The sequence below is a fragment of the Rhinoderma darwinii genome, chromosome 2 (genome assembly GCF_050947455.1).
Source record: "Rhinoderma darwinii isolate aRhiDar2 chromosome 2, aRhiDar2.hap1, whole genome shotgun sequence".
Lineage (NCBI taxonomy): Eukaryota > Metazoa > Chordata > Amphibia > Anura > Rhinodermatidae > Rhinoderma > Rhinoderma darwinii.
This window is the reverse complement of record NC_134688.1, coordinates 35,691,795-35,763,883: the sequence shown is the minus strand read 5'-3', so window position 1 is coordinate 35,763,883 and position 72,089 is coordinate 35,691,795. Positions and strand designations below refer to the sequence as shown.

Below are 72,089 nucleotides of genomic sequence, written 5' to 3'. Positions count from 1 at the left end.
AGATACAATATATACTATTGGGGTCCACCCCTTAGTAATTGCTGACGTGCATATAGGTCACGCATATCCGTTTGTATGACCTGAACTGTGGTCTTAGGCTGGCCAGCGGGTTCCATGGCCTGAGCGTACTGTCAGAATCTAGGGAACATATGTAGCTGACTTTAACTTGACTAATAAAGCATTAAATACACAGTGGAAAGATCCCTTATCTTGACCTTTTCAATGACTTCTCAATGGTTATTTTTGTGTGATATCACGCTGCAACAAGTTATCAGAGTCAAGTTAAAGATGGCTACATCCGTATGTGGACCCACTGGGCCGTGGGCTCCGGCTCAGATAGGGCTAGGTGTGGCAGGTTGCGCCAGACGAAGCGGATGGCACCAGGAATGGTAGATGACACACAGACGTGGCATATCCAGCCGGCGGTACCACACGACTCTGATAAAAGGCAGGCACAGTTAGGAAACAGCAAGGGATACAGGAAATAGGATGCAGGGAACGGGAACTCTGGGATCAAGAAGGAAAATACTAAGGGATCCTTTGCAATACAAACATGGGAAAAGTACAAACAACGCTCAAGCAAGGAGTGGAAGGGCAGAGACCTTTTTATAATCCAGGGTGCACTGGGGTAGGATAGAAAACTTTTAGGAAGTGCGCACGCTGGCCCTTTAAGGCACTCCTCGCACACTCCAGGAAGGGAAGGCCGCGCCAGCCGTGGTCTCTGGGGAGGTGGCCAGGAAGTTGCGTTCATCACAGGGTGAGCGACAGAGGTCCGCAGTCATAACACTTAGATTTTTTTTGGTGTTGTATATATGTACTGAGCAGTGGCGTAACTACCGCCGTAGCAGCCTCATGCTACGGGGCCCGCGGCATGAGGGGGCCCGTGTCGCCCGCCGGCACGGGCCCCCACCATGGCCGGAGGCTCCGCTGGCAGCCGCTATGGCTGCTACAGCGGGACGCCACTGAACACTACGGCAGAGCAGTGAGGTATCTCCCCGCTCTGCCATTAACTGGTTCCCGACCGCTGGCTATATTTTTACGGCCAGCGGTAAGGGTCCTTAAAACCCGAGCCATAGACTTTTTACGACTCCGGTTTTAACTTACTGCCCGCGCGATCGGGCTGCTGAATGTCGGGTCTCCGGCTGTCAGTGACTGCCGGGGACACTGAGGAGAGGATAGAAGCAGCTTTCGCTGCCAGCGATCACACATGTATCCCCTATCCTGTGGATAGGGGATACATGTATTTTGTAGGACACACTGTAGGTCGCATTTTTTTGGGAGGGGGGACGCTGTATGGCGTTCCCTACAGGGGGGGACACTGTATGGCGTTCCCTACAGGGGGGGCTGTATGGCGTTCCCTACAGGGGGGGCTGTATGGCGTTCCCTACAGGGGGGGGCTCTATGGCGTTCTCTACAGGGGGGGGATGTATGGCGTTCCCTACAGGGGGGGCTGTATGGCGTTCTCTACAGGGGGGGCTGTATGGCGTTCTCTACAGGGGGGGCTGTATGGCGTTCTCTACAGGGGGGGCTGTATGGCGTTCTCTGCAGGGGGACTGTATGGCGTTCTCTACAGGAGGGCTGTATGGCGTTCTCTACAGGGAGGGCTGTATGGCGTTAGCACTGTCCAATAAATATACAGTAAACAGAAGAAAATACGGTCCAGCGATCCTCATGACAATGTGATGACTTTATTAGAAAAACATTTTATAAACCACACGGCATGTTGAAGTGATGATACAAGACTGCTTACGCTCTTCGAAAGCCAACTACATTCTTCGCAAATGTACGCCATCTCCTCCAAACAGTCAATTACATCAGAAGTCCAGTTCCTTGTGCTGCATGACTCGTGGACGCCCTATCCGTGGCGATATCCGTGTCCTTTCCACTGCTTCTCATTTGAGTCCTGTAGGCACAAAAAACATTCTGCAAGTATCCATTGTCATCCGTGCCTGCAGATTCTGCTTTAATGATGCAACTCACTCAACTCCTTGTCTATTTCATCGTTTACTGATGCCTCTTTTAGATGCGACAGATGTATTTTTTTTATACTTACCAGCCTGCTTCACAGGCACCATCCCTTTTTATTGGCACCTGATCAATAAGGGGGTCCTGCTCCACCACCATAACACTGCAATACTAAACAAAATCTTCCATAGACATCACAAAAACTAGACAAGCCTTTCCTCCCTTATGTTTCCCAACGTTTCCTGGGACAAGTGTGTGTAGGTAGAAATCAACAAACATGTTTCCTGGCCCCAAACTTTACCCCCTCTTTCCAGTAAAGGATTGGCTTTCGGTATCACGCCTCCTCGCTTTTACCTTTTTACTTTATCCTGCGTAAACATTTTTTTCAGCATCTTAAATGTCTTGCCCATTAGCCCATCTATCCCCAACATCAGACCACTTATTATCATCTGACAGATCAGAATCAGACTCAACCAGCTACTGTTGCCTCCTTCTGCTTCTCTTTACATCCAGATGCGCTGCTCCTGTAATTCCAAACATTGTGCCAGTACCCCGTGTTCTAAACATTTTAGCAACACCAAGGTGTCCCTCTCCCATGTTGAGATTATAGGGCCCTACTGGGATATTGCTGCCTTCATCGACCCTGGATCCCTGCGCAAGGATCCTGGCACTTGGCCCATCATCGTGCCATGTTCCCTCAAATTTTTGCTAGAATGATACCATTGAGGATACCTGCCTTGCTTCCTTGATGCCATTTGCTCCAAACAATCCAGTACACCCCAAGTCCAGGTCCTTGTGCTGCATGACTTGTGGGGGCTCTATACGTGGCAATATCCTGGCACCTTCCATTGATTTCCGCTTGAGTGCTGTAAATATAAAAACATTCTGCCAGTATCCATTATCACCTATGCCTGCAGATTATGACTGTGTAATGAAACTCACTTAAGTCCTTGTCTATTGCATCCAGGCCTTGACACATCGCAAATGTTCTTGGCAGACCAAAGCTGTCTAAAATCCCCCTACACTCCCTCACCCAATTACCTTACACCTACGTTCAGTTCCAAACCGAGCCATGTGGCCAGCATTTTGGACAAAGATACCCCTAACTTACATTATGTCTATTCCTACCAACTATCCAAGGTTCCCCACTGCTACGCCTTTCTTGGCATTTTGCCCGCTCATTACTTTTTCAATGTACAGAGCTACTGGTGGATACTGTATATAGTAACTAATGATGGACATACCGCATATAGATGAAATATTACTTCAGAGAGTCCCCCTGGCAGCAGGCAGCCGATCTCAAGAAATTCTGGAACAAAAAGTATAAACTGTGAAGATATTATGACGTGCGCTTAGTATGGTTCATCATATCAACAAATATATGTTCAGCCTATTGAAAACATCAGGGAGATTGTTCCCACAGTCTTGTCATGTGTCTCTATAGGAACATTCTGGATGACATCACATTATAGAATTTCTATAGGTTGTTATTTGCTATAATACTTACATATATACAGTGGATCTTCTAGCATGTCGGCTGTCACTGGTGCCACATATTCAGATGTTATAAATGTCTGTAAAATACATAATGGGTTTAATGCACATACATAAAATAACCCCATATCTATAATGAATAATAATATATTTACTTTCACACATTTCATTTTCTATCACAGGGCGAGTCCAATGCCCCTCTGCCACACAAATAACACCAGCAGTATAATGGCACATAATAGTTGGAGGACCCTGGTATAGATTATGTATCAGGGACCAGGAGCTTATTGTTATTCTTCTATATAATCTTATCCTTAATGGAAAACTTCTAATTTGTCTTTTGTGGAGTCTTTTGGACTGGAGTAGAGAGAGTAGAAAATGGTAAATTGGATTTCTGGATTCAACAGACAAAATAATTATTAAAGGGGTTTTCTGACAGTTTCATAAACCTTAGTCTAAGCCGCATATGGCTAAAAAGAACAAATTGTCCCTACTCATTTTTTAAATTCCCTGTGGCTCCTGCGCTGGTGGTTCTGTTGTCTTTAGTTGCTAGGCCACAGCGGTCATGTCCGTGTGGATGGCATGTCACGTGGCAGCTATTGTGTCACATCCAGGGCCGGCCTTAGGTTTATTGGTGACATGTGCAGTATCTGTGACGTCCTCCCCCTTATGATGCACCATGTAGTGTCCAAATAATTTAATCATACAGTGCCCAAATAACATCACCCAGTCAATAAACTAGGGATTGTATCTTTCTGTTTTTTTATATTATAGGTTTGGGCCCTAAATGCCGGATCGGCAGTGTAAGTTGAGGGTGCCCAGGCCATCTATGGTGGTAGTGCCCTCTTCAGTATTGACCAGTAATACACACTATGTGATCATTTAGAGATGCAGTTAATAAAATACACTGACCTTGGACTCTCCTACTGAATACATCCGACTGAATGTAGAACGTTATGTGATGTGAGGTGGAGGGCTCTGCTTAATCTTTGATCTGCCCTCCTGGGACGTGTGGTTATCATTAACTCTTATGAGGAATTAATTCTAGGAGAAAGAAAGACAATGTATTAGGACAAATCTCAATCAATGGCAACATTTCTATCTAGAACAGAGTCCAGTCCCCAACCAGTGTAAAATTACCAAAGGGGTAAATAGGATGACCGGCTGGGGTCCAGGGATTTGGGGTGGCCCACAGCTCTGGGCCTCCATACGCCCCTGAAATTGGACAAACAATAACGGCGCAGGGAGGAAGCGAAATGTCTGACCCGGTTGGTCGTCTATTAGGTGAGTATAATTTTTTATTTTATAGGAGCAAAGGGGGCACTATTAATATGGGGGATAAAAGGACTGAGTCAGGGCTTAGAAAAGGGGGCTTCATTACTGTGGGGCCATACAAAAGGGGCATTCTGACCTAGGACATACAAAAAGTGTCATTCTAGCTGTGGAGGGTATTGGTGGATACTGCATATAGTAACTAATAAGAGACGCACCTTGCATAGATGAAATATTGCTTCAGAGAGTCCCCCTGGCAGCAGGCAGCCGATCTTAAGGTGTTCTGGAAAAAACAATAATTGTGTAGTTTTATTTCTCCAGACAGACGTGTGCTCAGTATAGACCACCCAACAATGAAGGAAATGTACATTAGGGCTCATGTACACAGCAACTTCATGTGGACGGACCTGTATGGTGGCGCACAGACTGCAGTACTGGTAATGTAGACACTCTGTGTGCGCTGTGTGCTCCCCCATAAGCCAAATGTGGATTAGGAAATTACATAAATAACAAGTCCCTTATATATTACTAATACCATAATATCTTCTTTATGGAGCATTTCTATAATAATAATAATATAAAGCTGCAGCAAAATTCCCAGCGTTTACTTTTGCTACATGTGGATGAGTTTTTGAGACTGTAACTATTCACCTGTAACACTTGTGAATTTTGCCGCGCAGCAAATCTGCAGCGTCTGAATTCAGCTTTATGGCGTAGAATATAGTACTCAAATACTGCAATCATACAGTGCCCAAATAACACTGCCAGACAAGTATTGTCTGCCACACTGTAATGTAATCCATTATCAAGGAATTGTATCTGCATCCTGAGCAGTGCCCTTTACTTTTTTTTACATGAAGAGTGGGATTGAGTGTTCAAGCAATGGGTGCCCCAGACATCAAGACCAGTGGCGCCCCATTCATTAGTGACAGGTGATGCACCCAGTGTAACCGCACAGGTCGCACACCCCCAAAACAGGCCCTGGATGAACAACATTGGGGAATTTGTTCCCACAGTCTTGTCATGTGTCTCTATAGGAACATTCTGGATGACATCAGATTATAGAATTTCTATAGGTTGTCATTTACTATAATACTTACATATATACAGTGTATGTCCTAGCATGTCGGCTGTCACTGGTGCCACATATTCAGATGTCATAAATGTCTGTAAAATACATAATGGAATAAACATAAAATAACCCCATATCTAGAATGAATAATAATATATTTACTTTCACACCTTTCATTTTCTATCACAGGACGAGTCAGACATTGAAAACATTTTGTAATGTTAGTGTAAACCCAGGGAACATAACTATAGGGGTGAAGAGGTTGCAGTCACACCCAGGCCCAGGTGTCCATGACTGACATTAGGGGGGGTCACAATGTGGGCAATTTACAAATGCCAATCCCCAATGCCCCCATCTCCTAGAGGAATCGCGATTTTCGCTGCTAGAAACGCGATGTCAGTGAGAGAAGCACCCAGGCGGAAAGGCAGCTGCTGAGTTGCCCGGCCGCTTCTAAAACACAAGCAGTGGAAGGGAGCCAGCGCAGCGCCCCGTTCCATCTGCTGGAGGGATGCGCCCTATGTAATGGCACAGGTCGCACACCCCTAAGGCCGGCCCTGGCTACTGCTGAGCCTTATTAGGATAATATACGGTAGCTTTTTAAGACTATTTAATTAAATTAAATTAGACATCATATTGAAAACGACTGAGAAGTCACATTCCACATTACTGACAGCTGCAATTCTCAGACAATGGTAAGGGTATGTTCACACACTTAACTAAAAAACGTCTCTAAAATACAGAGCTCTTTTCAAGGGAAAACAGCCTCTGATTTTCATCCATTTTTTAAACCACAAACATTTTTTGAGGCATTTTTACCAACGTTCTTGGAGCTGTTTTTCTATTGAGACAATGAAAAACGGCTCCAAAAACGGCCGAAGGAGTGAAATGCACTTCATTTTACAGGGTGTTTTTTATGCGCCGCTTTATAAAACGCCCACGTAAAATGCACCATCGGAAAAAAAAAACCAGTTTTTCCCATTGAAATCAATGGGCAGATGTTTGGAGGCGTCCAGCCTCCGTATTTTCGGCAGTTTTTCGGGGTGTTTACGGCCAGGAAAACGGCTGAAAATAGGCTGTGTGAACATACTCTGTTGTACTGAGTTGTAACTTTAATGAGAAAATGTGAAACATTGAAATCTGAATGTAAAATGTTCAGTTGTTACTTGCATTAATAGAAACATTTTACTGGAACTTGAACTGTTTGTCTAAAAAAAAAAAAACAACCCCCGACAATCACCAGAAAAAAATCCTTCTACAATCATATAGTTGTGGTGAGGTGTTGGTGTGGTTAGAAATTGCTGCAGTAATGTCCAGTGTGAATCTGGCCTTATATGAGAATTCTAGAGCGTATATATTTCATGTGTCCAGTAACATGTAGAATTAATGATAAAATGCTGCATCTTACCTGTCAATCACACAGTCAATCACAGTCCCGGTCCAGACGTCATTGGCAGAAATTGTAAAAAATATGTAATCCAGCTGCACATAGAACCTAATGGCTAGTACTGTCTATGACATCATCAGTGACATCATAAGCGGCTGCAGTATCTGTTACATCATCTAATTATCTCCTACTGCCTGGATAGACTGTCTGTGCATACACTGGGTATAGGCGTTACATGGGACTGCTGTTTATAGACATGGAAGAAAGATACATGTGTGGTTATAGGGGCTACGTACGACTAAGAACATGTAATGTATGAAACGTGTAATCTGTTACTAGATGGATTTGATACTGTAATACAGATGTAGCCATCTTTAACTTGACTCTGATAACTTGTTGCAGCGTGATACTTTCTTGATCCCGCAGCACTCCGTGTTTCAAGTGTGCGTGAGTAGGCTTCCACGCCAATGTGTAAAAATGGGAACTCAGCACTCCAAGGTATTATGCAATAAGTGATATTTGATTTCACATATAGCGAAAAGTAGTAATCCAAAAATAATGGCGCCATTACCCAACAGCGACCGAGGTCACAAGCGCCGCATATCCGTGTCTAAAGAAGGTTGAATGTATAGACCGAAACGTTAAAAACCTATTTTTGGATTACTACTTTTCGCTATATGTGAAATAAAATATCATTTGTTGCAGCGTGATATCACACAACAAAAGCCATTGAAAAAGTCAAGATAAGGGATTGTTTATTTAATGCGTTAAAAGTCAAGGTAAAGACGGCAACATCTGAACTAATAAAGGATACATTTTATTGAATTTCGTTTTAGGCTACATTCACACAACAGTAAAAAAAGTCCGCTTTCAGAACAATGATGTTCTATGGGTATATTCACACGCCCTTTTTTTAACCACCCGTGAATATTGGCCATCAAAAAATAGAACATGTCCTATTTTTGGCCGCTTTCACGGCCAGACGGCCCCCATAGAAGTCAATGGATCAATTTTTAACGGCCGTCAATACATGTAACAGCCGTTAAAAACGGTTCTGTGATTTGGGGATTCAAGAGCCAAGGGAACTATTGGCTCCCTTGCTGGTAATCGGCGGCGCAATGACACATACTCACCGATGCAGCGCCGTCCTCTACAGGTGTGGTCTCTAGTCTCATGGGATCTGCGAAGGTGACGAGATGACGTCCTCGCGTCACCTTCGCAGAACCAGTGAGACTAGAGATCACTCGTGACGTAGACGGTCATGCATCGGTGAGTATGTAGGGCATTCAGGCGGACAAAAATTACGGATATTGTTGCGCTCACTACTATGGTAGCATGGCGCTAGTACAGGGGACATTGTTGTCTACTGTAGCAAATTTTTCGGCACGGTCCTGAATTTACAGAGAGAGTCCCGGAAGATTACCACAGGGAGGGGGGGTGTGGTGCTTTCTCCGGAGAGGTGTCTGTGTCATCATCTACAGGGGGGCTGTGTGCCATCGTCTACAGGGGGCTGTGTGCCATCGTCTACAAGGGGGCTGTGTGCCATCATCTACATGGGGCGGTGTGCCATCATCTACAGGGGGGCGGTGTGCCATCATCTACAGGGAGGCTGTGAGCCATCATCTACAGGGGGTCTGTGTGCCATCATCTACAGGGGGTCTGTGTGCCATCATCTACAGGGGGTCTGTTTCATCATCTACAGGGGGTCTTTGTGGCATCATATACAGGGGGTCCATGTGCCATCATCTACAGGGGGGCTGTGTGGCATCATCTACAGGGGGGCTGTGAAACAATCACGACAATGACCTTTGTTTGGGTGTTTTCAGGGGGTTGGGACAAAAGAAGCCAGACAAATGAAATTCATCAGTTTTTTTAATGGCCATGAAAAACGGATGCAAAATGGATGTCAAACGGCCATTAAAAACGGACAGACGGACTGGAAGTGTATAAAAAATTGCAGACACAATGATGCAAAACGGCCATGACAAACTGACAGTTGATCAGTTTTTAATGGCCATTTTTTTTCACTGTCGTGTGAATGAGGCCTAAGTTCTGGATCGTCTCCATTTTAATGGATAAAGTTACCGGACAATTATCCACCCACCGAGAGTTTATTGGACACATGGACGGCCTGGTGAGCAGATGAACTTCTTGTTTCTTTGTTTGGAGTCATGTACAGATATAAAAATCCTTATCCTGACTCTGATAACTTGCTGCAGCGTGATAATTTATCACTTAAGTCACTGAAAACCATTTAAAAAGTGAAATTAAAGTTTCTTGACACTGTGTATTCAATGTATTTAACCCCTTCGAGCTCAGCAACGTAATATTCCGTCGCGCTGACCGCCCCGTTCGCGCTCAGCGACGGAATATTATGTCGCAGGGAAAATGCATCGCCATTTTCCACCGGCGCGTGCACGAGCTGTGACAGCTGCTGTTTCCGACAGCAGGCTATCACAGCTCAATACGCCGGGACCTATTGCGATGGTCCCGCCTCCACAATCGCCACTATTGGTCAGTCAGTGAGTAACTGTCCAATAGTGGCGATCGGTCTCTTCACTTCCTCTCCCTGACATCACATCCTGCCGCACCCGCCCTGAGATGGAGATAGCGAGGCGTTCAGAGCGGTTGTGAGTAGAGGGAGAGAAGAAAAAGAGTGAAATAAAGTGAAAAAAAGACAACTTTTTTCTGCTTCCCACCTCCCCAATCCACTACCCAGTCCTTTACCCTTCCTCCTTGTGTTCCCCCCACATTTTTGGTCAGTGATCTCCTATCACTGACCACTTCTTAGTCTTCAGGACCAATTTCTTGGTCCCTGGGGATTATTTTTTTCTTTATAAAACATATAAAATAAAAAAATATATAAAAAAAAACAAAACGAAAAAACCTGTTAATTTAGACAATTTATCTAGTTTGTTTAGTATTAGTGTTAGTTAGTGTCAGGGAACCGTCAAAAAGCATAGTTAGGTATAGCGTCAGGAATCCATCACCATAGTTAGATCTAGCGTTAGGGGTCCATCACAGTAGTTAGGTTTAGCGTCAGGGAAGCTCGGAATAATCTAGATAGGTTTAGTGTCAGGCACCCGTCACCGTAGTTAGGTTTAGTGTTAGGGAAGCTCAGAATAATCTAGTTAGGTTTAGTGTCAGAGAATAGTCGCCGTAGTTAGATTTAGTCTCAGGGAAGTTCAAATAAAATCTAGTTAGGTTTAGTGTTAGGAACCCTCGCACTTGTTAGGTTTAGTCTCAGGGAAGCCCACTCGTTCTATAAAAACACCAATTTTTTGAGCTGGTTTAGGTAGCAGCCTATTGCTCCTAGTTAGGAAAGCAATCAAACATGTCCCAACGGACATTTAGTGCCGAAGAGGCATATTCATTTCTTGCCTCCGACACAGAGTCGTCGGATGGTGAGACTCTGTTTTATTTATCCACCTCCTCATCCAGTGATGAAGAAGAGGAACCTCCTAGGAGATGCCCCTTGACCACCAGTGCAGTTGAAGCCCCCGAGCGAAATGACCCCGCCGCAGTTCAAGCCCCCATTTGGACCCCCACACCAGACATTTATGAGCCCAAAATCCCAGAGTTAAAATTTAATACGGCAGGGCTCAGTGAAATGGGCTTTTTCAAGTTCTTCTTCACTGATGACTTTATAGATCTTATGGTCTCCCAGACAAATTTATATGTCCAACAGTATATTACTAAGAACCCTACATCATTTTATACCCAATCCTACAGGTGGACCCCTGTAGATGTAGCAGAATTGGGCAAGTTCTGGGGACTTCACTTGAACATGGGGCTTCTGAAAAAGCCATCCATTAGGACCTACTGGAGCATGGACATCTTATACCATACCCCCAATGTACCGTATGACCATGTCCAGGATGCATTATGAGGCAATATTTCGCTTCTTAAATTTTAAGGATAATGAGCAGTGCCCACCCCGAGATGACCCCAGTTTTGACCGTTTGCACAAACTGAGACCCCTATTAGACCATTTCAGTGCTCGGTTTGCCCAAGCATACACCCCCGAGAAGTGTATTTCTATTGATGAGTCCCTGGTATATTTTAAAGGGAGGCTTCAATTCCGCCAGTACCTGCCGAGTAAGAGGGCAAGGTATGGCGTAAAGATGTATAAGCTGTGCGAGAGTGCATCACGGTATACCTACAAATTTAGGATGTATAAAGGGAAGGACAGCAGTATTCAGCCCCCAGAATGCCCCCCCTTACTGGGAATTAATGCAAAAATTGTGTGGGATTTGGTGCACCCACTGCTGGACCAGGGTTACCACCTCTACTTGGATAATTTTTATACCAGCGTCCCACTCTTCAAGTGCCTCGCTTCCAGAAGTCCTGCGGAATGCGGCACTGCTAGAAAAAATCAGAGAGGCCTCACTAAGACTCTGCTTGGGCAAACACTCAGAAGGGGTGAGAGCAGGGCACAATCTAGCAGCAACATATTGTGTGTCAAGTACAAGGACAAGAGAGATGTCCTTGTATTAACAACAATACATGGCCACACCAGTACCCATACGAAGTACCAGTATAGAGACCCCCAAACCAGACTGCATCCTGGACTACAATAGGTACATGGGAGGGGTTGACTTGTCAGATCAAGTCCAGTAAGCCCAGCGTAATGTAGGCGCAGCCGTAATGAAGGAAGCGCATGACTAGGTGTTTGGGAGTTTTAGGCTACTATGTTTTAGGCTACTATGTTTTAGGCTACTATGTTTTAGGCTACTATGTTTTAGGCTATGTTATAGGGATTGGAGGGCTAAGGGAAAGGGGCATGGGGCAAATGTATCTATATGTGGTGGGTGGAGAGTAAAGTATATGCGGGGAAGAGGCAGCCCTCTTTCCCGCTGGACAACAGGAGAAATATTTGTCCTGTCATTATATTAAAAAAAAAAATATATAATAATAATTTACACTTACCTGTAATGGACGCGGCGATAGAGATGACGATGGCCAGGATCCGGGATGCAGCGATGCAGCACGGCGCAGGCTGGCTGGATTCGATGATTGCCGGGGCTCTTCCTCCGGTTCCAGCGGCTGGAGAGGAGAGCGAGGGACGCAGCAGTGGGCGTTCCAGGCCTCAGGAGAGGCCTTCATCTGCGGAAACGCCTCGGTCTGGTCGGCGCCGAGGGAGCCCCTCCAGGGACCCTCCTCCTCCTGCTGGTCCGGAGCTGCACCCTGGCGACGGGCCGCGGAGGTCAGGGAGGAATCCCATCAGGCGGGCGAGACCGGACGTGACAGGAGGGGGGGGGCGCGGCGGCCATCTTGCTCCCTCCTGTCTTCAACGACAAGACCGGAAGTGGAGGCGTGACCGGAAGTGCATGCGGGACCGGAAATGCACGCGGGACCGGAAGTGACGGCTTTCTCCGGCGCCGATGTTCCAGGTGCCGGAGGAGCTCTGCAGGCAGAGGTAAAGAGACCAGGCCCGACCCGCAGGAAGAGGTGGGCGGGCTCCAGATGGGGAGTGAGATCGCCTCCTGCTGGAGCAGGGAGGCGCGCGGCGGCGGCGGCAGCAACCGGAGGTACACGGGCAGCTTCAGGGAGTGACGCCGGGCCCCATCCGAATGAGGGGGGGCAGCGGTCTGCTATACAGGCAGCGACACGGAGAAGATTTATTTTCGTCAGCCCTGCAGAAGGACTGTCGGTCTGAATATGTCGCGCCACCAGCGGGTGGCAGGACCGTGGACGGGCCGCGTTCCGCTGGGCCTAGAACTTCAGCGACCGAAAGTGCGAGGAGCTACGGGGAGCGTGGGGTGCAGGAGCACCACTCCACAGGACCGTCAGGATCGATGCCGGGCTCATCCGGAGTGGTGGACGCGTCCGCTGGGAGGTCACCTCAGGGACGGCCGGGTGAGTTTACCACGGATGTGGTGCTGGGGATGTGTGGGGGGATGTTGTCACTGTCTCAAATGCATTTGATGTTTAGAGGGATGCAGGAATATTTTTTAAGAATTGTGCCAGGTGTAGAGCAGTCGCCAGCGAGAGTATGGGGCGCTGCTAGTGAGGCGCCTGCTAGTGCGGCGGGGAGTGCGGTTGCTAGCGAGGCGATTTCTAGTACAGCTGCGGCAGGGATTGCGGGTGTTAGTGAAGTAGTGCCGGTTGTGGGTGCCGTAGTAGCGGTGGAAAAAGCGGTGGATGCGGCGGCTAGTACAGCTAAGAAAGTGGTAGAAGATGTGCGTTTGGCTGACGCGGCTAAAGGCGAGGTTTATGTGTGCTTTGAGGGCCCGCTGGCGGCGCATTTGAAAGTGGAGATTAGGGAAAAGATCTGGAAAGATGAATATGTGGAGATTTTTCCTTTGCTGCCTTTAGAGAAGTTTAATTTGGACCGGTGGAAACCGGATGAAGGTAAGAAGGAGGAGGAGGAGCGGCGGCGTTATCGCTTGATTCCTCGGACTTTTGCGAATTGGCTGCAGGCCTTCGCTATCTTGGCTAGTGTGGTGGGAGAGAAGGCGCCGGAGAACTGTTCGGCGCTATTTTGTTATATGGATTCAGTAGGGGAGGCGTATCGCGTATACGGTGGTAATGCATGGCTGTGGTATGACGAACAGTTTCGTCAGCGGAAGTCGGTGCGCCCGTCGTTGCGATGGGACCATAAAGATATTAGTTTGTGGATGCATCTGATGTCTGCGCCGAAACAGGGGCAGCAGCCCTTTCGGGATGCGGCCGGCGGTCAGGGGTCAGCAGCGGGTCGGTCAGGATCCTCAGGAAAGGGGTGTTGCTGGCAGTATAATGAGGGGCATTGCAAGTTTGGCCCAGACTGCAGGTATAAGCACGAGTGCTCCGGTTGCGGAGGCGCCCATGGTTTGTCCAAATGCTTCAAGAAGCATAGGGGCAGGCAGGGAGATACTGAGCAGAAGAGGGGCGACGCCGGTGAGGGTGGAAAGGATGCTCCCGTTTTTTAAGGGGCTATCCAAATAAGAAAGTGGCAGAGTTGTTGTTGTTAGGTTTTTCAGAAGGTTTTCGGATTCCTTGTACGTCGGCGGGACGTGACGGGGTGGTCCATAATTTGTCGTCTGCTTTGGCGCGGTCTGATCTGGTTACGGATAAGCTGCTGAAGGAGGTGGCTTTGGGCCGCATGGCGGGTCCGTTTTCCTTCCCGCATGTTCAGAGTTTGCGGGTTTCCCCGTTAGGTTTGGTTCCAAAAAAGGAGGTGAATAAATTCTGCCTTATTCATCACTTGTCTTATCCGGAAGGCGAGTCGGTGAATGACGGCATTGATCCGGCATTGTGCGCGGTCAGTTACACTTCCTTTGATGCGGCGGTTGTTTGGGTTCGCCAGTGTTTGTAAGGGCTCTCTGTTAGCGAAAACTGACATTGAGGCCGCTTTTCGTTTATTACCGGTGCATCCGGATAGTTTTTGTTTGCTGGGATGTTATTGGCAGGAGGAATATTTTGTAGATTGTTGCCTCCCGATGGGCTGCTCCATTTCATGCGCTTATTTTGAGACGTTTAGCACGTTTTTGGAGTGGGTGGTCCGTCGGGAGGCACAGGTGCAATCTGCACTACATTATCTGGATGATTTCCTGTTTATTGGGCTGCCGGGTACTTATGTGTGTGCAGGATTGCTACATACTATGGAGCGAGTGGCAAAGGATTTTGGGGTACCTCTGGCGCCCGAAAAAACTGAGGGACCCACGACGGTCATTACGTTTTTGGGAATCATGATTGATTCAGATAATATGGAGTGTCGCTTGCCTGATGATAAGTTGCTGGAGATGAGAGAGTTGGTGGCGAGTGCGCTGCGCAGGAAGAAGATCCAGTTGCGCGACTTGCAATCCTTGTTGGGGCATTTGAATTTTGCTTGTAGGATTATGCCCATGGGGCGGGTGTTTTGCAGGCGATTGGCAAGTGCTACCGCAGGGGTGCATTCCCCTCATCATTTTATTAGGTTGTCGGCGGAGTTGAAAGCTGATTTGTTGGTGTGGGGGGAGTTTTTGCAGAGCTATAATGGGCGGTCGTTGCTCATGTATCAGCCGGTGTCTAGTGTGGAAAATGCGCAGGCAGGTATTGCAGATCGGCCGGCGTGTTTGTTATATTATATAGGAAATGCGTACAGTGAAGGGGCGTCTGCAGCAACGGTTGCTCGGAGTTTGTCGGCCTTGGCTTTTTGGTTTAAGAAAAAAGGTGAGGAGGACTTGACTAAGTCCTTTCTGGTTCGGCAGGCAATGAAGGGTTTCAGGAGGGGTTCCGCAGTTAGGGACCACAGGAAGCCGGTGTCATTTGAGCTGTTGGTAGCGATTTGTGATTTGTTGAGGGATGTTTGTGTTTCGGCGTTTGAAGCGCGGCTATTTACACTGGCCTTTTCTTTGGCGTTCTTTGGGGCGTTCCGGATATCGGAGTTGGTGTCGGCCAGTAAGAGTGTGGCAGGGGGTTTATTGTACGCTGATGTGGATTTGGATGGCTCCTGCCTTTCTTGTTTGCTTCGTAGATCTAAGACAGATCAGGAGGGGAGAGGTTTTGTGGTGCGTTTGTATGAGTTACCTGGGTCGCAGGTGTGTCCGGTCCACTGTTTTCGGGAGTTTGTTGCAGTGAGGCCTGGGGGGCCGGCATCCTTGTTGGTTCATTCAGATGGGTTGTCATTGTCTAAATTCCAGTTTTCACAGGTGTTCAAGAAATGTATCCTGTTGTCTGGCAGAGGTGGAGCAGGTTTTAGCTCTCATTTTTTTTAGAATTGGCGCAGCTACGGAAGCAGCTCGGTGGGGTTTATCCCCGGCGATGGTTAAGAAGATCGGTAGGTGGGAGTCAGACCGATATAGGTTGTATGTGCGGCCTCACTTGCTTTGAGGAGGTGGTGATAAGATGTGCTGGAGGTGGATATGGTGTTGTTACATTGCTGTTTTGTGTTGTTTTAGGTGCAGGTCCCTGCTTGATTTGGATTATTGGGCACTCCTACGTGCACTGGGGAGGTGTGCGTGCAGATGTTCGTCCGGCCGGACGACAGTTGGGCCTGGATCACTCAGAGGTTCAGGTCAGATGGTTGGGTCTGCGGGGCATGCTGTGGTGTAGGTTGTTACCGGAGGTACATTTCTATGCAGGTTTGGACAGGGCGCCGGATATTTTGGTGGTGCACCTTGGCGGCAATGATTTGGGCATTCGGTCGTCCAGGGATTTGGTGAGGGATGTTACGATCGATCTGTTGCGGTTGTGGTCGTCTTTCCCAGGAGTGGTGATCGTCTGGTCGGATATTGTATCTCGCAAGATGTGGCGGCAGGCCCGTTCCGTCCATAGTCTTAATAAAGCACGAGCGAAGGTGAATAAGTTGGTTGGCAGGTTTGTGGCACGCAATGGCGTGGTTGTGGTGCGGCATAAGGAGTTGGAGGGCAGAGAGGTAGGTTCCTTAGGGCGGATGGCGTTCATTTGAACGAGGTGGGTCTTGATATGTGGACCCTGGATATCAAGGAGGGCATGGAGAAAGCCCTGCAGTTGTGGAGGGACAATCATGTGTAAGGGCTCGCACATGATTGTCGTGGCGGTAGGAGGAGGGGTCTTTGGAGGCACGTAATGGCAAGAAGGAGAAGCAACAATGGAGATTGTTGAAAGAGAACTCGGGGCGTTTAACCCTGGATAGTATTGGAGGGGCTGGGGAGTGGTTACCCAGCTGATATGGCATATATTCCTGTTGGGCAGGGTCCCCAGGAAGGGAGAGAGAGGTCTTGGACATGATTGGTGCCCTCGGGTCAGGTGCAGAACGGCTGTAGGGTAAGAAGTCCAGACCTAGTAAGGAAACGATGGAGTTGTTATTTAATGATTGAAGTGCCTTCAAGGATCCTTTATCTGGAGAATGTGGGAAATAGAGCAGGATGTTATTATGGAGTGTTATGATGTGTTTTATGGTTATGCTCTTTTATCACATAAAAAGGTGTGTGTTTAATAAATGGCTGCTGTGGCCTTTACACCAAAATTAATGTGTGGTCTCTTATTGGGGTTTGGGGTGTAAGATCGTAGATAGCGAAAGTCATCAAACATACCTTAAGTCATGAAGCCCTACAGCGCCATGCGGAAATCGAGGGTGTGGTATAAGAAGCTGGCCGTGCACATCATACAGATGGCATTGTACAATGCGTATGTGCTACGTCGATGTGCAGGCCAGAGGGGAACTTTCCTGGAATTTCAAGAGGTGATTATCAAGAACCTAATCTTTAGGACCAAGAATAGGGAGCATCCAGTACTTCCGGAAGCGAGGCCACACGCATCGTACCAGGGCAACACTTTCCAGGAGAAGTTCCCCAAACTGGCAAGAAGGGAAAAAGTCAAAAGAGGTGCAGAGTCTGCTCAAAGAGGGGGATAAGGAGGTAAACAATATACGACTGCGACACGTGTCCCGAAAAACCAGGGCTCTGTATGAAAGATTGTTTTCGAATTTATCATACATCCCTTAATTTTTAATTTACCCTGATACACTCCGCACAGCTTATGCCCCTCATCTTTCCCTTCTGAGCCCTGCCGTGTGCCCAGGCAGCTAATAACAGCCACATGTAGGGTATTGCCGTACCCGGGAGAACCCACATTACATCTTATGGTGTGTATATCTCCAGTGGCACATGCTGGGCACACTATATCGGGCACGGACATGCCATATATAATATATATATAGAAAATTGCAAATCTCAATCTGCTGCGCATTATCTTTTACACAGTACCTGTGGGGTCAAAAGGCTCACTACACCTCTAGATGAATGTCTTAAGGGGTATAGTTTTTAAAATGGGGTCACTTCTCAGGGGTTTCAACTGTACTGGTACCTCAGGGGCTTCTGCATACATGACTTAGCACCAGAAAAACTCCAGTAGGCCAAATGGTGGTCCTTTCCTTCTGAGCCCTCCCATGGGCCCAAACGGCAGTTTATCACCACAAATGGGGTATTGCCGCACCAAGGACAAATTGGGCAACAAAATGGGGTATTTTGTTTCCTGTGAAAATAAGACATTTTGATAAAAAATGACATCTTATTGTTCTACACACAGGTATCCAGGCTACCAGGACTACTATTATGGGTAAGGCTATCTGAGTTATTAATGTTGGGAGTATTTTACTCTAGAAAACACCCTTTGGACACTTCTGTCCTTAACAAAACAGCTCACACTCAAACAACTAACGTTATATGCGATAGCACACTGCCCTATTCATATGTCCTTAATATAAGGACTTTAAACACACCATACACTTGGTTTTCCTACTTACCTGTGTTCATATCATATAGAGTCTCTCCACTCATGTACCTTTTTAACATGTATGTTTTTATATGTATTTAATAAAATTTGTTATTCTTTTCATATATACTTGGCTCTATACTCTGTTTCTTGTGTGTGTATAGGGTTTAAGTAGAGTATAACAGAGAGAGTTCCCAGCATTATCATTCCCTTACCCCCCTACAACATTACGAATTATATTCACTTGGGACTGGTGTTGTTTTATTTCTTTTGATTCTCTTGATTTTTTTTGCTGTTTTTGACATTCCACTATGTTCTGCATAAAGCTTAGTGTCAGCTGTACTGTGACTTCTTTATCATAACGGAGCCATACCAGGCCCTTATACACCCTATATGCTTCCCCAATAGAATCCATAAAACATAAAAGGGCCGAGCAGTTCTCCGGGGTCTTTTCGCAAATCACTCTAGCTAGAATCGCAAATGAAAACGTTCACCATATTAACCAATTGGTAAACATTTGCGGAATCAGGAGATAACGCCTTTTCTCCTCCTCCTTCTTTTATGCTCTAGCCCCTCTTCCCCTGATCCAGATAGAACTTCTCCAAGGGGAGGAGGGAGAACATCTCCTCATACTCATCCTTCCCTATTTGTTTCCTGACCTCCTGCTTAAGATGGGCACCGATCCCTCGAAGCAGACATACACAGCCAAGTTATCCCTGTTTACCTAATTAGGTGTCTCAGTCTGGACTGAGACCGCAACCGCTTCATAACTCACCGGAAGAGGGTTAAGGGAAAATGTTTTACAGGACCGCCCACACGAAAACCTGGGATGGACCCGCACCCTTCACCAGGGAACCGCCCACCATGTTCAGCAGGCACACCACTGAGTCCCTCATGCATCTGCACACGCCTCCTGCTGTGTTATCCCACAGCCCCTAGCGGCAGGGGGCAAACCTGACCTAAACAATAATGGCACCAAGCACAAATAGTGATGCTTTTCAAAAGTATCAAAAAACTTTATTAAATATAGAGGACAAATGAATAAAAAGTGTCACACAATAGATATAGCAACATCTCCAGAGTGAAATACACAGGGTGAACACATGCCCATAACAATACGGATACATCTTATTTATAAAGTGTATAGTGCTAAGCAATATATATGAAATAAGGATATATATACCATATATAATATAAATTGTCTTTAAAATACTGCAGGATGGACAAGGACATGGACAAGAAGCTAAATACAAGTAGTGATGGTCCTAGGATAGGTGCAACACATGTTCAAAAGAGTACAGCATATGAAATAACATGCCTCAATATATACCCGTCTATATGACACAACCGGGATGGCGCCAACCACGACGCACGTTTCGGCACAGCCTTCATCTGGGGGTGACATCATCTCCTAACAGGTAAAATATAATAATATATATATTATATAAGATATTATTATATTATATATTATAATATAAATTTCGGTATAATAATGATACAACAGTAAACTGGAGATGACCGTCCAACACTGCGAATTTAACCCCTTAATGACAATACGCCTTTTCACGGTGGTCATTAAAGGGGTTCTCTGGAAAAAACTTTATGGTCTCATGTTTACTTGATAAAGTGGTTCTGTTTCCACTAAACGCGTTGTACCTCAAGAGACCCTCTATCTCTCTTTTTTATGTATGTTTTATTATGATCTATTGTTTTAGACAATTAATTATATATTTTTTTTTTCTCAAAAAAGTATTGCGCCTGGATGGTGTCTCTTTTTTACAGTGGATCCCACCTGGTTCCCACTGTTTTTATCTACCTGCTCTTACTGAAGATGTCCTCAAAACTGGCTTAATGAGATGGTAGATCGGAGAGTGACTGAGGCAGTGGAGGCAAAACAGGGCGGACCTGTTGCAGGCAGCGGCTAAGGCATCTTGGCCCTCATTGGGGGACCTCTCCAGAACTCCAGTGAAGGACCTGGGCATGTAGACGAAGCCAAGGCAGACCCAGCAGAACCGGGTTGATGGCTTTAGGCAGGACGAGGAAGTTGATCTGTTCTGAGTGAAGGACTCCGATTTGTAACGTAAGTGGTTTCATGATAGCCACAATAGGATCGGGCAATGGTAGTCCATTTACAGAAGCAACAGCAAGGGATCTCTCTAGAAGAACTGTGGGTAGATGTAGTCGGTCTACTAAATCCTGCTGGATGAAATCTGCAGCTGCCCTGGAGTCAAAATAGGCAGAGGAGAAGTGTGATGTCTCTCCCGAGATGATGGTCACAGGAATAGATAATTTGGAAGAGGTTTTGATGTTTGGCATCATCCCACCTAGAGTTGCCTCTCTAGGAGCTGGAGTTTCCCGGCTTTTGTGGACATTGGCGCACGAAAGGGCCTTTAAGGCCGCAATACAAACACAGACCTGAAGAGAATCAGCGCTGTTTCTCCTGCTCGGACAACTTGACTCTGTCTACCTGCATTGGTTCCTCAGGTAGAGCAACAAGAGGGGGCAGTAGTGGTCTCTGGAACGAGGGTGCTAATCTGTGAAAACGTCTCTCCACCGAACCTCCTCATCACGTTCCTGGATCCTCATGTTGACCCGGGTAGCCAACAGGATATGGGCATCCAAGGTAGGTGGGAGGTCGCGGGCTGCCAGCTCGTCCATGGTGTGTGAGGACAGTCCATGCCATAGGTCGCCACCAATGCTTCATTGTTCCATGCCAACTCTGCTGCCAGGGTACGGAAGGAGATGGCATACTCTCCTGCTGTGGACCCCCTTGCTTGAGGGTTAGCAGAGTGGCTGCTGCTAAGGATGTTCGACCCGGCTTCTTGAACACGTCACAAAAAGTCTGTAAGAACAGGGCTAAGTCCGAAAATTTGGGCCCCTGCCATTCCAGGATGGGGTTCGCCCATGCGAGGGACTTGCCAGCGAGGAGGGAAATAATGAACGCTACCTTGGCCTCATCAGAGGAGAAATGGTGAGCACGCAGTCATAGCGAGGAAAAAGAGGCAGTGCAACTGTGGATCCGGAAAACAGACAGTAGGAGTATTAGGCAGTGGAACGGCAGCAGTCTCTGGGGAAGGAACAGGGAGTTTATCCAGTCGGGCGATGATGGAGTTTACAGCCACGAGGAGTTGATCCTGACGTGCATATAGATACAATATATACTATTGGGGTCCACCCCTTAGTAATTGCTGACGTGCATATAGGTCACGCATATCCGTTTGTATGACCTGAACTGTGGTCTTAGGCTGGCCAGCGGGTTCCATGGCCTGAGCGTACTGTCAGAATCTAGGGAACATATGTAGCTGACTTTAACTTGACTAATAAAGCATTAAATACACAGTGGAAAGATCCCTTATCTTGACCTTTTCAATGACTTCTCAATGGTTATTTTTGTGTGATATCACGCTGCAACAAGTTATCAGAGTCAAGTTAAAGATGGCTACATCCGTATGTGGACCCACTGGGCCGTGGGCTCCGGCTCAGATAGGGCTAGGTGTGGCAGGTTGCGCCAGACGAAGCGGATGGCACCAGGAATGGTAGATGACACACAGACGTGGCATATCCAGCCGGCGGTACCACACGACTCTGATAAAAGGCAGGCACAGTTAGGAAACAGCAAGGGATACAGGAAATAGGATGCAGGGAACGGGAACTCTGGGATCAAGAAGGAAAATACTAAGGGATCCTTTGCAATACAAACATGGGAAAAGTACAAACAACGCTCAAGCAAGGAGTGGAAGGGCAGAGACCTTTTTATAATCCAGGGTGCACTGGGGTAGGATAGAAAACTTTTAGGAAGTGCGCACGCTGGCCCTTTAAGGCACTCCTCGCACACTCCAGGAAGGGAAGGCCGCGCCAGCCGTGGTCTCTGGGGAGGTGGCCAGGAAGTTGCGTTCATCACAGGGTGAGCGACAGAGGTCCGCAGTCATAACACTTAGATTTTTTTTGGTGTTGTATATATGTACTGAGCAGTGGCGTAACTACCGCCGTAGCAGCCTCATGCTACGGGGCCCGCGGCATGAGGGGGCCCGTGTCGCCCGCCGGCACGGGCCCCCACCATGGCCGGAGGCTCCGCTGGCAGCCGCTATGGCTGCTACAGCGGGACGCCACTGAACACTACGGCAGAGCAGGGAGGTATCTCCCCGCTCTGCCATTAACTGGTTCCCGACCGCTGGCTATATTTTTACGGCCAGCGGTAAGGGTCCTTAAAACCCGAGCCATAGACTTTTTACGACTCCGGTTTTAACTTACTGCCCGCGCGATCGGGCTGCTGAATGTCGGGTCTCCGGCTGTCAGTGACTGCCGGGGACACTGAGGAGAGGATAGAAGCAGCTTTCGCTGCCAGCGATCACACATGTATCCCCTATCCTGTGGATAGGGGATACATGTATTTTGTAGGACACACTGTAGGTCGCATTTTTTTGGGAGGGGGGACGCTGTATGGCGTTCCCTACAGGGGGGGACACTGTATGGCGTTCCCTACAGGGGGGGCTGTATGGCGTTCCCTACAGGGGGGGCTGTATGGCGTTCCCTACAGGGGGGGGCTCTATGGCGTTCTCTACAGGGGGGGATGTATGGCGTTCCCTACAGGGGGGGCTGTATGGCGTTCTCTACAGGGGGGGCTGTATGGCGTTCTCTACAGGGGGGGCTGTATGGCGTTCTCTACAGGGGGGGCTGTATGGCGTTCTCTGCAGGGGGACTGTATGGCGTTCTCTACAGGAGGGCTGTATGGCGTTCTCTACAGGGAGGGCTGTATGGCGTTAGCACTGTCCAATAAATATACAGTAAACAGAAGAAAATACGGTCCAGCGATCCTCATGACAATGTGATGACTTTATTAGAAAAACATTTTATAAACCACAAGGCATGTTGAAGTGATGATACAAGACTGCTTACGCTCTTCGAAAGCCAACTACATTCTTCGCAAATGTACGCCATCTCCTCCAAACAGTCAATTACATCAGAAGTCCAGTTCCTTGTGCTGCATGACTCGTGGACGCCCTATCCGTGGCGATATCCGTGTCCTTTCCACTGCTTCTCATTTGAGTCCTGTAGGCACAAAAAACATTCTGCAAGTATCCATTGTCATCCGTGCCTGCAGATTCTGCTTTAATGATGCAACTCACTCAACTCCTTGTCTATTTCATCGTTTACTGATGCCTCTTTTAGATGCGACAGATGTATTTTTTTTATACTTACCAGCCTGCTTCACAGGCACCATCCCTTTTTATTGGCACCTGATCCATAAGGGGGTCCTGCTCCACCACCATAACACTGCAATACTAAACAAAATCTTCCATAGACATCACAAAAACTAGACAAGCCTTTCCTCCCTTATGTTTCCCAACATTTCCTGGGACAAGTGTGTGTAGGTAGAAATCAACAAACATGTTTCCTGGCCCCAAACTTTACCCCCTCTTTCCAGTAAAGGATTGGCTTTCGGTATCACGCCTCCTCGCTTTTACCTTTTTACTTTATCCTGCGTAAACATTTTTTTCAGCATCTTAAATGTCTTGCCCATTAGCCCATCTATCCCCAACATCAGACCACTTATTATCATCTGACAGATCAGAATCAGACTCAACCAGCTACTGTTGCCTCCTTCTGCTTCTCTTTACATCCAGATGCGCTGCTCCTGTAATTCCAAACATTGTGCCAGTACCCCGTGTTCTAAACATTTTGGCAACCCCAAGGTGTCCCTCTCCCATGTTGAGATTATAGGGCCCTACTGGGATATTGCTGCCTTCATCGACCCTGGATCCCTGCGCAAGGATCCTGGCACTTGGCCCATCATCGTGCCATGTTCCCTCAAATTTTTGCTAGAATGATACCATTGAGGATACCTGCCTTGCTTCCTTGATGCCATTTGCTCCAAACAATCCAGTACACCCCAAGTCCAGGTCCTTGTGCTGCATGACTTGTGGAGGCTCTATACGTGACAATATCCTGGCACCTTCCATTGCTTTCCGCTTGAGTGCTGTAAATATAAAAACATTCTGCCAGTATCCATTATCACCTATGCCTGCAGATTATGACTGTGTAATGAAACTCACTTAAGTCCTTGTCTATTGCATCCAGGCCTTGACACATCGCAAATGTTCTTGGCAGACCAAAGCTGTCTAAAATCCCCCTACACTCCCTCACCCAATTACCTTACACCTACGTTCAGTTCCAAACCGAGCCATGTGGCCAGCATTTTGGACAAAGATACCCCTAACTTACATTATGCCTATTCCTACCAACTATCCAAGGTTCCCCACTGCTACGCCTTTCTTGGCATTTTGCCCGCTCATTACTTTTTCAATGTACAGAGCTACTGGTGGATACTGTATATAGTAACTAATGATGGACATACCGCATATAGATGAAATATTACTTCAGAGAGTCCCCCTGGCAGCAGGCAGCCGATCTTAAGAAATTCTGGAACAAAAAGTATAAACTGTGAAGATATTATGACGTGCGCTTAGTATGGTTCATCATATCAACAAATATATGTTCAGCCTATTGAAAACATCAGGGAGATTGTTCCCACAGTCTTGTCATGTGTCTCTATAGGAACATTCTGGATGACATCACATTATAGAATTTCTATAGGTTGTTATTTGCTATAATACTTACATATATACAGTGGATCTTCTAGCATGTCGGCTGTCACTGGTGCCACATATTCAGATGTTATAAATGTCTGTAAAATACATAATGGGTTTAATGCACATACATAAAATATCCCCATATCTATAATGAATAATAATATATTTACTTTCACACATTTCATTTTCTATCACAGGGCGAGTCCAATGCCCCTCTGCCACACAAATAACACCAGCAGTATAATGGCACATAATAGTTGGAGGACCCTGGTATAGATTTTGTATCAGGGACCAGGAGCTTATTGTTATTCTTCTATATAATCTTATCCTTAATGGAAAACTTCTAATTTGTCTTTTGTGGAGTCTTTTGGACTGGAGTAGAGAGAGTAGAAAATGGTAAATTGGATTTCTGGATTCAACAGACAAAATAATTATTAAAGGGGTTTTCTGACAGTTTCATAAACCTTAGTCTAAGCCGCATATGGCTAAAAAGAACAAATTGTCCCTACTCATTTTTTAAATTCCCTGTGGCTCCTGCGCTGGTGGTTCTGTTGTCTTTAGTTGCTAGGCCACAGCGGTCATGTCCGTGTGGATGGCATGTCACGTGGCAGCTATTGTGTCACATCCAGGGCCGGCCTTAGGTTTATTGGTGACATGTGCAGTATCTGTGACGTCCTCCCCCTTATGATGCACCATGTAGTGTCCAAATAATTTAATCATACAGTGCCCAAATAACATCACCCAGTCAATAAACTAGGGATTGTATCTTTCTGTTTTTTTATATTATAGGTTTGGGCCCTAAATGCCGGATCGGCAGTGTAAGTTGAGGGTACCCAGGCCATCTATGGTGGTAGTGCCCTCTTCAGTATTGACCAGTAATACACACTATGTGATCATTTAGAGATGTCCAGTTAATAAAATACACTGACCTTGGACTCTCCTACTGAATACATCCAACTGAATGTAGAACGTTATGTGATGTGAGGTGGAGGGCTCTGCTTAATCTTTGATCTGCCCTCCTGGGACGTGTGGTTATCATTAACTCTTATGAGGAATTAATTCTAGGAGAAAGAAAGACAATGTATTAGGACAAATCTCAATCAATGGCAACATTTCTATCTAGAACAGAGTCCAGTCCCCAACCAGTGTAAAATTACCAAAGGGGTAAATAGGATGGCCGGCTGGGGTCCAGGGATTTGGGGTGGCCCACAGCTCTGGGGCTCCATACGCCCCTGAAATTGGACAAACAATAACGGCGCAGGGAGGAAGCGAAATGTCTGACCCGGTTGGTCGTCTATTAGGTGAGTATAATTTTTTATTTTATAGGAGCAAAGGGGGCACTATTAATATGGGGGATAAAAGGACTGAGTCGGGGCTTAGAAAAGGGGGCTTCATTACTGTGGGGCCATACAAAAGGGGCATTCTGACCCAGGACATACAAAAAGTGTCATTCTAACTGTGGAGGGTATTGGTGGATACTGCATATAGTAACTAATAAGAGACGCACCTTGCATAGATGAAATATTGCTTCAGAGAGTCCCCCTGGCAGCAGGCAGCCGATCTTAAGGTGTTCTGGAAAAAACAATAATTGTGTAGTTTTATTTCTCCAGACAGACGTGTGCTCAGTATAGACCACCCAACAATGAAGGAAATGTACATTAGGGCTCATGTACACAGCAACTTCATGTGGACGGACCTGTATGGTGGCGCACAGACTGCAGTACTGGTAATGTAGACACTCTGTGTGCGCTGTGTGCTCCCCCATAAGCCAAATGTGTATTAGGAAATTACATAAATAACAAGTCCCTTATATATTACTAATACCATAATATCTTCTTTATGGAGCATTTCTATAATAATAATAATATAAAGCTGCAGCAAAATTCCCAGCGTTTACTTTTGCTACATGTGGATGAGTTTTTGAGACTGTAACTATTCACCTGTAACACTTGTGAATTTTGCCGCGCAGCAAATCTGCAGCGTCTGAATTCAGACGTATGGCGTAGACTACAGTACTCAAATACTGCAATCATACAGTGCCCAAATAACACTGCCACACAAGTATTGTCTGCCACACTGTAATGTAATCCATTATCAAGGAATTGTATCTGCATCCTGAGCAGTGCCCTTTACTTTTTTTACATGAAGAGTGGGATTGAGTGTTCAAGCAATGGGTGCCCCAGACATCAAGACCAGTGGCGCCCCATTCATTAGTGACAGGTGATGCACCCAGTGTAACCGCACAGGTCGCACACCTCTAAGACAGGCCCTGGATGAACAACATTGGGGAATTTGTTCCCACAGTCTTGTCATGTGTCTCTATAGGAACATTCTGGATGACATCAGATTATAGAATTTCTATAGGTTGTCATTTGCTATAATACTTACATATATACAGTGTATGTCCTAGCATGTCGGCTGTCACTGGTGCCACATATTCAGATGTCATAAATGTCTGTAAAATACATAATGGAATAAACATAAAATAACCCCATATCTATAATGAATAATAATATATTTACTTTCACACCTTTCATTTTCTATCACAGGACGAGTCAGACATTGAAAACATTTTGTAATGTTAGTGTAAACCCAGGGAACATAACTATAGGGGTGAAGAGGTTGCAGTCACACCCAGGCCCAGGTGTCCATGACTGACATTAGGGGGGGTCACAATGTGGGCAATTTACAAATGCCAATCCCCAATGCCCCCATCTCCTAGAGGAATCCCGATTTTCGCTGCTAGAAACGCGATGTCAGTGAGAGAAGCACCCAGGCGGAAAGGCAGCTGCTGAGTTGCCCGGCCACTTCTAAAACACAAGCATTGGAAGGGAGCCAGCGCAGCGCCCCGTTCCACCTGCTGGAGGGATGCGCCCTATGTAATGGCACAGGTCGCACACCCCTAAGGCCGGCCCTGGCTACTGCTGAGCCTTATTAGGATAATATACGGTAGCTTTTTAAGACTATTTAATGAAATTAAATTAGACATCATATTGAAAACGACTGAGAAGTCACATTCCACATTACTGACAGCTGCAATTCTCAGACAATGGTAAGGGTATGTTCACACACTTAACTAAAAAACGTCTCTAAAATACAGAGCTCTTTTCAAGGGAAAACAGCCTCTGCTTTTCAGCCATTTTTTAAACCATAAACATTTTTTGAGGCGTTTTTACCAACGTTCTTGGAGCTGTTTTTCTATTGAGACAATGAAAAACGGCTCCAAAAACGGCCGAAGGAGTGAAATGCACTTCTTTTTACAGGGTGTTTTTTATGCGCCGCTTTATCAAACGCCCACGTAAAATGCACCATCGGAAAAAAAAAACAGTTTTTCCCATTGAAATCAATGGGCAGATGTTTGGAGGCGTCCAGCCTCCGTATTTTCGGCTGTTTTTCGGGGTGTTTACGGCCAGGAAAACGGCTGAAAATAGGCTGTGTGAACATACTCTGTTGTACTGAGTTGTAACTTTAATGAGAAAATATGAAACCTTGAAATCTGAATGTAAAATGTTCAGTTGTTACTTGCATTAATAGAAACATTTTACTGGAACTTGAACTGTTTGTCTAAAAAAAAAAAAACAACCCCCGATAATCACCAGAAAAAAAATCCTTCTACAATCATATAGTTGTGGTGAGGTGTTGGTGTGGTTAGAAATTGCTGCAGTAATGTCCAGTGTGAATCTGGCCTTATATGAGAATTCTAGAGCGTATATATTTCATGTGTCCAGTAACATGTAGAATTAATGATAAAATGCTGCATCTTACCTGTCAATCACACAGTCAATCACAGTCCCGGTCCAGACGTCATTGGCAGAAATTGTAAAAAATATGTAATCCAGCTGCACATAGAACCTAACGGCTAGTACTGTCTATGACATCATCAGTGACATCATAAGTGGCTGCAGTATCTGTTACATCATCTAATTATCTCCTACTGCCTGGATAGACTGTCTGTGCATACACTTGATATAGGCGTTACATGGGACTGCTGTTTATAAACATGGAAGAAAGATACATGTGTGGTTATAGGGGCTACGACTAAGAACATGTAATGTATGAAACGTGTAATCTGTTACTAGATGGATTTTATACTGTAATACAGATGTAGCCATCTTTAACTTGACTCTGATAACTTGTTGCAGCGTGATACTTTCTTGATCCCGCAGCACTCCGTGTTTCAAGTGTGCGTGAGTAGGCTTCCACGCCAATGTGTAAAAAATGGGAACTCAGCACTCCAAGGTATTATGCAATAAGTGATATTTGATTTCACATATAGCGAAAAGTAGTAATCCAAAAAAAATGGCGCCATTACCCAACAGCTACCGAGGTCACAAGCGCCGCATATCCGTGTCTAAAGAAGGTTGAATGTATAGACCGAAACGTTAAAAACCTATTTTTGGATTACTACTTTTCGCTATATGTGAAATAAAATATCATTTGTTGCAGCGTGATATCACACAACAAAAGCCATTGAAAAAGTCAAGATAAGGGATTGTTTATTTAATGCGTTAAAAGTCAAGGTAAAGACGGCAACATCTGAACTAATAAAGGATACATTTTATTGAATTTCGTTTTAGGCTACATTCACACAACAGTAAAAAACGTCCGCTTTCAGAACAATGATGTTCTATGGGTATATTCACACGGCCTTTTTTTAACCACCCGTGAATATTGGCCGTCAAAAAATAGAACATGTCCTATTTTTGGCCGCTTTCACGGCCAGACGGCCCCCATAGAAGTCAATGGATCAATTTTTAACGGCCGTCAATACATGTAACAGCCGTTAAAAACGGTTCTGTGATTTGGGGATTCAAGAACCAAGGGAACTATTGGCTCCCTTGCTGGTAATCGGCGGCGCAATGACACATACTCACCGTTGCAGCGCTGTCCTCTACAGGTGTGGTCTCTAGTCTCATGGGTTCTGCGAAGGTGACGAGATGACGTCCTCGCGTCGCCTTCGCAGAACCAGTGAGACTAGAGATCACTCGTGACGTAGACGGTCATGCATCGGTGAGTATGTAGGGCATTCAGGCGGACAAAAATTACAGATATTGTTGCGCTCACTACTATGGTAGCATGGCGCTAGTACAGGGGACATTGTTGTCTACTGTAGCAAATTTTTCGGCACGGTCCTGAATTTACAGAGAGAGTCCCGGAAGATTACCACAGGGAGGGGGGGTGTGGAGCTTTCTCCGGAGAGGTGTCTGTATCATCATCTACAGGAGGGCTGTGTGCCATCGTCTACAGGGGGCTGTGTTCCATCGTCTACAAGGGGGCTGTGTGCCATCATCTACAGGGGGGCTGTGTGCCATCATCTACAGGGGGGCTGTGTGCCATCATCTACAGGGGGGATGTGTGCCATCATCTACAGGGGGGCTGTGTGCCATCATCTACAGGGGGGCTGTGTGACATCATCTACAGGGAGGCTGTGAGCCATCATCTACAGGGGGTCTGTGTGCCATCATCTACAGGGGGGCTGTGTGCCATCATCTACATGGGGCGGTGTGCCATCATCTACAGGGGGGCTGTGTGCCATCATCTACAGGGGGGCTGTGTGCCATCATCTACAGGGGGGCTGTGTGACATCATCTACAGGGGGGCTGTGTGGCATCATCTACAGGGGGGCTGTGAAACAATCATGACAATGACCTTTGTTTGGGTGTTTTCAGGGGGTTGGGACAAAAGAAGCCAGACAAATGAAATTCATCAGTTTTTTTAACGGCTATGAAAAACGGATGCAAAATGGATGTCAAACGGCCATTAAAAACGGACAGACGGACTGGAAGTGTATAAAAATTTGCAGACACAATGATGCAAAACGGCCATGAAAAACTGACAGTTGATCAGTTTTTAATGGCCATTTTTTTTCACTGTCGTGTGAATGTAGCCTAAGTTCTGGATCGTCTCCATTTTAATGGATAAAGTTACTGGACAATTATCCGCCCACCGAGAGTTTATTGGACACATGGACGGCCTGGTGAGCAGATGAACTTCTTGTTTCTTTGTTTGGAGTCATGTACAGATATAGCAATCCTTATCCTGACTCTGATAACTTGCTGCAGCGTGATAATTTATCACCTAAAGGAACAGTGTCATCACAAATTATTTTTTTATATGTTAAAGATGTTAGTGCTTTATTAAAAACGTTTATATTCATTTGTGTGTTTGTGTTTTACTTTTTCTTATTTTTACACTTTTTCTTCCCTATGGGGGCTGCCATTTTTTGTTCCATTTCTGTGTGTGTCGATTAACGACACATACAGACATGGAATACGGCAGCCACAGTCCCATAGGGACTGCGAACGGCTCTCGTCCCATTGACTTCAGTGTACGGCGTCTGTGTGGGAACTGCGCATGCGCCGCTCCCACACAGTCCAATTTGAAATTGGCGCCGTCCGGCGCCATTTTCCTGTGGACCGGAAGTCGCGGCCGGACAGTAATATTACTACTTCCGGTCGCGGCTTCCGGACTTGTGCACTTGCACCAGCGGCAGCAGACGGAGCGGACGGGCCGGAGGGAGCCGCGGCGGCAGGAGCAGGTAAGAGATTTAAATGTATGTTCCGTGTTTGTGTGTGTTTACTACTGTATGTACACCTACTACACTGTGTGTTAGCTCAAAAAATGGCGACACACAGTGTAGGAGGTTACACCGTTCAAACCCCTCGTTTATCCCGGCACTAGCCAGGATAAAGGAGGGGGGGATGCTGAGAGCTCACTAGAGCGAGGGCTTTTAACCCAATGTTGCAATGCTGCAATTTTGGGAATAGCTCCATCTAGTGACCAAAAATGGGTAGTATTATAAATTAGAATTAATTTATAATATTTCCTGACTCGTGAAAAAAATAAAACAAATTTGAACAATGTTTAATCACCCACACACTAAATGTTTAATTTTTAAAAAAAAAACATGTTTTTCTGGCAACACATTCCCTTTAAGTCACTGAAAACCATTGAAAAAGTGAAATTGAAGTTTCTTGACACTGTGTATTCAATGTATTTAACCCCTTCGAGCTCAGCAACGTAATATTCCGTCGCGCTGACCGCCCCGTTCGCGCTCAGCGATGGAATATTATGTCGCAGGGAAAATGCATCGCCATTTTCCACCGGCGCGTGCACGAGCTGTGACAGCTGCTGTTTCCGACAGCAGGCTATCACAGCTCAATACGCCGGTACCTATTGCGATGGTCCCGCCTCCACAATCGCCACTATTGGTCAGTCAGTGAGTAACTGTCCAATAGTGGCGATCAGTCTCTTTACTTCCTGTTCCTGACATCACATCCTGCCGCACCCACCCTGAGATGGAGATAGCGAGGCGTTCAGAGCGGTTGTGAGGGAGAGAAGAAAAAGAGTGAAAAAAAGACAACTTTTTTCTGCTTCCCACCTCCCCAATCCACTACCCAGTCCTTTACCCTTCCTCCTTGTGTTCCCCCCACATTTTTGGTCAGTGATCTCCTATCACTGACCACTTCTTAGTCTTCAGGACCAATTTCTTGGTCCCTGGGGATTATTTTTTTCTTTATAAAACATATAAAAAAAAAAATATATAAAAAAAAAAAAAAAACGAAAAACAAACCTGTTAATTTAGACAATTTATCTAGTTAGTTTAGTATTAGTGTTAGTTAGTGTCAGGGAACCGTCAAAAAGCATAGTTAGGTATAGCGTCAGGAATCCATCACCATAGTTAGATCTAGCGTTAGGGGTCCATCACAGTAGTTAGGTTTAGCGTCAGGGAAGCTCGGAATAATCTAGATAGGTTTAGTGTCAGGCACCCGTCACCGTAGTTAGGTTTAGTGTTAGGGAAGCTCAGAATAATCTAGTTAGGTTTAGTGTCAGAGAATAGTCGCCGTAGTTAGATTTAGTCTCAGGGAAGTTCAAATAAAATCTAGTTAGGTTTAGTGTTAGGAACCCTCGCCCTTGTTAGGTTTAGTCTCAGGGAAGCCCACTCGTTCTATAAAAACACCAATTTTTTGAGCTGGTTTAGGTAGCAGCCTATTGCTCCTAGTTAGGAAAGCAATCAAACATGTCCCAACGGACATTTAGTGCCTAAGAGGCATATTCATTTCTTGCCTCCGACACAGAGTCGTCGGATGGTGAGACTCTGTTTTATTTATCCACCTCCTCATCCAGTGATGAAGAAGAGGAACCTCCTAGGAGATGCCCCTTGACCACCAGTGCAGTTGAAGCCCCCGAGCAAAATGACCCCGCCGCAGTTCAAGCCCCCATTTGGACCCCCACACCAGACATTTATGAGCCCAAAATCCCAGAGTTAAAATTTAATACGGCAGGACTCAGTGAAATGGGCTTTTTCAAGTTCTTCTTCACTGATGACTTTATAGATCTTATGGTCTCCCAGACAAATTGATATGTCCAACAGTATATTACTAAGAAGCCTACATCATTTTATGCCCAATCCTACAGGTGGACCCCTGTAGATGTAGCAGAGTTGGGCAAGTTCTGGGGACTTCACTTGAACATGGGGCTTCTGAAAAAGCCATCCATTAGGACCTACTGGAGCATGGACATCTTATACCATACCCCCAATGTACCGTATGGCCATGTCCAGGATGCATTATGAGGCAATATTTCGCTTCTTAAATTATAAGGATAATAGGCAGTGCCCACCCCGAGATGACCCCAGTTTTGACCGTTTGTACAAATTGAGACCCCTATTAGACCATTTCAGTGCTCGGTTTGCCCAAGCATACACCCCCGAGAAGTGTATTTCTATTGATGAGTCCCTGGTACATTTTAAAGGGAGGCTTCAATTCCGCCAGTACCTGCCGAGTAAGAGGGCAAGGTATGGCGTAAAGATGTATAAGCTGTGCGAGAGTGCATCAGGGTATACCTACAAATTTAGGATGTATGAAGGGAAGGACAGCAGTATTCAGCCCCCAGAATGCCCCCCCTTACTGGGAATTAATGCAAAAATTGTGTGGGATTTGGTGCACCCACTGCTGGACCAGGGTTACCACCTCTACTTGGATAATTTTTATACCAGCGTCCCACTCTTCAAGTGCCTCGCTTCCAGAAGTCCTGCGGCATGCGGCACTGCTAGAAAAAATCTGAGAGGCCTCCCTAAGACTCTGCTTGGGCAAACACTCAGAAAGGGTGAGAGCAGGGCACAATCTAGCAACAACATATTGTGTGTCAAGTACAAGGACAAGAGAGATGTCCTTGTATTAACAACAATACATGGCCACACCAGTACCCATGTACCTGTACGAGGTACCAGTATAGAGACCCCCAAACCAGACTGCATCCTGGACTACAATAGGTACATGGGAGGGGTTGACTTGTCAGATCAAGTCCTGAAGCCCTACAGCGCCATGCGGAAATCGAGGGTGTGGTATAAGAAGCTGGCCGTGCACATCATACAGATGGCATTGTACAATGCGTATGTGCTACGTCGATGTGCAGGCCAGAGGGGAACTTTCCTGGAATTTCAAGAGGTGATTATCAATAACCTAATCTTTAGGACCAAGAATAGGGAGCATCCAGTACTTCCGGAAGCGAGGCCACACGCATCGTACCAGGGCAACACTTTCCAGGAGAAGTTCCCCAAACTGGCAAGAAGGGAAAAAGTCAAAAGAGGTGCAGAGTCTGCTCAAAGAGGGGGATAAGGAGGTAAACAATATACGAATGCGACACGTGTCCCGAAAAACCAGGGCTCTGTATGAAAGATTGTTTTCGAATTTATCATACATCCCTTAATTTTTAATTTACCCTGATACACTCCGCACAACTTATGCCCCGCATCTTTCCCTTCTGAGCCCTGCCGTGTGCCCAGGCAGCTAATAACAGCCACATGTAGGGTATTGCCGTACCCGGGAGAACCCACATTACATCTTATGGTGTGTATATCTCCAGTGGCACATGCTGGGCACACTATATCGGGCACGGACATGCCATATATATATATATATAGAAAATTGCAAATCTCACTCTGCCCCATCTGCTGCGCATTATCTTTTACACAGTACCTGTGGGGTCAAAAGGCTCACTACACCTCTAGATGAATGTCTTAAGGGGTGTAGTTTTTAAAATGGGGTCACTTCTCAGGGGTTTCAACTGTACTGGTACCTCAGGGGCTTCTGCATACATGACTTAGCACCAGAAAAACTCCAGTAGGCCAAATGGTGGTCCTTTCGTTCTGAGCCCTCCCATGGGCCCAAACGGCAGTTTATCACCACAAATGGGGTATTGCCGCACCAAGGACAAATTGGGCAACAAAATGGGGTATTTTGTTTCCTGTGAAAATAAGACATTTTGATAAAAAATGACATCTTATTGTTCTACACACAGGTATCCAGGCTACCAGGACTACTATTATGGGTAAGGCTATCTGAGTTATTAATGTTGGGAGTATTTTACTCTAGAAAACACCCTTTGGACACTTCTGTCCTTAACCCTTTCAAGACCGAGCTCATTTTGACCTTCATGACCAGCCCCATTTTCTCAAATCTGACATGTGTCTCTTTATGTGGTAATAACTCCGGAATGCTTTTGCCTATCCAAGCGATTCTGAGATTGTTTTCTCGTGACATATTGTACTTTATGTTAGTGGAAAAATTTGGTCAATAAATTCATTGCTTATTTGTGAAAAACACCAAAATGTAGAGAAAATTTGCAAAAATTATGATTTTTCTCATTTTAAATGTATCTGCTTGTAAAACAGATAGCAATACCACACAAAATAGTTACTATTTTATATATTCCATATGTCTACTTTATATTTGCATAGTTTTTTGAACATTATTTTATTTTTCTAGGACGTTACAACGTTTAGAACTTTAGCAGCAATTTCTCACATTTTCATATTAAAAACTGCACCCCTCAAGGTATTCAAAATAGCATTTAGAAAGTTTCTTAACACATTAGGCGCTTCACAGGAATTAAAGCAAAGTAGAGGTGAAATTTACAAATTTTATTTTTTTTGCTGAAATTAATTTGTAATACATTTTTTTCTGTAACACAGAAGCTTTTACCCGAGAAATGCAACTCAATATTTATTGCCCAGATTCTGCAGTTTTTAGAAATATCCCACATGTGGCTCTAGTGTGATAATGGACTGAAATACCGGCCTCAGAAGCAAAGGAGCACCTAGTGGATTTTGCGGCCTTCTTTTTTTAGAATATATTTTAGGCACCATGTCAGGTTTGAAGAGGTCTTGTGGTGCCAAAACAGTGGAAATCCCCCAAAAGTGAGACGGTTTTGGAAACTGCACCCCTCAAGGAATTTATCTAGGGGTATAGTTAGCATCTTGACCCCACAGGTATTTTGCTATATTTATTGGAGTTTGTCTGTGAAAGTGAAAATCTACTTTTTTTCTGAAAAAAAAAATAAATAAATTATATTTGCAAGGAATAAAGATTAAAAAGCACCCCAGAACTTGTAAAGCTACTTCTCCCGATTACGCCAATACCCCATATGTGGTACTAAACTGCTGTTTGGACCCACGGCAGAGCTCAGAAGTGAAGGAGCGCCATTTGGATTTTGAAGCGCAGATTTTGCTGGATTGGTTTTCAGTTCCATGTCGCATTTGCAACACCCTGGAGTAAGCAAAACCGTGGAATCCCCCCAAAACTGACCCCATTTTGAAGACTACACCCCTCAAGGAATTGTTCTAGGGGTATAGTTAGCATTTGACCCCACAGTTTTTTTGCTGAATTTAGTGGAATTAGGCCGTGAAAATGAAAATCTACTTTTTTCTGAAAAAACATAGAAATGTTTAATTTTTACAATGAATAAAGGAGAAAAATGACCCCAAAATTTGTAAAGCAATTTGTCCTGATTACAGCAATACGCCATATGTTGTAATAAACTGCTGTTTGGACTCAGGAGGGAAGGAACAATATTTGGCTTTTGGAGCTCAAATTTAGCTGGAATGGTTTTCGGGTGTCATGTCGCATATGCAAAGCCCCTGAGGTACCAAAACAGTGGAAACCTCCCAAAAGTCCCTTTAGGGGACTGGAACGAGCGATCATGTGGTTGCTGGTACAATACACTGCAATACTAATGTATTGCAGTATAATGTCATTTTACAGGCTCCTGTAACAGCGCGATCACTGTTCCTGTCCGTTAGTCCCGGGTGTCAGCTGTAATACACAGCGGACACCTGCAGAATATGGAGCGTGCACAGCGCATGAGCCCGCTCCATAAATAACCCCTCGCACCACGACATGCTATTAAGTCGTGGTGCGCCAAGGCGTTAATACGCAGCGGATGGTGCAAAGTGAAAATTTTAATTTTACACTGATGTGCCATTTTAATGCACAATATATTGTGCCCAGTTTGTGCCACTGAAGACAAATACCTCATACCATATTGAGCGGGTTCTCGCGGATATAAAATGTCATATATGTGGACATAAGCTGGTGTTTGGGCACGCTGTGGGGCTCAGAAGGGAGGGAATGCCATTTGGCTTTTGGAGCACAGATTTTGCTTGGTAGTTCTGTTTGGGGTTTTGCTTGTATTTCAGTTTATAATGTGGGGGCATATGTAACCTGTGCGGAGAACATCAGGACATAATAAGAGGGTATAATAATGGTGTAAATAAATAATAATCCGCAGATATGTGGCCAGTGTCGCACTGATAAATGGCGCCCGATCTTATCCGCTTTTGGAACGCTCTGCACATTTTGCATCGCCATATTCTGAGAGCCAGAACTTTTTTAATTTTTTTCTCCAACGGAGCTGTGTGAGGGCTTATTTGTTGCGGGACAATCTGTACTTTTCATTGGTACCATTTTAGGGTACATGTGATTTTTTTTAATCACTTTTTATTAGATTTTTTTGGAAGCAAAGTAACAAAGAAACATAAATTCTGACAATGTTTTTTGTATTTATTTTTTTATAGTATTCACCGTGCGGTATAAATGACATTTTACTTTATTCTGCGGGTCGGTACGATTACGGCGATACCATATGTATATAGGTTTTTTATGTTTTGTGGCGATTGCGCAATAAAATCACTTTGATAAAATTATTTATTTTCTGTGTCCCCATATTTTGAGAGCCATAACGTTTTTATTTTTCCGTCAAAAAAGCGGTGTAAGGGCTTGTTTTTTGCGGGACGGGTTGTAGTTTTTATTGGTACTATTTTGGGGTACATGCGACTTTTTGATCACTTTTTATTCTTTATTTTGGGAGGGTTGAGGACCAAAAAAAAGTGATTCTGACTGTTTTTTAATTATTTTTTTTGCGGTGTTCACCGTGCGGGAAAAATAATATTATAGTTTTATAGTTTGGGTCGTTACGAACGCGGTGATACCAAATATGTGTACTTTAACATTTTCATTTTTTTCCTATAATAAAAGACTTATTATAGAAAAAAAAAGCATTCTTTTTTTTTGTAACTTTTATAACTTGTTTTTACACTTTTATAAAACTTTTTTATTACTTTATTTTTTACTTTTTACTTGTTTTACTTGAAGACTGGCAGCACTGATCGCTGCTATAATACATTACACTACCTAGGTAGTGTAATGTATTATAAACTGTCAGTGTGACGCTGAGAGTCACACTGACAGGAAGCTTATGAGGACCGGCCTCCGGCTGGTTCTCATAGGCTGCCGTGCATGGCAGACCCGGGGGCCGTTATATGGCCCCCAGTTCTGCCTTATAACCGACTGCAGCACCAGCAATCGGTCCCCGGGAAAGTTTGTTGTAGCAACAAACTTTCCAGTTTGTTATAGCAACAAACTTTCCAGTTCGTTGCTACAACACACTTTCCCTGCGATCACATGACCGGGCCCTGAACTAATCAGGTCCCGATCATATCTCCGGGACCAGAGGCAGGTGATAACAGCGAGATCCAGGTGTCAGCGCTACTCTGAGACACCCGGATCGCGCTTTTAACACCCACCGTGAATTCACGTCGGCACTGCACAGAGCCCAGCAAATGCCGACGTGAATATACAGTGGGCGGTCGGGAAGCGGTTAACAAAACAGCTCACACTCAAACAACTAATGTTATATACGATAGCACACTGCCCTATTCATATGTCCTTAATATAAGGACTTTAAACACACCATACACTTGGTTTTCCTACTTACCTGTGTTCATATCATATAGAGTCTCTCCACTCATGTACCTTTTTAACATGTATGTTTTTATATGTATTTAATAAAAAAAAATATTCTTTTCATATATACTTGGCTCTATACTCTGTTTCTTGTGTGTGTATAGGGTTTAAGTAGAGTATAACAGAGAGAGTTCCCAGCATTATCATTCCCTTACCCCCCTACAACATTACGAATTATATTCACTTGGGACTGGTGTTGTTTTATTAAATTTCTTTTGATTCTCTTGATTTTTTTGACATTCCACTATGTTCTGCATAAAGCTTAGTGTCAGCTGTACTGTGACTTCTTTATCATAACGGAGCCATAGCAGGCCCTTATACACCCTATATGCTTCCCCAATAGAATCCATAAAACATAAAAGGGCCGAGCAGTGCTCCGGGGTCTTTTGGCAAATCACTCTAGCTAGAATCGCAAATGAAAACGTTCACCATATTAACCAATTGGTAAACATTTGCGGAATCAGGAGATAACGCCTTTTCTCCTCCTCCTTCTTTTATGCTCTAGCCCCTCTTCCCCTGATCCAGATAGAACTTCTCCAAGGGGAGGAGGGAGAACATCTCCACATACTCATCCTTCCCTATTTGTTTCCTGACCTCCTGCTTAAGATGGGCACCGATCCCTCAAAGCAGACATACACAGCCAAGTTATCCCTGTTTACCTAATTAGGTGTCTCAGTCTAGACTGAGACCGCAACCGCCTCATAACTCACCGGAAGAGGGTTAACAAGGGAAAATGTGGAAAGCCGCCCACCTACCCAGACTTTACAGGACCGCCCACGCGAAAACCTGGGATGGACCCGCACCCTTCACCAGGGAACCGCCCACCATGTTCAGCAGGCACACCACTGAGTCCCTCAGGCATCTGCACACGCCTCCTGCTGTGTTACCCCACAGCCCCTAGCGGCAGGGGGCAAACCTGACCTAAGCAATAATGGCACCAAGCACCAATAGTGATGCTTTTGAAAAGTATCAAAAAACTTTATTAAATATAGAGGACAAATGAATAAAAAGTGTCACACAATAGATATAGCAACATCTCCAGAGTGAAATACACAGGGTGAACACATGCCCATAACAATACGGATACATCTTATTTATAAAGTGTATAGTGCTAAGCAATATATACGAAATAAGGATATATATACCATATATAATATAAATTGTCTTTACAATACTGCAGGATGGACAAGGACATGGACAAGAAGCTAAATACAAGTAGTGATGGTCCTAGGATAGGTGCAACACATGTTCAAAAGAGTACAGCATATGAAATAACATGCCTCAATATATACCCATCTATATGACACAACCGGGATGGCGCCAACCACGACGCACGTTTCGGCACAGCCTTCATCTGGGGGTGACATCATCTCCTAACAGGTATAATATAATAATATATATATTATATAATATATTATTATATTATATAATATAATATAATATAAATTTCGGTATAATAATGATACAACAGTAAACTGGAGATGACCGTCCAACACTGCGAATTTAACCCCTTAATGACAATACGCCTTTTCACGGTGGTCATTAAAGGGGTTCTCTGGAAAAAACTTTATGGTCTCATGTTTATTGATAAAGTGGTTCTGCTTCCACTAAACGCGTTGTACCTTAAGAGACCCTCTATCTCTCTTTTTTATGTATGTTTTATTATGATCTATTGTTTTAGACAATTAATTATATATATATTTTTTCTCAAAAAAGTTTTGCCCCTGGATGGTGTCTCTTTTTTACAGTGAATCCCACCTGGTTCACACTGTCTTTATCTACCTGCTCTTACTGAAGATGTCCTCAAAACTGGCTTAATGAGATGGTAGATCGGAGAGTGACTGAGGCAGTGGAGGCAAAACAGGGCAGACCTGTTGCAGGCAGCGGCTAAGGCATCTTGGCCCCCATTGGGGGACCTCTCCAGAACTCCAGTGAAGGACCTGGGCATGTAGACGAAGCCAAGGCAGACCCAGCAGAACCGGGTTGATGGCTTTAGGCAGGACGAGGAAGTTGATCTGTTCTGAGTGAAGGACTCCGATTTGTAACGTAAGTGGTTTCATGATAGCCACAATAGGATCGGGCAATGGTAGTCCATTTACAAAAGCAACAGCAAGGGATCTCTCTAGAAGAACTGTGGGTAGATGTAGTCGGTCTACTAAATCCTGCTGGATGAAATCTGCAGCTGCCCTGGAGTCAAAATAGGCAGAGGAGAAGTGTGATGTTTCTCCCGAGATGATGGTCACAGGAATAGATAATTTGGAAGAGGTTTTGATGTTTGGCATCATCCCACCTAGAGTTGCCTCCCTCGGAGCTGGAGTTTCCCGGCTTTTGTGGACATTGGCGCACGAAAGGGCCTTTAAGGCCGCAATACAAACACAGACCTGAAGAGCATCAGCGCTGTTTCTCCTGGGGGTGGGTACATGTTATCACACTTTTATAAAAGCACGTATCACTGTAAGCCTCTTGTTACTTTGTGTCATCCTTGGATAGGTTCACCCTTATCTGGTCCTTTAGATATGTCTTCATAGTTCATAGTTTGTTCATACCAGGAAGTGACTTGTTATTTTATTAGTGCGTAGTCCCTGTTCAGGGGCCATCTTGCCACGTATACTTATCTAATCCTATTACTATTGCTTCATCACAATTATGTACACAACTCTATAGTCTATATTTTATTAAAGAAAGAAAATTATTATAAACATTAACTTCTGTCCACTCCATCCTTCACACTGCTCGGACAACTTGACTCTGTCTACCTGCATTGGTTCCTCAGGTAGAGCAACAAGAGGGGGCAGTAGTGGTCTCTGGAACGAGGGTGCTAATCTGTGAAAACGTCTCTCCACTGAACCTCCTCATCGCGTTCCTGGATCCTCATGTTGACCCGGGTAGCCAACAGGATATGGGCATCCAAGGTAGGTGGGAGGTCGCGGGCTGCCAGCTCGTCCATGGTGTGTGAGGACAGTCCATGCCATAGGTCGCCACCAATGCTTCATTGTTCCATGCCAACTCTGCTGCCAGGGTACGGAAGGAGATGGCATACTCTCCTGCTGTGGACCCCCTTGCTTGAGGGTTAGCAGAGTGGCTGCTGCTAAGGATGTTCGACCCGGCTTCTTGAACACGTCACAAAAAGTCTGTAAGAACAGGGCTAAGTCCGAAAATTTGGGCCCCTGTCATTCCAGGATGGGGTTCGCCCATGCGAGGGACTTGCCAGTGAGGAGGGAAATAATGAACGCTACCTTGGCCTCATCAGAGGAGAAATGGTGAGCACGCAGTCATAGCGAGGAAAAAGAGGCAGTGCAACTGTGGATCTGGAAAACAGACAGTAGGAGTATTAGGCAGTGGAACGGCAGCAGTCTCTGGGGAAGGAACAGGGAGCGATGATGGAGTTTACAGCCACGAGGAGTTGATCCTGACGTGCATATAGATACAATATATACTATTGGGGTCCACCGCTTAGTAATTGCTGACGTGCATATAGGTCACGCATATCCGTCTGTATGACCTGAACTGTGGTCTTAGGCTGGCCAGCGGGTTCCATGATCGTACTGTCACAATCTAGGGAACATATGTAGCTGACTTTAGCTTGACTAATAACGCATTAAATACACAGTGGAAAGATCCCTTATCTTGACCTTTTCAATGACTTCTCAATGGTTATTTTTGTGTGATATCACGCTGCAACAAGTTATCAGAGTCAAGTTAAAGATGGCTACATCCGTATGTGGACCCACTAGGCCGTGGGCTCCGGCTCAGATAGGGCTAGGTGTGGCAGGTATCGCCAGACGAAGTGGATGGCACCAGGAATGGTAGATGACACACAGACGTGGCATATCCAGCCGGCGGTACCACACGACTCTGATAAAAGGCAGGCACAGTTAGGAAACAGCAAGGGATACAGGAAATAGGATGCAGGGAACGGGAACTCTGGAATCAAGCAGGAAAATACTAAGGGACCCTTTGCAATACAAACATGGGAAAAGTACAAACAACGCTCAAGCAAGGAGTGGAAGGGCAGAGACGTTTTTATAATCCAGGGTGCACTGGGGTAGGATAGAAAACTTTTAGGAAGTGCGCACGCTGGCCCTTTAAGGCACTCCTCGCACACTCCAGGAAGGGAAGGCCGCGCCAGTCGTGGTCTCTGGGGAAGTGGCCAGGAAGTTGCGGTCGCGCCCGTTCATCACAGGGTGAGCGACAGAGGTCCGTAGTCATAACACTGAGATTTTTTTTGGTGTTGTATATATGTACTGAGCAGTGGCGTAACTACCGCCGTAGCAGCCGTAGCGGCTGCAACGGGGCCCGCGGCATTATTGGGCCCGTGTCGCCCGCCGGCACGGGCCCCCACCATGGCCGGAGGCTCCGCTGGCAGCCGCTATGGCTGCTACAGCGGGACGCCACTGAACACTACGGCAGAGCAGGGAGGTATCTCCCCGCTCTGCCATTAACTGGTTCCCGACCGCTGGCTGTATTTTTACGGCCAGCGGTCAGGGCCCTTAAAACCCGAGCCATAGACTTTTTACGACTCCGGTTATAACTTACTGCCCGCGCGATCGGGCTGCTGAATGTCGGGTCTCCGGCTGTCAGTGACTGCCGGGGACCCTGAGGAGAGGATAGAAGCAGCTTTCGCTGCCAGCGATCACACATGTATCCCCTATCCTGTGGATAGGGGGTGCATGTATTTTGTAGGACACACTGTAGGTCGCATTTTTTTGGGAGGGGGGGACGCTGTATGGCGTTCCCTACAGGGGGGGGCTGTATGGCGTTCTCTACAGGGGGGGGGGGCTGTATGGCGTTCTCTGCAGGGGGACTGTATGGCGTTCTCTACAGGAGGGCTGTATGGCGTTCTCTACAGGGAGGGCTGTATGGCGTTAGCACTGTCCAATAAATATAAAGTAAACAGAAGAAAATACGGTCCAGCAATCCTCATGACAATGTGATGACTTTATTAGAAAAACATTTTATAAACCACACGGCATGTTGAAGTGAGGATACAAGACTGCTTACGCGCTTCGAAAGCCAACTACATTCTTCGCAAATGTACGCCATCTCCTCCAAACAGTCAATTACATCAGAAGTCCAGTTCCTTGTGCTGCATGACTCGTGGACGCCCTATCCGTGGCGATATCCGTGTCCTTTCCACTGCTTCTCACTTGAGTCCTGTAGGCACAAAAAACATTCTGCAAGTATCCATTGTCATCCGTGCCTGCAGATTCTGCTTTAATGATGCAACTCACTCAACTCCTTGTCTATTTCATCGTTTACTGATGCCTCTTTTAGATGCGACAGATGTATTTTTTTTATACTTACCAGCCTGCTTCACAGGCACCATCCCTTTTTATTGGCACCTGATCAATAAGGGGGTCCTGCTCCACCACCATAACACTGCAATACTAAACAAAATCTTCCATAGACATCACAAAAACTAGACAAGCCTTTCCTCCCTTATGTTTCCCAACATTTCCTGGGACAAGTGTGTGTAGGTAGAAATCAACAAACATGTTTCCTGGCCCCAAACTTTACCCCCTCTTTCCAGTAAAGGATTGGCTTTCGGTATCACACCTCCTTGCTTTTACCTTTTTACTTTATCCTGCGTAAACATTTTTTTCAGCATCTTAAACGTCTTGCCCATTAGCCCATCTATCCCCAACATCAGACCACTTATTATCATCTGACAGATCAGAATCAGACTCAACCAGCTACTGTTGCCTTCTTCTGCTTCTCTTTACATCCAGATGCGCTGCTCCTGTAATTCCAAACATTGTGCCAGTACCCCGTGTTCTAAACATTTTGGCAACCCCAAGGTGTCCCTCTCCCATGTTGAGATTATGAGGCCCTACTGGGATATTGCTGCCTTCATCGACCCTGGATCCCTGCGCAAGGATCCTGGCACTTGGCCCATCATCGTGCCATGTTCCCTCAAATTTTTGCTAGAATGATACCATTGAGGATACCTGCCTTGCTTCCTTGATGCCATTTGCTCCAAACAATCCAGTACACCCCAAGTCCAGGTCCTTGTGCTGCATGACTTGTGGGGGCTCTATACGTGGCAATATCCTAGCACCTTCCATTGCTTTCCGCTTGAGTGCTGTAAATATAAAAACATTCTGCCAGTGTCCATTATCACCTGTGCCTGCAGATTATGACTGTGTAATGAAACTCACTTAAGTCCTTGTCTATTGCATCCAGGCCTTGACACATCGCAAATGTTCTTGGCAGACCAAAGCTGTCTAAAATCCCCCTACACTCCCTCACCCAATTACCTTACACCTACGTTCAGTCCCAAACCGAGCCATGTGGCCAGCATTTTGGACAAAGATACCCCTAACTTACATTATGCCTATTCCTACCAACTATCCAAGGTTCCCCACTGCTACGCCTTTCTTGGGATTTTGCCCACTCATTACTTTTTCAATGTACAGAGCTACTGGTGGATACTGTATATAGTAACTAATGATGGACATACCGCATATAGATGAAATATTACTTCAGAGAGTCCCCCTGGCAGCAGGCAGCCGATCTCAAGAAATTCTGGAACAAAAAGTATAAACTGTGAAGATATTATGACGTGCGCTTAGTATGGTTCATCATATCAACAAATATATGTTCAGCCTATTGAAAACATCAGGGAGATTGTTCCCACAGTCTTGTCATGTGTCTCTATAGGAACATTCTGGATGACATCACATTATAGAATTTCAATAGGTTGTTATTTGCTATAATACTTACATATATACAGTGGATCTTCTAGCATGTCGGCTGTCACTGGTGCCACATATTCAGATGTTATAAATGTCTGTAAAATACATAATGGGTTTAATGCACATACATAAAATAACCCCATATCTATAATGAATAATAATATATTTACTTTCACACATTTCATTTTCTATCACAGGGCGAGTCCAATGCCCCTCTGCCACACAAATAACACCAGCAGTATAATGGCCAGGGGCGTAGCTAGGGGGGGGGGCAGGCGGGGCATTTTCCCCCGGGCACAGCCTGGAGGATACTGATAGGGGGGCGCCGAAGAGCAGCTGATCGCTGCTGACAGGCGCCCCGTATGTGGGACACCTGCAACAGCTTAGGAAGAGCCAGGACATTACGGCGTTCTGACTGGGGTCTGTGACGGCCAGGGAGTGGACCAGTCCAGTCACCTGACCTCACGTCAGTGACATGAGGTCAGATGACTCAGGTCAAGTGGACAGGTCCACTCCCGTGCTGCAGCCTTCCTGCATCTGCCTGCGCTCTGCCGAGAAGCAGAGAGGAAGCTCCGCCCACACACAGTCCGTCCTGACCTGTCAGCAAGGAGACATGGCGAGTGTCTGTGTGTAATGTGTGTCTCTGTGTTTGTATGTGTATATGTTACAGTGTGTGTGTGTCTCTGTCTGTCTGTGTCTCTGCATGTGTTTGTCTTTTACATCTACTACATTATCTGTACTCAGAGAGATATGACTGTTATCTGTGATGTTACATAGGACTGCAGGGAACATCTACTACATTATCTGTACTGTGTGCTAAATTACAATATAGTAGCTGTTACCTGCAGTCCTATGTAACACCACAGATAACACAGTCATATCTTTCTGAGTACAGATAATGTTGTAGTGTTACCTGCAGTCCTATCTAACACCACAGATAACACAGTGATAACTCTGATTACAGATAATGTAGTAGCTGTTGCCTGCAGTCCTATGTAACACCACAGATAGCACAGTGATAACTCTCTGAGTACAGATAATGTAGTAGCTGTTGCCTGCAGTCCTATGTAACACCACAGATAACACATAGTGCTAAATTACAATCTCAGCTCTGCTACAATGTGTTATCTGTGGTGTTACATAGGACTGCAGGCAACAGCTACTACATTATCTGTACTCAGAGAGTTATCACTGTTTTGTCTGTGTTGTTACATAGGACTGCAGGTAACACTACTATCTGTATTTAGAGAGTTATCACTGTGTTATCTGTGTTGTTACATAGGACTGCAGGTAATATTTACTACATTATCTGTGCTGTGTACATATGTGCCTGTGTGCGTATATATGGGTCTGTTTGTGAATGTGTCTTTGTGCTTGTATATTTGTGCCTTTTATGTATTTGTATATGTTCCTGTCTGTGTATTTATCTGCCGGTGTGTGTGTGTGTGTGTGTGTATATGTGTCTGTACGTCTATATATTTACCTGTATGTATATATTCCAGAATGTGTGTATGTATAGTTGCCTGTATGTCTAAATATCTGTCTTTATGTATGTACAGTATATATGTTTCGACGTGTCTATATATGTGGTTAATTTTTTGTTTGTGTAGGGGGCGGCAATAGAGAGTCCCGCACAGGGCGCCATCCAAGCGAAGGCCGGCCCTGGCTGTCACCAACCCTAGTCAGAAGGAACTCCGCCGCTGCCTGCGCCGAATGACCTCCTCGGCTCCTCCGGTAAGTCACACCAGGCAGAGCGGAGAGTGGTATCGGTAGGCTACCGCTGCTCACCAGTCTGTTCACAGTGTGGCGCTATTTAAAAGGGGGGGGAGTGTGGCGCTATTTACAAAGAGACAGCAGGACGCTGCCCCTTTGTAAATGGGCACTATCTGTTTGTAATGTGGCACTATATACAAGGGGGGCTGTGTGTGGCACTATTTACTGGGGGCTGTGTGTGGCACTATCTACATGGGGCTGTGTGTGGCACTATCTACAAGAGGGGGGCTGTGTGGCGCTATCTACAAGAGGGGGGCTGTGTGGCGCTATCTACAAGAGGGGGGCTGTGTGGCGCTATCTACAAGAGGGGGGCTGTGTGGCGCTATCTACAGGGGGCTGTGTGTGGCCTCTAATTTATTTTATTTTAATTTATTTTTATGTTAATTACATTATAGAACTTGTAAAATGTAGAAATGCTTTTATACTCGCGTTATATTAAAAAAAATTGTGAACAAAAAATTACATCTCATTGATTGGTAGGGAAAGAATACATGGCTAGGGGGAAGGAGATGTCGGGAAATAAGTTGGGGGGGGGGCGCCAATCTGAATCTTTGCCCCGGGTGCTGGAGAACCTAGCTACGCCTCTGTAATGGCACATAATAGTTGGAGGACCCTGTTATAGATGTAATAGCTTATTGTTATTCTTCTATATAATCTTATCCTTAATGGAAAACTTCTAATTTGTCTTTTGTTGAGTCTTTTGGACTGGAGTAGAGAGAGTAGAAAATGGTAAATTGGATTTCTGGATTCAACAGACAAAATAATTATTAAAGGGGTTTTCTGACAGTTTCATAAACCTTAGTCTAAGCCGCATATGGCTAAAAATAACAAATTGTCCCTACTCATTTTTTAAATTCCCTGTGGCTCCTGCGCTGGTGGTTCTGTTGTCTTTAGTTGCTAGGCCACAGCGGTCATGTCCGTGTGGATGGCATGTCACGTGGCAGCTATTGTGTCACATCTAGGGCCGGCCTTAGGTTTATTGGTGACATGTGCAGTATCTGTGACGTCCTCCCCCTTATGATGCACCATGTAGTGTCCAAATAATTTAATCATACAGTGCCCAAATAACATCACCCAGTCAATAAACTAGGGATTGTATCTTTCTGTTTTTTTATATTATAGGTTTGGGCCCTAAATGCCGGATCGGCAGTGTAAGTTGAGGGTGCCCAGGCCATCTATGGTGGTAGTGCCCTCTTCAGTATTGACCAGTAATACACACTATGTGATCATTTAGAGATGCAGTTAATAAAATACACTGACCTTGGACTCTCCTACTGAATACATCCGACTGAATGTAGAACGTTATGTGATGTGAGGTGGAGGGCTCTGCTTAATCTTTGATCTGCCCTCCTGGGACGTGTGGTTATCATTAACTCTTATGAGGAATTAATTCTAGGAGAAAGAAAGACAATGTATTAGGACAAATCTCAATCAATGGCAACATTTCTATCTAGAACAGAGTCCAGTCCCCAACCAGTGTAAAATTACCAAAGGGGTAAATAGGATGACCGGCTGGGGTCCAGGGATTTGGGGTGGCCCACAGCTCTGGGGCTCCATACGCCCCTGAAATTGGACAAACAATAACGGCGCAGGGAGGAAGCGAAATGTCTGACCCGGTTGGTCGTCTATTAGGTGAGTATAATTTTTTATTTTATAGGAGCAAAGGGGGGATAAAAGGACTGAGTCAGGGCTTAGAAAAGGGGGCTTCATTACTGTGGGGCCATACAAAAGGGGCATTCTGACCTAGGACATACAAAAAGTGTCATTCTAACTGTGGAGGGTATTGGTGGATACTGCATATAGTAACTAATAAGAGACGCACCTTGCATAGATGAAATATTGCTTCAGAGAGTCCCCCTGGCAGCAGGCAGCCGATCTTAAGGTGTTCTGGAAAAAACAATAATTGTGTAGTTTTATTTCTCCAGACAGACGTGTGCTCAGTATAGACCACCCAACAATGAAGGAAATGTACATTAGGGCTCATGTACACAGCAACTTCATGTGGACGGACCTGTATGGTGGCGCACAGACTGCAGTACTGGTAATGTAGACACTCTGTGTGCGCTGTGTGCTCCCCCATAAGCCAAATGTGGATTAGGAAATTACATAAATAACAAGTTTCTTATATATTACTAATACCATAATATCTTCTTTATGGAGCATTTCTATAATAATAATAATATAAAGCTGCAGCAAAATTCCCAGCGTTTACTTTTGCTACATGTGGATGAGTTTTTGAGACTGTAACTATTCACCTGTAACACTTGTGAATTTTGCCGCGCAGCAAATCTGCAGCGTCTGAATTCAGCTTTATGGCGTAGAATATGGTACTCAAATACTGCAATCATACAGTGCCCAAATAACACTGCCAGACAAGTATTGTCTGCCACACTGTAATGTAATCCATTATCAAGGAATTGTATCTGCATCCTGAGCAGTGCCCTTTACTTTTTTTACATGAAGAGTGGGATTGAGTGTTCAAGCAATGGGTGCCCCAGACATCAAGACCAGTGGCGCCCCATTCATTAGTGACAGGTGATGCACCCAGTGTAACCGCACAGGTCGCACACCCCTAAGACAGGCCCTGGATGAACAATATTGGGGAATTTGTTCGCACAGTCTTGTCATGTGTCTCTATAGGAACATTCTGGATGACATCAGATTATAGAATTTCTATAGGTTGTCATTTGCTATAATACTTACATATATACAGTGTATGTCCTAGCATGTCGGCTGTCACTGGTGCCACATATTCAGATGTCATAAATGTCTGTAAAATACATAATGGAATAAACATAAAATAACCCCATATCTAGAATGAATAATAATATATTTACTTTCACACCTTTCATTTTCTATCACAGGACGAGTCAGACATTGAAAACATTTTGTAATGTTAGTGTAAACCCAGGGAACATAACTATAGGGGTGAAGAGGTTGCAGTCACACCCAGGCGTCCATGACTGACATTAGGGGGGGTCACAATGTGGGCAATTTACAAATGCCAATCCCCAATGCCCCCATCTCCTAGAGGAATCCCGATTTTCGCTGCTAGAAACGCGATGTCAGTGAGAGAAGCACCCAGGCGGAAAGGCAGCTGCTGAGTTGCCAGGCCGCTTCTAAAACACAAGCAGTGGAAGGGAGCCAGCGCAGCGCCCCGTTCCACCTACTGGAGGGATGCGCCCTATGTAATGGCACAGGTCGCACACCCCTAAGGCCGGCCCTGGCTACTGCTGAGCCTTATTAGGATAATATACGGTAGCTTTTTAAGACTATTTAATTAAATTAAATTAGACATCATATTGAAAACGACTGAGAAGTCACATTCCACATTACTGACATCTGCAATTCTCAGACAATGGTAAGGGTATGTTCACACACTTAACTAAAAAACGTCTCTAAAATACAGAGCTCTTTTCAAGGGAAAACAGCCTCTGATTTTCAGCCATTTTTTAAACCACAAACATTTTTTGAGGCGTTTTTACCAACGTTCTTGGAGCTGTTTTTCTATTGAGACAATGAAAAACGGCTCCAAAAACGGCCGAAGGAGTGAAATGCACTTCTTTTTACAGGGTGTTTTTTATGCGCCGCTTTATCAAACGCCCACGTAAAATGCACCATCGAAAAAAAAAAAAAGTTTTTCCCATTGAAATCAATGGGCAGATGTTTGGAGGCGTCCAGCCTCCGTATTTTCGGCTGTTTTTCGGAGTGTTTACGGCCAGGAAAACGGCTGAAAATAGGCTGTGTGAACATACTCTGTTGTACTGAGTTGTAACTTTAATGAGAAAATATGAAACATTGAAATCTGAATGTAAAATGTTCAGTTGTTACTTGCATTAATAGAAACATTTTACTGGAACTTGAACTGTTTGTCTAAAAAAAAAACAACCCCCGACAATCACCAGAAAAAAATCCTTCTACAATCATATATTTTTGGTGAGGTGTTGGTGTGGTTAGAAATTGCTGCAGTAATGTCCAGTGTGAATCTGGCCTTATATGAGAATTCTAGAGCGTATATATTTCATGTGTCCAGTAACATGTAGAATTAATGATAAAATGCTGCATCTTACCTGTCAATCACACAGTCAATCACAGATTACAAAAATATGTAATCCAGCTGCACATAGAACCTAACGGCTAGTACTGTCTATGACATCATCAGTGACATCATAAGCGGCTGCAGTATCTGTTACATCATCTAATTATCTCCTACTGCCTGGATAGACTGTCTGTGCATACACTGGATATAGGCGTTACATGGGACTGCTGTTTATAAACATGGAAGAAAGATACATGTGTGGTTATAGGGGCTACGACTAAGAACATGTAATGTATGAAACGTGTAATCTGTTACTAGATGGATTTTATATAGATGTAGCCATCTTTAACTTGACTCTGATAACTTGTTGCAGCGTGATACTTTCTTGATCCCGCAGCACTCCGTGTTTCAAGTGTGCGTGAGTAGGCTTCCACGCCAATGTGTAAAAATGGGAACTCAGCACTCCAAGGTATTATGCAATAAGTGATATTTGATTTCACATATAGCGAAAAGTAGTAATCCAAAAATAATGGCGCCATTACCCAACAGCGACCGAGGTCACAAGCGCCGCATATCCGTGTCTAAAGAAGGTTGAATGTATAGACCGAAACGTTTACTACTTTTCGCTATGTGTGAAATAAAATATCATTTGTTGCAGCGTGATATCACACAACAAAAGCCATTGAAAAAGTCAAGATAAGGGATTGTTTATTTAATGCGTTAAAAGTCAAGGTAGAGACGGCAACATCTGAACTAATAAAGGATAAATATTATTGAATTTCGTTTTAGGCTACATTCACACAACAGTAAAAAACGTCCGCTTTCAGAACAATGATGTTCTATGGGTATATTCACACGGCCTTTTTTTAACCACCCGTGAATATTGGGCGTCAAAAAATAGAACATGTCCTATTTTTGGCCGCTTTCACGGCCAGACGGCCCCCATAGAAGTCAATGGATCAATTTTTAACGGCCGTCAATACATGTAACAGCCGTTAAAAACGGTTCTGTGATTTGGGGATTCAAGAGCCAAGGGAACTATTGGCTCCCTTGCTGATAATCGGCGGCGCAATGACACATACTCACCAATGCAGCGCCGTCCTCTACAGGTGTGGTCTCTAGTCTCATGGGTTCTGCGAAGGTGACGAGATAACGTCCTCGCGTCGCCTTCGCAGAACCAGTGAGACTAGAGATCACTCGTGACGTAGACGGTCATGCATCGGTGAGTATGTAGGGCATTCAGGCGGACAAAAATTACGGATATTGTTTTGCTCACTACTATGGTAGCATGGCACTAGTACAGGGGACATTGTTGTCTACTGTAGCAAATTTTTCGGCACGGTCCTGAATTTACAGAGAGAGTCCCGGAAGATTACCGCAGGGAGGGGGGGTGTGGTGCTTTCTCCGGAGAGGTGTCTGTGTCGTCATCTACAGGGGGGCTGTGTGCCATCGTCTACAGGGGGCTGTGTGCCATCATCTACAGGGGGGCTGTGTGCCATCGTCTACAAGGGGGCTGTGTGCCATCATCTACATGGGGCTGTGTGCCATCATCTACAGGGGGGCTGTGTGCCATCATCTACAGGGGGGCTGTGTGCCATCATCTACAGGGGGGCTGTGTGACATCATCTACAGGGATGCTGTGAGCCATCATCTACAGTGGGTCTGTGTGCCATCATCTACAGGGGGTCTGTGTGCCATCATCTACAGGGGGTCTGTGTTTCATCATCTACAGGGGGGCTGTGTGGCATCATATACAGTGGGTCTGTGTGCCATCATCTACAGGGGGTCTGTGTTTCATCATCTACAGGGGGGCTGTGTGGCATCATATACAGTGGGTCTGTGTGCCATCATCTACAGGGGGTCTGTGTGCCATCATCTACAGGGGGTCTGTGTTTCATCATCTACAGGGGGTCTGTGTGTTATCATATACAGGGGGTCCATGTGCCATCATCTACAGGGGGGCTGTGTGGCATCATCTACAGGGGGGCTGTGAAACAATCATGACAATGACCTTTGTTTGGGTGTTTTCAGGGGGTTGGGACAAAAGAAGCCAGACAAATGAAATTCATCAGTTTTTTTTTAACGGCCATGAAAAGCGGATGCAAAATGGATGTCAAACGGCCATTAAAAACGGACAGACGGGGGGCGTGGCCTAGAGGTGAATGTGAGAGGACGTGTGTGACCGGAGCTCCTGCTGTAATCATCCTTTAAGGTCCATATATCCCGTAAAACTCGGGGAAAATAGCTTCCCTAGGGGCTTACCAGAGTCTGGAGGTGGAGGAGCACGAATACCCGGTCATAATGACGCGCTCTAAGAAGCAGAAGTCGCCGCCAGCGAGTCCCGGGTCCCGCGCTCAAGATGGCGCCGAGGAGAAGGAAGGCCGCAATAGAGGCCTCCGGCAGGAAGTTGTGGAAAAGCTGGAGAGGTTCGCCCGCACGCCGAGAGCAGGGGGGGCGGCTGCACAGCAGCGAAAGTCGGCTGGAGATCAGGCAGCTGGAAGCTCATCATATGGATCCAGGTATTCTCCTTTGGCGGGGGACATGAGAAGTGAGGAGGAGGAGGAGGAGGAGGAGATGAGTGGCGCCATGCAGGATCAGCCAGGTGCTGGAGGGAAAAGTGGAGTAAGGAAGGAGGAACCCTCCCTAAAGGACATTTTGGCAGCGGTGAAGCAGAATTCTATGGTTCTTAATACCTTAGCAAGTCAGATGGGTGGATTGAAGGAGGACATTTTGCTGCTCAGGAATGATTTGCAGAAAGTTGCGGAACGCACCACTGCCGTGGAAGGGAGAGTCTCAGACATGGAGGATGCGATTCCTCACATAAAGCAGGATGTACAGGCACATTCGCAGGCAGTGGCGACATTGATGGCTAAGACAGACGATATGGAAAATCGGCTGAGACGAAATAATGTGCGCCTTGTGGGGGTTCCGGAAAGAGTGGAGGGAACGAATCCGGATGACTTCTTTGAAAAGTGGCTGATAGACACATTTGGTAGAGAGGAATTGACCCCTTTATTTGCGGTGGAGAGAGCGCACAGGGTGCCGACCAGACCTGGCCCTCCGGGAAGGCCGCCGAGGCCGGTGCTGATAAAGATTCTACATTATAAAGATAGAGACAAGATCCTGAGGAAAGCTAGAGAACGTCAAGACATCTCCTTTAATGGGGTGAAAGTGTCCTTCTTCCCGGACTTCTCTTTGGAAGTACAACGGAAAAGATCACAGTTTATGGATATAAAAAGACGACTAAGGGCATTACAAGTGCAATATTCCATGATGTATCCTGCCCGTTTGAGAGTGGTGGCGCTGGGAACAACTTCCTTTTTTGAGACACCGAGAGAAGCGGTTAGATGGTTGGATAGCCATGAAAGTCAGCTGAGACCGGCAGAGGGACGGCGTTGATCCGGAACAGACCGGCTGGCAAAAGGAGGCTGGGGATGCAGGACTGAACCAGGTGTCGTAGGAAAAATTGCAAGATTTGGCATTTGATTGGACTTGGAGTTGGAGGGCATGGTTGCGGGGACCGCGGAAGACCGGAAGAGGAGGAATGTGTTTATGGACATTGAGGGGTATTGATATGCTGAAGGGATGGTAGTTTATTTGTAAGAAAATGGCAGCGGGAGGGATGGTCAGTTAAGCGGGAAAAGCACATAACGAGTTATGGCATTGTTGAATGTATGGTGGGTGGAGTTGACCTGCCGATGTTTGTTATGGGTAATGGCAGATACGTTCTGTTGCCCCAACCCTTGGAAAGGGGTAGGTTTACGGGGGAGGTTGCAGGGGGGGGAGGGGAGGGAGGGAAAGAAGACCCAGCCGGTCGGATATGTAAAATTAAGAGAACAGGATAGGAGGAGCTGTGATATGTTGAGGGATGATGGGATCAATTAATTGTTTGTCCTGGAATGTACGGGGCCTGCGGGAAGCCAGAAAACGACAGGCGGTATTTGATTTTATTAGAAAACAGGAGTCGAGGGTGATAGGACTACAGGAGACACATATGACTAGGGATTCAGTTTCCATGATGCATAGGGCCTGGGTAGGCCATAGTTTTCATTCTTACCATACTACATATTCAAGGGGGGTGAGTCTTCTCATACATAGGGCAGTGCCATTTGTATGTCACGACTCCTTCCAGGATGGGGAGGGGCGGTATGTGGGGGTACACTGTACATTGTATCATTGGAATTGTGTGTTGGTGGTGTTGTATGTACCCCCTCCGTTTTCTAGTGGATGTATCAAGAAAGTGGTGGAGGAACTGGCTAGGTACCCGGAGGTGCCGTTAATAGTGATGGGGGATTTTAACGCAGTATTGAATACCAATATGGATAAATTTGGCATGACAGGGGGAGGTGTAACAGCTTTTGGCCATCTGGTTGCTGAAGTGGGCTGGCGGGACATATGGAGGGATAAACATCCAAATAGCTTTCAGTATTCTTGCGCGTCTTCCACATATCAGTCTTTATCCAGGATAGACTTAATCTTGTGCTCACCGACAGCGGTACCATTTGTAGCTCAGATAGAATACTTGCAAAGAGCGTTATCGGATCATTCTCCTGTGTTAATGAAGGTAGAGACGGAGGAGAGGACAGGGCGGGGGCAAGGGTGTTGGAAACTTAATGCCTTTTGGCTAAAGCTGATAGACCATAAACAAATTTTAGACCTCATAAAGGAGTACTTTCAGTTCAATTCAGGAACGGTACCGCAAGAGATACTGTGGGACGCGATGAAGGCGTGGCTGAGAGGGGTGTTCATCCAGCACATTTCAGCAGTAAAAACACGGTCTAGACAATTAGGAGAAGCACTGTTGGGAAGGGTAGAGGAGACAGAAAGGCTGCATATAATAGATAACACAACAGACACATTGAAGCATTGGGTGGAGGCGCAGCGGTTGTTAAAGCAACATCAGTTGGAGAGGGCAGATAACAAAAGGATGTTTTTAAAACGCCAATATTATGAGGAGGGGGAAACCACTGGACGGTTACTGGCAAGGATGGCGCAGGCTCAGAGGGAGAATAATTACATACACACCATTAAAGGGGAGGGGGGGAGGTTGGAGACTGATACAGGACAGATTTTGAAAGTGTTTCAGCAGTTCTACTCGGATTTGTATGCCTCTAGGGCAGAGCACACGCCTCAGCAGCTGGAAGAGTATATAGGGGAGATAGAATTTCCTAGGTTGGGGGGGGAGGAGAGAGGGACATTGGAGGAGCCAATATCTCTGGAGGAAATACAGGCGGCTATAGGGATACTAGCCAGTGAAAAGGCGCCGGGGCCGGATGGTCTTCCGGTGGAAGTTTTTAAGGAATATGGGGAGGAGCTTGCGCCGCAGTTACTGGCCACTCTTTTAGATAGCTTCAATAGGGGGCGGCTTCCAGAAACAATGTATGAAGCGACTATAGTAGTTCTGCCTAAAGAGGGGAAGGATCCTCAACTCCCGGGCTCTTATAGACCAGTCTCACTGCTGACGGCGGATATTAAAATCATGGCGAAAGTATTGGCGCTTCGACTAGCTAAAGTAGTAGCTGGGGTGGTACACGGAGATCAGGCCGGTTTTATGCCATCCAAATCGACGGCGGTGAATCTGAGACGACTGTTTTTGAATCTACAAGTTATGCCGGATAATCGTGGGGGGAGAGCCATAATGTCCTTAGATGCGGCCAAAGCATTCGATTGTGTGGAGTGGAATTATTTGTGGTCAGTTCTGGAAAAAATGGGATTTGGCCCTAATTATATAAAATGGGTAAAATTGTTGTATGTAGCCCCGACAGCAAAGATAAGGGTGAATGGGGCGTTATCGGATCGGTTTGCGCTGGAGCGGGGAACGCGTCAGGGATGTCCATTGTCCCCATTGTTGTTTGCGTTGGCGGTGGAACCCTTGGCGTGTGCAGTGAGACAACATGAACACATTCAGGGGTTGAGATATGGGGGGGTGGAGGAAAGAATTGCATTATACGCAGATGATATGCTGCTATTCATGGCGGATACCGAACGCACATTACCGTTAGTGATGGCCCTAATTAAGCGGTTTGGGAAATATTCAGGACTACTCATTAATTGGTCAAAATCGGCCCTAATGCTCATGGACCCGGGGGATATTCAGAATGGGGAAGAGGAGGTGGAGATACCTGTGGTGAAGGAGTTTAAGTATTTGGGGGTGAGGGTGACGGCGAAAGTACAGGATTATATGTCCCTTAATGTAATGCCACTGTTAACAAAGATAAAAGCCAAAGTAGAGGCGTGGAATAAGTTGCCCCTATCGGCTCTGGGTAGGACAAATTTGATTAAAATGATCCTTATGCCCCAGGTGTTGTATGTCCTACATAACTCACCGGTATGGATCCCCAAATATTGGTTCAGGAGATTGCATAACCTTTTTAGAGACCTAGTATGGAAGAAGGGGGTACCTAGGATTAAACTGGAGAAATTACAGCTGCCAAAGGAGGAGGGGGGCCTGGCTGTTCCCAATGCTTGGGTGTATTATTTAGCTGCCCAATGTCAGCATTTCTGGGGGTGGGAGCAGGAAGAGACATGGGGGTCCAGTGCGCGCATCCTATCATATCTGGGGGGGGGGGAGAACCCGTTGGCAGGACTGGAAGCGCACAGATATAAACAGATGGCGAGTACCAGACCCACTCTGCTTCTCATACATAAGGTGTGGTGGCAGTGCAAGCAATTGCTGGGGATAGGGGAGTGCACTAAATATACACCGCTCTGGAGGAATGCTTATTTGGGGGAATTGGGTAAATTGGAAGGGATGCAGGGGTGGGAGCAGCAAGGCATAATACGGTTGAATCAGTTGTATGCGGGAGACATACTCAAATCTTTTCAGCAAGTAAGGGAGGAGTTTCAACTGGACTCCCGCATGTTTTATCAGTACCTGCAGATTCGGCACGCAGTGCAGACACAAGCGGTCAGTGTGGACCTGACGATGCATGCAGCGGGGGTGTTGGAGCATATTGCAAAGGCAGTATCATCAAAAGGATTAATCTCATTGGTTTATCGCAGGTTGTTGGTGGAACATCTGGGAGATCCTATGGCAACAGTGAAAGCAATATGGGAGAGGGATGTGGGTCCTATTACAACAGACCACTGGGAGGCGGTATTGGCAGCAACATGTACTTTGTCCATTAATGTAGCACAACGAAGATCGCAGTTGTTTCTGATACATAGGGTGTACAGGACCCCGTGGGTGCTGAAACAAATGGGATTAAGAGCGGATGCAAAGTGCCCTAGGTGCCCGGAAGAAAAAGCAGACATCCTTCATATGTTCTGGACATGTGGGAAGCTGGGGAGTCTGTGGACGGAAATATTGGAACTAGTGGGGAGAGTGTTTGAGGTACAGATCCCATGGGATCCGGTAGTAATGCTGCTAGGGTATGTTGGAGATTTGGGGGGAGATAGGATGTCAGGGTTGGCAATTGCTAAAATACTGTATCAAGTTCGGAAAGGAATTGCAAAGCACTGGCTGGATGCGGAGCCACCATCAAAACAAGAAATCATAGGGGCACTTAACTCACAGGTTCTGATGGAGTATAGGATATACTCCAAGAGGGGGTCCAGGGTCAAGTTCGACAAACAATGGGCTAGGTGGATTGATCAATCTGGGTATGCTTCTGTGGAGCTAATGACACTAAGGCAACAAGTGCAGGTATAGGGCCACTGAGGGGAGAGGATTGGAAAAGTGGTACTGAGGAGATCGGCTGGGGGGGATACAGGGGGGAGTTGGGGGGAAGGGAATGTTTGGTTAAATGTAAAGAATTGGGTCTGTTGAAAATTGCTTGTACACTGTATGAGAACGTACAATGACCTGTAATAATGTGGAGTTTTGTTGAATAAACTTGAACTGATTAAAAAAAAAAAAAAAAAAACGGACAGACGGACTGGAAGTGTATAAAAATTTTCAGACACAATGATGCAAAACGGCCATGAAAAACTGACAGTTGATCAGTTTTTAAAGTACTTCATAATGTACTGGGAAGCTGTAAAAAAATTATTTGCGGGCTGAAATTGGAAAAAACTGTGATTCCTCCATTGTTTTTTGGGTTTCGTTTTAACGGCTTTCACCGTGTGGTAAAAAGAAACAACTTAACTTTATTCTGCGGCTCAATAAGATTACAGTGATATCAAATTTATATAGTTTTTTTTATATATTTTACTACTTTAACCTCTGCCCTCCCCAACCATTTTAGGATTTTCACTTTTGGTTTTTCCTCCCCACCTTCCAAAAGCTATAATTGTTTTATTTTTCCATCTGTATAGCCATATGAGGGCTTGTTTTTTGCGGGACAAGTTGTCGTTTTTTTATGGCACTATTTATTGTACCGCATAATGTACTGGGAAGCTGTAAAAAAATTATTTGTTGGGTGAAATGGACAAAAAACAGCGATTACGCCATTTTTTGGGGAGTTTTGTTTTTATGGCATCCATCAGGTGGCAAAAACTACATATGCACCTTATTCTACAGGTCGATACGATTACGGCGATACCAAATTTAAATGTTATGTTTTATGTTTTACCACTTTTAAAAAAATAATACTATTTGCTAAATTACAAAAAAATTTTGTGTCGCCATATTCTAAGAGCCGTAACTTTTTCATTTATCCATCAATTTAGCAATGTGAGGGCTCAAATTTTGCGGGCCGAGCTGTAGTTTTCACTGATAGCATCTTTTGGTATATGCAACTTTTTGATTACTTTTATTTCATTTTTAAGAAAAGCTAAGGTGACCAAAACCCAGCAATTTGCGTGTTTCATATATATATACTTTTTTTTTACGGCATTTACCGAGCGGGTTAAACAAAGCTATGTTGTGATAGTTCAGACTTTTACTGATGCGGCAATACCAGTTATGGTAAAAATTTGAAAAGGGGTGTTTTTTGATCTTTTAATACGTTATTTTTTTTGGAACATAACAAAAAACTTTATTTAACTATTTTTTACTTTTTTTATTAGTCCCCCTAGGGACTTGAAGCAGTGATTGTTGGATTGCTTGCATGATATACTGCAATACTAATGTATTGCAGTATATCGTGATTCTGACAGTCTGCTTTAAAGCCCTGCCGGAGGCAGAGCTTCAAAGGAGTAGAAAAATGACAGACCTGGGGGCCTTTGTTAACCATGGAAGAAAGATACGTGTGCTGTTATAGGGGCTACGACTAAGAACATGTAATATATGAAACATGTAAGCTGTTACTGGATGGATATAAACTGTTATACTAATAAAGAATATATTTTATTGAATTTCATTTGAGTTCTGGATTATCTAATTTTTAATACTCCATAAAGTTACCAGACTATTATCCGCCCACCGAGAGTTTATTGGACACATGCACGGCCTGGTGAGCAGATAAACTTCTTGTTTGTTTGTGTGAAGTCATGTACAGATGTAGCAATCCTTTTCCTTATAACTTGCTGCAGCATGATCACTTATCACTTAAGTTATTGAAAACCATTGAAAAAGTGAATTTAAAGTGTCTTGCCACTGTGTATTTAAGGCCCCATGCACACAAATGTGTGCCTGCGGCTGCAATTCCCCCAAAAATCCACTGGAGAATTGCGGTCCCATTCATTTCTATGGGCTCATGCACACGACCGTGGTATCCAGGGTTATAGAAAATAATGGACGCGGCCATGTGCATGGCCCGCAATTTGCGGGTGGCTCGCGGGTGACACTCCACGGCCGGCCGACCCAAAAATCACGGCTGTGCACATGGCTACGGTCGTGTGCATGAGGCTTAAGGCTGGGTTCACACTGAGTTTTTTGCAGGGTGAAATTCTGCCTCAAAATTCCGTTTGTAATTTTGAGGCAGATTTTGCTCTGCCTGCACGCCTATTTTTGCTGCGTTTTTAACAGCGTTTTTCACCCACGGCCACTGAGCGCCGCGGGAAAAAGACGCCACAAAATACGCTTTCTCTGCCTCCCATTGATGTCAATGGGAGGTCAGAGGCGCAAACGCCCGAAGATAGGGCATGTCCCTTCTTTCTCTCGCGAGCCGTTTTTTTCCGCTCACGGGAAAAAACGCCTCACCTCCCATTGAAATCAATTGAAAGCCTTTTTGGCCGTTTTTGGAGTGTTTTCGGACTCGGTTTCCGCGTCAAAAAATGTGTAAAAAAACTACGTGTGAACTGACCCTAAGGGTATGTTCAGACGCTTAGCAAAAAACGTCCGTAAACTACGGAGTTGTTTTGAGAAAATCAGCCTCTGAATTTGAGGCATTTTGTAAGCGTGTTTGCGAGCGTTTTTCATGTCGAGGCGTATTTTGGGGCGTTTTTGCACGCGTAATTGTGCCGTTTTCCAAGGTGTTTTTGAGGCTTTTTTTAAAGAAGTTTTTTGAAGCGTATTCCAGGCGTTTCAAAAACAAGCCCAGTAGGGGCTGTACTTCTGGCCCAGGCCTACAAAAACTCAGCCCAAAATCAGCAACTTTCCTTTTTTGGCTTAGCAGTGGTTATTGAGTGCATTTAGTTTGGAAAATGAGTTCCCAGAAATCAGCAGAGCCATCCCAGCAGGAGCAGCAGGGGGAACATGTGGCGGAAAGGCGCATTAAAGTTTGCCGCAGCCATATGGAGGCATTGATGCAAATTGTCCTCAATGTCATTCAACGCAGAAGAATTTGTGAGGCATGTTTCTAAATGTAGGGATTATGTTGTGAATATTTTTTGTATTTTTTTTTATTGAACATTATAATGGACATTTGGTCCCACTTGATGTTTCTCAGGAGCCTGAAAGGCGACAGAGGTTTTGGGTGCACCCCATTAATCTCCTCCGTAATGAAAGGGGACACATTGGCCACCTTTACCAAGAATTAAGACGGTGACCTTTTTTGTGGTTGTTTGAAACAAAAGTACACCTTAAACGCGTGGGTGGTTGCGGTGCATGTGCCGGGGGTTCGGAATTGTATCGCTGATGCTCTTTCTCGCTCACAGTGGGATCGATTCCGTCAATTGGCATCGGGAGCGGAGCTGCTCGGTTTGGCTTGTCCGGAACATCTCTGGGATCGGGTTTCGGTCCCGTAGAACGGTTGATTGAAAAGTCGTTGGCAAGTACGACATGAAGTGCTTATTCTGCTTGTTGGAGGCAGTGGGAAGAGTGGGTAAGAGGTTTGGGTAACGTCAGCACGGATCAAGACAGGTTGGTGGCACTTTTGTATTGGTTGGGGGACGCTTGGGAGGCTGGGCTTTCCCTGGCTAAGGTCAATCGTTTCGTCTTTGCATTGGCTTTTGGTTTTAAGTTGCGGGGTTTACAGGATTTGTCTAAGGATTTTTTGGTAGGGCAAGCTTTGAAGGGTTTTCCGTCGAGGTAGGGTCGAAGCAGATCGGAGGCGGCCCGTGTCTTTTACTCTCCTCGGTTCTTTGGGTTTATCGCTAGCGTCTGTCATTCGCCTTTTGAGGTTGAGTTATTTCAGTTAGCATTTTTTGGTGCGCTTCGAATTGGCGAGTTGGTTTCGCCTAGTACCCGAGCGGGCAGGGGGGTTGAGATTGGAGGATGTGGGTCTATATGGGGATAGACTTGAGTTGTTGTTGCGGCGGTCAAAATCTGACCAAATGGGAAAGGGGAAGCGCATAGTTTTGTTTGCCCTCCCGGGATCGGCGATGTGTCCGGTCTCTTGTATGCTTGCTTTCAAGCTACGGGTGGGGGCGTCCGAGTTGCCATTGCTACGTCACGAAAATGGGTCATTTTTGTCCAGATATCAATTTGGCGCAGTATTTAAGAAATGTTTAGCTGCGGTCGGAGTCGGTTTGGGTCCTTACTCTTCTCACTCCTTTCGGATTGGCGCAGCGACTGAGGCTGGGCGTTGGGGTTGGATGACGAGTGGGTGCGGCGCATTGGCCGTTGGGAGTCCAACAGGTTTCGGACATACGTGCGCCCTCATTTGTTATGAGTCGTGTTGTTATTTGCTTGTTTGGTGTTAAAAGCGTGTGTGCTTGTCCTTTTTCGTTTCAGATCAGCGCCCTTGCCTGGTGTGGTTGTTAGGACACTCTTACGTGCATTGCGGGGCCTTGAGGGCGGACGTCCGCCCTGACGGCCGTCAGCTGCGCATTCCGCGGCAGGATGCGGTTTTGCATTGGCTGGGATTCAGAGGTATGTTATGGAGCCGGGTTTTAGCCGAGTTTCAGACATACTCTCGGCTGGATAGGGTTCTGGAGGTTCTGGTATTGCACGTGGGGGGAAATGATTTGGGGGTGCGCCCCTTTCGGGAGTTGGGGCAGGATATCAAACACGATATGTTGTGTTTATGGGCATCTTATCCCTGCCTAGTGATAGTTTGGTCCGACATAGTTCCGAGGGAGCATTGGCGGCTGGCACGGTCTGTGGAGAGGGTTAACAAGGCCCGCATTAAAGTGAATCGGGCGGTGTCACGTTTTGTGGCCAAGAACGGGGGCATTTGTGTGCGGCACAGGGATTTGGAGTCAGGAGAGGGGAACTACTGGAGGAGTGATGGAGTGCATCTGACCGAGGTTGGGATTGATTTGTGGAGCCTGGCACTAGCAGAAGGAATTGAAAGGGCTGTGGTGGTTTGGAGGGGCTCACAGGCTTAAGGTGGTCAAGGCCTGTTTCGCTGTGGCGGGGGGAGTCCTTGAGGTTGGTCAGTACGAAATGGTGGGGGGGTCGCATCGGGGGTATGCGTCCCCCAAAAAGGTACATTATTTGAAGACTTCATAAGGTGTTATCCCTTTGAAGTGGTCTTCTGGTGGTTGGAGCCATCTGCAGAGGTGAGCGGTGCCTCCGAGCTGGTTTACGGCTGGAGGTAAATAGTTGGTGGATGTTGTAGATGGCTCACTCGAGGTAAACATTTCGGAAAATTGGCTTCAAGGACTTCCCCTGCTCTGATTAGTGTTATTTATGATTCTGACCCATGTTGGGTCATGTGAATTATAGGAGGAATTCTCTGGTTGAATTCCTAAGTAGTTATCCGAATGTTTCGGATCAAATTGCATTTTATAAACAATGTAAATTAATAAACGGCTGCTGTGGCCATTTCACATCCAACCTCGGTTGTCACGTGTCTTTTTTCTTGGGCGAATGGGTGGAAAAAGGATAAATAAAATGTTCAATAACACATGACTCTACTTAGGCAAGTCATGGCTCAGGGTAAATTGTAGCTCTGGCCAGATGCTATTAAGGTAAGTCGTGAAGTTCTGGAGGATAGCAGGTGTGCCCTCCCAGAGGCAGAAGATATCATCAGTATATCTTTTCCACAATTGGGCATGTTGTTTAAAAAGGCTGTTGGGATAGATGTGATGTTCCTCAAAGAAAGCCATGTAACAATTGGCGTATGGGGGGGCAACATTGGAGCCCATTGCCGTGCCCTGTAGCTGTACTGTAGCTGTATGTAGAACCTATCCTCAAAGAGGAAATAGTTGTCAGTCAATATGAGATTGAGTAGATCATCACAGAGCTTCATGATGTCTGGATGTGTGTCAGCGTTGGTCATCATTTCGTGTACTGCTCTTGTGCCCTTGATGTGTTGGATAGATGTATAGAGGCTGCAGACATCAAATGTTACCAATATGGTTCCCGTTGATAGTTGGTCTAGTCTTCTAATGTATGAAAGAAATTCTGAGGTGTCAAAAAGAAATTATTTTATTTTTCTGACCAGAGGTGTTAGTACTTTTTCAAGAAATTTGGAGATAGGTGAAAAGATGGAGTCAGTGGATGCTACTATGGGACGGCCTGGGGGCTTGTTGAGTCTTTTATGGATATAGAATACTGGTGTGATGGGGTGTCTATTAGTCAGGAATGATACTGTCTCCTGATCTATAGTACCTTGGGCCATGTATCTATCTAGAATATCAGTGGCTTTCGTCATAATTGTGCTTGTTGGATCATGGTTAATGGGTTTATAGACTGTCCTATCGCCAAGCTATCCATTTACTTCCTCCATGTAGGTGGCCCTATCCATGACGACAATAGCCCCGCCTTTATCTGCGGGTTTAATTATTAAATCCCTATCACTAGTAAGTGAGAGTAAGGCTTGCCTATCAAGATTGTCAAGGTTGGTCTGGCATTTAAAAAGGAATAGGCCAAAGTCATGGCGGAAAGCCTCCACGTCTCTGTGGACCAGTCCAATGAATGTTTCCAGTGGGGGTGAACTGGAAAACATTCTTTGTCTTAACGTGTGACAAACTTGTATGTATTCTGGACTATCAGGCTATAAAAAATGAATTTAAAAACATGTGTGCAAGCCTTCAGTGCATGCACACATGGTGTTAGAAAAAATCCGGCCTCCTCCGACCCCTTCAGCCGGCCATTCCATCTCCAGAATTGGTGCATTTTCAGGTGTATTATTACACCAATATTTCCTATCATCTATGTTAAAAATAGGATAGTACCTGCTGGCCCAGATTGCCCGACGCTCCCGATCGCAAGTGCTGTCTATACCTTTCCTTAATGTGTTACTCTATGATCCAACAGGTGCGTAGCATGCCAAGTTCCTCTTCATTCTTTGGAGGCGTGTTTTTCTGGTACCAATATTAGTACACCATTCCTCTTCTACCTACAACAAATGACCCATTCTTTCCCCACAATATGGGAAAGAATGAGGGGCACACCGCCAAATCGAACTGGAAAACATTCTTTGTCTTAACGTGTGACAAACTTATATGTATTCTGGACTATCAGGCTATAAAAAATGAATTTAACAACATGAGTGCAAGCCTTCAATGCATGCACACATGGTGTTAAAAAAAATTAGCCTCCTCCTACCCCTTCAGCTGCCCATTCCATCTCCAGAATTGGTGCATTTTCAGGAGTATTATTACACCAATATTTCCTAACATCTTGTTTAAAGACAGGATAGTACCTGCTGGCCCAGAATGTCCAACGCTCCCGATCGCAAGTGTTGTCCATACCTTTCCTAAATGTGTTACTCCACGATCCAACAGGTGTGTAGCGCGCCAAGTTCCTCTTCATCCCTTGTAGGCGCGTTCTTCTGGTACCAATATTAGTACACCTGTAATGACGGGGTAGGGAGAAAGGCAGGTGAGCCCTAATCTACCCGCCACTCAGTCCCTGCCTACTTGCACGACCCGTCCTAGGCGACGGTGTACAACTGGGCGACGGTCCCTACTCTTAATACGTGCACGACAGACAAACAGACAAGGGTAAACAGAAGCTAAGGGAAATGGGGCAGTTGCCCACGGCAACACCTTTAGCAACAAGAGTAGTGAATGAGCCGAGTCAAACCAGGAGTGTACGAGGTACCAAACGCAGAGCAGGAGCGTAGTCAGTAAATCCAGGGTCAAAATGAAGCAGGGTTCAATAGTAATAGCTGGAGCAGCAGAGCCAGGAAACAAGATAGAATCACAGGCAAAGACAAGATACAAATGAAGGTATACATAGACCGAGGGCGGGAGCTAGAACCGTCTGGCCAGGCTGTGATAGGTTCTCCCACTCCTAAGCCTAGAGTGGTAGCAGATCAAGTCACGCTATCAGACCTAGGAGCAGATGCAGACTGATTAACCACGGGCGTCGACACAGAAGCTGCGTCCAGCAAATCCTTTACAGTAACCCCCTTTTATGAGGGGTCACTGGACCCTTCCTAGGTGGACCTGGCTTATTGGGGAACCGAAGATGGAACCTCCTGAGCAATACCCCAGCATGAACATCCCGGGCGGGTACCCAAGTCCTCTCCTCAGGCCCGTATCCTCTCCAATGGACCAGGTACTGGAGGGAGCCTTGGACCATCCTGCTGTCCACAATCTTGGCCACCTCGAATTCTACCCCTTCAGGGGTGAGAACAGGGACCGGAGGTTTCCTCGAGGTAACCAAGGACGGGGAGCAGCGTTTCAGGAGGGAGGCATGAAACATGTCGTGTATTTGAAAAGACGGGGGTAACTCCAGCCGGAAAGAGACAGGGTTAAGGACCTCAATGACCTTGTACGGCCCTATAAACCGGGGAGCAAATTTTTTGGACGAAACCTCAAGGCGCAAATGTTTTGAAGACAGCCACACCATATCTCCGACCACAAACAAGGAGTTAGCAGTACGTCTTCTATCTGCCTGAGTATTTTGTACGCTCTGGGACGCCTCTAGGTTCTTCTGAACCTGGGCCCAGACTGTGCACAGTTCCCAATGAACGACATCTACCTCGGGATTGTTGGAACCACCAGGTGAAACGGAGGAGAACCGTGGATTAAACCCAAAATTGCAGAAAAAGGGGGAGACCCCTGACGAGTTACTGACCCGGTTATTAAGATAAAATTCGGCGAGGGGAATGAAGGAGACCCAATCATATTGACAGTCAGAAATAGAACACCTTAAATATTGTTCTAGGGACTGATTAGTCCTCTCAGTTTGGCCATTAGTTTCAGGATGGAAGGCCGAAGAGAAGGACAGATCAATCTCCAACTTTTTACAGAAGGCTCTCCAAAACAATGAAACAAATTGTACCCCTCTGTCAGAAACAATATTGACAGGAACCCCATGGAGACGCAGGATGTGTTTGACAAACAAGGTAGCTAACGTCTTGGCATTGGGTAATTTCTTGAGGGGCACAAAGTGGCACATCTAACTAAAGCGGTTGACTACAACCCACACCACCGACTTGCCTTGAGATGGAGGCAGATCGGTGATAAAATCCATGGACATATGGGTCCAAGGTCTCTGGGGAATGGGCAAAGAACATAGTAAGCCCGCCGGTCGGGACCTGGGAGTCTTGGACCTAGCACAAATTTCACAAGCGGCGACGTAGGCCTTAATGTCTTTAGGCAAGCCAGGCCACCAATAGTTTATAGAAATTAGGTGCTTAGTACCCAGGATGCCTGGATGGCCAGATAGTGCAGAGTCATGATTTTCCCTGAGTACCCTTAGCCGGAATTGCAGGGGAACAAACAGCTTATTCTCAGGAAAATTCCCGGGAGCTGAACCTTGATCAGCTGCAATTTCGGAGACTAAGTCAGAATCAGCAGTGGATATTATTATACCTGGGGGCAAAATACAAGCAGGATCTTCCTCCGAAGGAGGGCTGGCCATGAAGCTACTCGACAGTGCATCAGCCTTAATATTTTTAGACCCAGCCCTATAGGTAACCAAAAAGTTGAATCTGGTAAAAAATAACGCCCATCGAGCTTGTCTCGGGTTTAGCCTCCGGGCAGATTCTAGGAAAACCAGATTCTTGTGGTCGGTAAGGACCGTTACCTGGTGCCTAGCCCCCTCCAGGAAGTAGCGCCACTCTTCAAATGCCCATTTAATGGCTAAGAGTTCGCGGTTGCCAATATCATAGTTACTCTCAGTGGGCGAAAACTTCCTGGAGAAGTAGGCACAGGGACGGAGATGGGTGAGGGAACTGGTACCCTGGGACAAGACAGCCCCCACTCCCACCTCAGACGCGTCAACCTCCACGACAAATGGCTCCATTTCGTTGGGCTGAACCAGCCGAGATAAAGCACTTCTTAAGGACCTCAAAAGCCTGGACAGCCTCAGGAGGCCAGTGGAGGAGATCAGCACCTTTGCGAGTGAGGTCCGTAAGAGGCTTAGCGATGACCGAGAAGTTAGCTATAAATCTCCTGTAATAATTAGCAAACCCCAAGAAGCACTGTAACGCCTTCAGGGAGGCAGGTTGGACCCATTCCGCCACAGCCTGGACCTTGGCGGGGTCCATGCGGAATTCATGAGGAGTGAGTATTTGACCCAAAAATGGTATCTCTTGCACCCCAAACACACATTTTTCGGTCTTCGCAAACAGTTTGTTTTCCCGAAGGACCTGGAGCACCTTCCTGACATGCTCAATGTGGGAGGACCAGTCCTTGAAAAACACAAGTATGTCATCAAGGTACACTACAAGAAATACCCCCAGGTATTCTCATTTATGAAATTCTGGAAGACCGCGGGAGCATTACACAACCCAAAGGGCATGACTAGGTATTCGAAATGACCTTCGGGCGTGTTAAACGCAGTCTTCCACTCATCCCCCTCTTTGATGCGGATAAGGTTATACGCCCCCCGTAGATGAAACTTAGAGAACCATTGGGCCCCCTGAACCTGATTAAAGAGATCAGGAAACAAAGGAAGGGGATACTGGTTCCTTACAGTGACCTTATTCAAGTTACGTTAGTCAATGCATGGCCTAAGACCACCATCCTTCTTCCCTACGAAGAAGAAGCCAGCACCTACCGGAGAAGTAGAGGGGCGAATGTAACCCTTGGCCAGGCATTCCTGGATATACTCTCTCATGGCTTCACGTTTAAATATCCTACCCTTAGGGAGCTTAGCTCCTGGTACCAAATCGATGGCGCAATCGTATTCTCTATGAGGAGGTAACACCTCGGAGGCCTCCTTAGAGAAAACATCAGCGAAGTCCTGAACAAACTCAGGTAGCGTGTTCACCTCCTCAGGGGGAGAAATAGAATTAACAGAAAAACATGACGTCAAGCATTCATTACCCCATTTGGTAAGCTCCCCAGTATTCCAGTCAAACGTGGGATTATGCAACTGCAACCAGGGAAGGCCTAAAACCAAATCGGACGATATTCCCTGCATCAACAGTACAGAGCACTGCTCCAAATGCATGGAGCCAACAAGGAGTTCAAAAACAGGGGTATGCTGTGTAAAATAACCATTAGCAAGAGGAGTGGAGTCGATACCCACTACCGGGACAGGTCTAGGCAAATCAATTAAAGGCATAGCTAGAGACATAGCAAATTCCACAGACATGATATTAGTAGAAGACCCTGAATCCACGAAGGCACTGCCGGTAGCAGACCTAACACCAAAAGAGACATGAAAGGGAAGCAAGATTTTATTACGTTTCATATGTACGGGAAATACCTGTGCGCCCAAGTGACCTCCCCGATGATCACTTAGGTGCGGAAGTTTTCCGGCTGCTTATTCTTACGCCTAGGACAGGTGTTCACTTGATGCTTGTCATCCCCACAATAGAAGCAGAGACCATTCTTCCTGCGGAACTCTCTACGTTGTCGGGGGGACACGGAGGCCCCGAGTTGCATAGGTACCTCCGAGTCTTCCGTGGAAGAGCGAAGCAACGGAACCTCGGGAGGCATCATGGGGGAGTCAGAGGGGAAAACACAAAAACATTCCAGTTGTCGTTCCCTGAGACGTCGGTCAAGTAGTACCGCTAAAGCCATAACCTGGTCTAGGGAGTCAGAAGAGGGATAACTAACTAGTAGGTCTTTCAGGGCGTTCGACAGACCCAACCTAAACTGGCACCTTTAGGCAGGGTCATTCCACCGAGAAGCTATGCACCACTTCCTAAAGTCAGAACAATACTCCTCCACAGGTCTCTTACCCTGATGTAAGGTCACCAGCTGACTCTCGGCAAAGGCAGTCCTGTCAGTCTCATCATAAATGAGTCCGAGAGCAGAAAAGAAAAGATCAACGGAGGAAAGTTCAGGGGCGTCAGGGGCCAAGGAGAAGGCCCATTCTTGGGGCCCTTCCTGGAGCCGGGACATAAATATACCCACCCGCTGGCTCTCAGAACCTGAGGAGTGGGGCTTTAAGTGAAAATAGAGCCTTCAACTCTCCTGAAAGGAGAAAAAAGTCTTCCGGTCCCCTGAGAACCGGTCAGGCAACTTGAGGTGGGGTTCAAGAGGTGAGGTGAGGGGCACTACCATGGTAGCATCAGGCTGGTTTACCCTCTGAGCCAGGGCCTGGACCTGTAGGGAGAGACCCTGCATTTGCTGAGCCAGGGTCTCAAGGGGGTCCATAGTAGTGTGAGGGACCAGGGTAGACTAGGTAAAGGGCTTGTGATTATGTAATGATGGGGGTAGGGAAACAGACACGTGAGCCCTAATCTACCCGCCACTCAGTCCCTGCCTACTTGCAACGACCCGCCCTAGGCGACGGGGTACAACTGGGCGATGGTCCCTACGCTCAATAAGTGCACGACAGACAGACAAGGGTACACAGAAGCAAAGGGAAATGGGGCAGTTGCCCACGGCAACACCGTGAACAACAAGAGTGGTGAACGAGCCGAGTCAAACCAGGAGTGTACGAGGTACCAAACGCAGAGCAGGAGAGTAGTCAGTAAGCCAGGGTCATATTAAGCAGGGTCAAATAGTACAGAAGCTGCAGCAGGGCTAGGAAACCAAATAGAAGAATCACAAGCAAGGAGGAACAGGAAAGGCAGGTATAAATAGACAGAGGGCGGGAGCTAGCTCCGTCTGGCCAGGCTGTGATAGGCTCTCCCACTCCTAAGCCTGCCATCCTGAGTGGTGGAAGATGGAGTCAGTCTCACAGACATAGAAGCAGGTGCAGACTGATTACCTATGGGCGTATACATAGAAGCTGTGCCTGGCAGATCCTTAACAAAAATGGTTAATGAGGGTTGTGTTTTTTTATTTCAATAAAATATTTTTTCTATGCCCGTGTATTATTTTTAAACTTTATTATTACCGCCTTAGTAATGGCTGCCGACTGATTGACAACCTCCATTACTAAGGCGGGGCTTAATGTTAGCAGGTGTAGAGGCTAATACTAAGCCCCATTATTATCCCTGTACCCATCGCCACCAGGGGTACTGGGAAGAGCCGGGTACGAACCAGTACCCGACAATCTATAGTGATTGTCAGGCACCGGGGCGGCCACAAGCTGGTAGTATTAGGCTGTGGAA

At 45.8% G+C, this 72,089-nt stretch overlaps 3 long non-coding RNA genes across 5 annotated transcripts; all 3 read right to left on the bottom strand.

The window, feature by feature from the left end:
• Positions 1–1,692: 1,692 nt before the first annotated feature.
• On the bottom strand, positions 1,693–7,283 carry LOC142740467 (uncharacterized). Its single transcript, XR_012880708.1, has 6 exons — positions 7,209–7,283; positions 5,832–5,898; positions 4,950–5,014; positions 4,372–4,503; positions 3,473–3,539; positions 1,693–3,274 (listed from the first exon to the last, which is right to left on the bottom strand). It is a non-coding gene; the product is annotated as an uncharacterized LOC142740467 (long non-coding RNA).
• A 15,929-nt stretch (positions 7,284–23,212) lies between these two features.
• On the bottom strand, positions 23,213–28,841 carry LOC142740465 (uncharacterized). Of its 3 annotated transcripts, none has more exons than XR_012880706.1 (6): positions 28,700–28,841; positions 27,323–27,389; positions 26,442–26,506; positions 25,864–25,995; positions 24,963–25,029; positions 23,213–24,764 (listed from the first exon to the last, which is right to left on the bottom strand). It is a non-coding gene; the product is annotated as an uncharacterized LOC142740465 (long non-coding RNA). The 3 variants fall into 3 exon arrangements; XR_012880707.1 differs by lacking the exon at positions 28,700–28,841 and having other exon boundaries at positions 23,213–24,321; positions 24,700–24,764; positions 27,323–27,395; XR_012880705.1 differs by lacking the exon at positions 28,700–28,841 and having other exon boundaries at positions 27,323–27,395.
• Positions 28,842–48,752: 19,911 nt separating this feature from the next.
• LOC142740464 (uncharacterized) lies at positions 48,753–51,582 on the bottom strand. The gene is made up of 4 exons (XR_012880704.1): positions 51,557–51,582; positions 50,190–50,256; positions 49,309–49,373; positions 48,753–48,878 (listed from the first exon to the last, which is right to left on the bottom strand). It is a non-coding gene; the product is annotated as an uncharacterized LOC142740464 (long non-coding RNA).
• Positions 51,583–72,089: the final 20,507 nt, after the last annotated feature.